This window comes from Moschus berezovskii, chromosome 13 (genome assembly GCF_049115385.1).
Source record: "Moschus berezovskii isolate FMDL1 chromosome 13, NW_MosBer_1.0, whole genome shotgun sequence".
In the NCBI taxonomy this organism is placed as follows: domain Eukaryota; kingdom Metazoa; phylum Chordata; class Mammalia; order Artiodactyla; family Moschidae; genus Moschus; species Moschus berezovskii.
Genome location: NC_142472.1, coordinates 78,111,010 through 78,183,098, shown reverse-complemented (window position 1 = coordinate 78,183,098; position 72,089 = coordinate 78,111,010). Strand labels below are relative to the sequence as shown.

The window sequence follows — 72,089 nt, the reverse complement described above, 5'->3', positions numbered from 1 at the left end:
TTTATAAATTTTGTTTCCTATCTTGAAATCACAGGATGCAGTTTAATTGCTTGATACTCTTAGTAGAAAGAGTCACATCCTAAGATCTCAGCTAAAAACAGATTCCCGAGCTGTTAACTTATATGACACTTGTATAATATAACATTTCACTGGTAACAGTATTTCAAAGTTATCAGGATTACATTGTGTGTGTACTGTGCTCAGTCATTATTTTACACATTTTTTAATACTCAATATAATATGCTCTACATGTGGGTAAGTCACCCTCTCTCAATAATTTTTAATAGGGTCTCTTTTAGTTTGGTTAAGTATATACTTTGTATTACAGTAACCTCAAGATTTCTTGCAAGCAAACAGGATATACATTTTAAATAAAATTATACTACATTGATCTACTTTGTCTTTATGTATCACATCCACTAGACACATACAAACAAATATTCACACAAACACACATTCATATTCTACTGGTGAAAAGAGATAAGTAAAAAGCTGGGCAGTGAAAACACTCAAACAGAGTAGACAGTGATTAGACAGAAGGCAATTTAAACTAAATGATGAAGAAAGCTTTCAGAGGGAAAGTGTCCTTTTGTTAAAACTGGTATCTTACTACAGGCCACTAAGAAAATATCTGACTGCAAAGCATTTTGGATTAAACAAACAAACAAGTTATAGGTGAAATGTGAATTAAAAATGAGAGTTTAGACAAGAAATTAAATAAATATAAATAATTCAAAATAGGAGTTCTATTCTTTGATACTTAAACCGTTTTACAAGGTACTTGCTTTTCAACAGCTAAAACTATTCTGTGACTCAAAACTAAAAGTCTATGGAAAAGGTAACTTAGGTCCCAGTGCACAGTCTCTGATTTGGGCCTTAAAAGCTTTGATCGCTCCCATCTTCTTGTGCTTATATCAACGGGACTATCACACACCGCTTCTCTACTGCCTCTTCCAAGTTGCAACAAATCTGACGCATCTGTGGAAGCACACACAGCTGAAGAATTTGCCAGCTTCCTACCCTTGCTACTGCTGATGCTGCTAAGTCGCTTCAGTCGTGTCCGACTCTGCGACCCCATAGACGGCAGCCGACCAGGCTCCGCCGTCCCTGGCATTCTCCAGGCAAGAACACAGGAGTGGGTTGCCACTTCCTTCTCCAATGTGTGAAAGTGAAAAGTGAAAGTGAAGTCACTCAGTCGTGTCCGACTAGTAGGGACCCCATGGACTGCAGTCCACAAGGCTCCTCTGTCCATGCGATTTTCTAGGCAGGAGTACTGGAGTGGCTTGCCATTGCCTTCTCCGTTCCTACCCTTCAGTTCAGTTCTGTTCAGTTCAGTCGCTCAGTCGTGTCCGACTCTCCGCGACCCCATGAATCACAGCACAACAGGTCTCCCTGTCCATCACCAACTCCCGGAGTTCACTTAGCCTCATGCAATTGCCATTATAGTGGACAGGCTGCTGAAGTCACATGCATCCATGTCTTGACTAGAAAGGAAACCTACAGACCAAAAGATTTTACAGAATAAGATACAAAATCATAAACAAAATTTTACCAAATATGAAAAAGCAAAATACATCCTAATCAAGTGATAATCATCTAACAAATAGAAGTTTATTTCAACGCTTGAAGATAAATAGACATAATTCACTATTGGAAGTAGGGGGATCAAGTGGAGATGATTTTACAGAGTAAGATACAAAATCCTTAACAGAATATTACCAAATATACAAAAGTAAAATATACCCTGATCAATTGAGAGTCATCTAACAAGTAAAAGTTCAATACTTGAAGATAAATAGACAAAATTCACTATTAGAAGCTGGTGGGGGTAGGGGAAAATGATTATTGAAAAGTATCCACTGTGTGCTTCAGAATATATCCTGGTGTTTTGTCTACAATGAAAGGACTCCATCTGAGTAAGACTGTCAGAAATTACACCAAAGTGTCACATTGTAACTAATGACCAGCCAAAAGAACACCATAATTCCCAAGCATATTTTCTTTCATATATTGGAGAACAAATATTTATCTTTTGTTAACAACAACTGAATACCTGTATTAGTTTTGGTTGCTTAATCCGTTTTCTGTGAGTCTGAAGAAATAATTAAACTACTGTTTTCTTCACTTTCACTCAGTGGTCTAATGTTATTGAATGCTACCTTAGCCAACAAATAAATTGAAAAATAAGAAAATTGTCCAATCTTCAGAGCAAAGTAAAATAAAAGAAATGCAAAACTAGGGCTGTACCCAGCAAATCCAAATCTCTATTGAAAGCCCATAATGAAAACCAATTTTAACTGTGAATCCCTTTAAACAGAAGCTACAGTATATATAATTGCACTGTATTAAACCTCCTTTTAAATTTATCTTTTTCTTTAAATACAATGTGTTTTACTGCAAGCTATACAAGTCTAACAATGGGCTCAAAATGAAAGTACTATTTTACAGTGATATGTACCTATAATAATATTCAGTATAAAATGTGTAAGACATTCAAAGGTATAATTTGTTTGGATGATGGTAAGCACTCTTTTATAGCAATAAAATATAGGTCTATAGTGAACAATTCTGGTTATTTGCCTTCTGGATTAACAGATATTTGAAAACATTCCTTACCCTAGTAAGTTTTGCTAACATTGAGAGTGACAAAGCAGGCGGGCTCTTGCTTCAGAATAGAAAGTGTCTTCTGTTCTTATATGAGAATAAATTGTGCAATATATCAAATAGGCACATTATTCAATCCATGAAAGATTTCTAAGTAAATATCACAATGGACTGAATTGTGGAGAGTAAATTATAAAAAAATCAATTTAATTGCAACATCAAAGTGTATATTTCTATTCCCGAACTATTTTGATTCTAAACTAGTAACTCATATATAATCTCATTAAAAGGAGAAAAAATAACTGTCACTGTTTTGTAGCTGTCATTTCCTTAAGGGATTAAATTTAGAGCTAAAAAAAGGTAGCTTGTTAAAATTTCTAATTTAAACATTTGAACAACCATAGAGATGTTAGCTTAACTTTGCTCTTTACCATTTCTATCTGCAATGTTAATCACAATTCTGGGGCCCTTAAGGGTTAAACATGCCAAATTCTCTGTTTGTGAAGTAATTGAAGATGACTGAAGATCTTTTCAGAAAGCACTTACTGATGAATTGAAATTTTCTAAGATTTTTTATCAAACAATATGTATCTCTCCTGAAATGTTTACAGAGGTGCAACAATATAGCCATTTATAATATTTAGATTCTATGATCTAATAGCATAAAAAGCACTGTTTTGATATATTCTTTGAAAACCAAATCAATTGACAGCAAATACAAAATAATATGCTCTCTCTATAAGAATTAAAATAAAAGTAAATCCTCAATTTTAGCTCCTTTGATTTTTTTAGTACCAAAAAGCTTTATATGTTTTCAAAGAAAGGTAAATCATTTAACTGTGGATTTTACCTGTATAGAGATATCCTTCAACATATATTAAAACTAGATATATATTTTTACTGAATCTTATGATTTCATCATAATTTGATAGAATCTTATTACCAACTTATGATAAAAGTCTTGATTCTGATTAAGAGTTCAAAGTCACCATCCACCAACTCTGAAGTCTATTAGAAAAATTGAGGAAGCAGTGGTAGCACTGTAAGTCAGTCAGGGAAATGAGTTAGAGAAAAGTTAGAATAGAAAGAAATGTATATGTAGTATTGTTTCCACCTAGGTCAAAGTTCACTCAACCTTAGACTCTGAAAAACACCAGTATTAGAATGAATTTTGGAAAAACATTTTTATATTGTCAACAAATCTCAGTTTTGCAAATAAAGGAGAAAATAAACTAAAAAATGTATATCTAAATGCCCTGAAGTCTTGCTATAACATGACCTACTGCTGCTGCTGCTGCTGCTAAGTCACTTCAGTTGTGTCCGACTCTGTGTGACCCCATAATGAGATGAATATCTGTCTGAAGTATTTTTATCTCATACTTCCTTCCTCTAAGGAAATTCATCATGGTAAGCAGCAAAAGAATCTAGTTGTAACATTTTTTAACCCAAACCAGGATAATGTGACATTGACCATGTTGTAAACCCTAGTGTCCTTTCTAAAAAACAGAGAACATAAAATCGGGAGACTTTTTTTACTGTATAATCAAAAGAAGTATTCCTAAGATCACAATATAGGATCTATTTGCTTATTTTTGTGTTCCGTATACTGGCCACATCATACATTCTCAGTAGCTACAGTTTGCAGAACATTAAAAATAAATAAAATCTTAATGAAGATCTTTAATGAAGGTATCTTTATTAATAAGGTGAGATAGAAAATGGAGAAAACAAGTCACATTTTAATGTGCTCAATTATGCTCTAATTACCAATGAATAGAATGAGTTCAGTATATAAGGTGGACTGTTATCCTAGCAATATGTAGAGTTAACCAAAATCTTGTCTTCCTGTAAATCTCAACGTCAGATTCTTAATACTTGAGATGTCGGCAGAAATGGAGCACAAGAAAAGAGCAGCAGCAGCATCACATGCATCAGGCTGGTTCTAACACAAGTAAGTAGAGAAATGTACGTAAATACCCATTTATATGGTCAGATAACAGACAGCCAGACAACAGAAAGACAAAGGCACATGTTTAAATTCTTAAACAAATAAAGCAATTTAGTAGGAAAATGACTTTTTCCCATTGTTCTTTTATGTCATCAAAGTCAGATATTGTGAATTCTTTCCTGATGATAATTTCTTAGACTCATCACAACTCTGGCCCAGTAGTGTCCTTCCATCTTCCCCTACATTCCCTTTAGTTGTATAACTAATTTAAGTTCTCCCATGTTAAAAAAAAATGTGTGATTACTTTCAAATTTCTCACACCATGATGGAAGTCATTCGTCTGCACCTGTTCCCCAGACTTTGTATATTTTTTTTATTCTTCTACAGAAATTGAATAAAACATTTTATACTTCATTTATTTGCAAGAGGCTCCATTACAGAAAAATAGTCATATCGTCATCTGTATTCTCATGCTTTCAGTATGAAACGCATGAACTGGTAGATATTTTTCACATATTTCCTACCTGGGATATGACCAGATGGTACTGTGGAGTCTCAGGTTGATCATTATGTGAGAAACCTGGGCTCACAGCCAGTCCAATACACCGTTGACTGAAAGAAAACAATGTAACGCTACACCGTACATAAAAATCACAAATGGCACTTTTGTAATTTAAACAGGCATCTGCTTTTACGTATCATTTTTTTTTTTTGCTATATTTTTTCTGATTTGATCTAGCTAAGAAACTGAACATAATTACAAACATGTATCCTTGAGCCCGGAGAAGGCAATGGCAAGCCACTCCAGTACTCTTGCCTAGAAAATCCCATGGACGGAGGAGCCTGGTAGGCTGTAGTCCGTGGGGTCGCTAAGGGTCGGACACGACTGAGCGACTTCACTTTCACTTTCACACATTGGAGAAGGAAATGGCAACCCACTCCAGTGTTCTTGCCTGGAGAATCCCAGGGACGGGGGAGCCTGGTGGGCTGCCGTCTATGGGGTCACACAGAGTCGGACACGACTGAAGTGACTTAGCAGCAGCAGCATCCTTGAGCCAGACATATCAGCTCACATATTTAGACACATATGACATATTAGTGGATATCTGCTACTCCTGTATATGTGTATTTCTCAAGTGCATATACACAGGTACATACATACCCATCTATATGCCTTAGAATAGTGTTAGCAGTGTTAGTTGGTCAGTCGTGTCTGACTCTTTGCATCCCCACTGACTGTAGCTCGCCAGGCTCCACTGTCCACGGAATTCTCCAGGCAAGTACACTGGAGTGGGTGGCCATTACCTTCTCCATACATTAGAAGACAAAACTTCCAAATGGATCTATGAGTTCTCCCTGTTTGTATGTGTGTGTGTTTCTTAAGTACTTCCTGGATGTTTCCTTAGAGAGAAGTTATTGTATTTACGTAGGAAATCTCCACTTGACAAAGCCATCAACTAGATACAGTGCAAGGGTGACTACTCTGCTTTTTAAATTTTTATTAGAGTATAGTTGATTTACATTATTGTTAGTTTCATGTATATAGTAAAGCAAGTCAGTTATATCAGTTATACATATATATATATATATATATATATATATATATACACACACACCCTTTTTTAAAGATTCTTTTCTCATTTAGGCCATTACAGAGTACTGAGTGGAGTTTCCTCTGCTATATAACAGATTCTTATTACTTATTGATTTTCTATATAGTGTGTGTGTATGTCAATCCCTTTCTCTCCTTGTCTCTTATCCTCTGGTTACCATAAGTTTGTTATCTACATCTGTGACTCTTACCTTGTAAATAATTTCCCTGGAGGTTCAGACAGCAAAGAATCTACTTGCAATGCAGGAGATCTGGGTTCAATCCTGGGGCTGGGAAGATCCCCCGGAGAAGGGAATGGCTACCCACTCCAGTACTTTTGACTGGAGAATTCTATGGAAAGAGAAGCCTGGAGGGCTACAGGCCATGGGGTTGCAAAGAGTCAGAAATGACTGAGTGACTAACACTAACACACATTTATTTATATCCTTGTGGGCTTCCCTGGTAGCTCAGCTGGTGAAGAATCTGCTTGCTATGCAGGAGACCCCAGATCAATTCCTGGGTCAGGAAGATGTCATGGAGAAGGAATAGGCTAACCATTCCAGTAGCTTGGGCTTCCCTGGTAGCTCAGCTGGTAAAGAATCCACCTGCAAAACAGGAGACCTGGGTCTGATCCTAGGTTGAAAAGATCCCCTAGACAAGGGAACAACTATCCACTCCAGTATTCTAGTATTCTGGCATGGGGTAGCAAAGAGTTAGAGAGGACTGAGTGACTTTCACTTTTTTCTAGAGAGAAGATAATTACCCTGCTTTTTGATCCAGACTTTTGTTTCTCTGGGAACAACTTTTATCAGAGACAACTTCTCTTTTGAAGTTTTAAATGAGTGCAAATGTTCTTATTTTAGTAAGCAAAAAGAAAAATTCTTTCCTTCTTTTTCTTCCCTGTTTCTATCTTCCTTCCCTTTTTCTTTTCTTTTTGGTTTGAAAACAACCTCAATGGTATCTCTGATTTTTTCTACATGTATGTATTGTCATCCGTTTTTTAATTGCTAGCCAAATCTCAAGAGATACAGGACTCAGGGATTTTGTTTTATATCTTTCAACTCTTCTATACCTTCATCTTCTAGTCTCTCTTGAATTTTTGACTATCAATAATACGGCTATGAGAACACCATTAGTGTTTCATCTAAGAACTGCTAGGCAGACTTTATAGCTCATGAAAGACATATAACAAGAATGAAAGCATCACAAGAGAACTTTTCTTTTATGTTGACTGGCTCATTGTGCAGCATTCCTTTGCTTTTGAAAATACTAGGTAAACGATTTGGTTAGCCTGATAGAACTTAAATCTTCCAAGTACACATATTTGTAATTACCTTTTAAAACTCATTTTCATAGCAAAACCAAATCAGAAAAAAAATTGTCTTATTGAATCGTTAGAGAGGGCATAAAAATCATTTGCAATAATAAGGACTTAATATTTATGTGATGCTATAAGCACAACTTAACAAATTAAGTAATCTTTAGGCAAGCAGTTGCATTCTAAAGATTTAAAACTTTTAAGAGCTGATTGCAAGAACAAATAAGTTAGGCTTGCTTTTTAAGATCTATGCTGCTACTAGCTTCTGCTCATGTTAAGTTAAATTATTATATGTTCTATATATAAATGTTTATATCACATTATGCTTATTAACTGCTGCTGCTAAGTCACTTCAGTCGTGTCCGACTCTGTGTGACCCCATAGATGGAAGCCCACCAGGCTCCCCTGTCCCTGGGATTCTCCAGGCAAGAACACTGGAGTGGGTTGCCATTTCCTTCTCCAACGTGTGAAAGTGAAAAGTGAAAGTGAAGTCGCTCAGTCGTGTCCGACCCTTAGCGACCCCATGGACTGCAGCCTACCAGGCTCCTCCATCCATGGGATTTTCTAGGCAAGAGTACTCGAGTGGCTTGCCGTTGCCTTCTCCGTGCTTATTAACTATTGTACATTATGTGCACTACATTATATACATGTCTCAACATGTGTCTGTATGGACAGAAATATAAGTATTCTCACTTCTTACTTAGCTCCAAGCTTCTTGTTATGTGATAGAAAATACAGTATTATATATTAAAATACCTTTATATATGCAAATAACTTTTATCTAGGTAAGCTTTTTGAAAGAATCTTTTAAAATACACATTGTCTGAAAGCTTTCATGTTTTATAGTTAAGGCTTGTGCATGCTATGTTGCTTCAGTCATGTCCAATCTTTGCTACCCTACGGACTGTGGCCCACCAGGTTCCTCTGTCCATGGAATTCTCCAGGCAAGCATACTGGAGTAATAGATAAGGTATAAAGCTATGCAATAAACTGATGGTGTTCTTTCAAGAAAATGAAAAATTGAATTACCTTCAAGATATAAAATGGGAATAGTAAGCCCTCAAATACAAACACAAAATGGAAGTACATTCATATTTTTGTTAAGTATCGATTGGTAGCCTTATACCTTGCTACTTGAAAAGCCTGACACACATTTTCTAGAATCGTTTCTGTGAATTATTTTAAAAGCAGAAAAATAGTTTATCTTGGAAACATTACCTTAGTATATGCTGCTATTGCTAAGTCACTTCAGTTGTGTCCGACTCTGTGTGACCCCATAGACGGAAGCCCACCAGGCTCCCCCATCCCTGGGATTCTCCAGGCAAGAACACTGGAGTGGGTTGCCAGTTCCTTCTCCAATGTGTGAAAGTGAAGTCGCTCAGTCGTGTCCAACCCTTAGCGACCCCACGGACTGCAGCCTACCAGGCTCCTCCATCCATGGGATTTTCTAGGCAATAGTACTGGAGTGGCTTGCCATTGCCTTCTCCGACCTTAGTATATACAAACTAATTAATAGGGAATTCAGAAATTGCTTTTGCTTTACCATTTCTATTTAAAAGCAAAACAATTAGAGTCATTCAGTAAATATCCCAAGTAAACAAGTAAGTAGAAAAACCTAACATTGTCATCTTACATAAAATCACTGATATGTTCATTCTTATTTATGGTATTTTCTGCAAAAAAATAAATGTGCTATAAAACACATGGGAGAATAATATGCAAAAAAATTATTTGGAAAGAACACAATGTTAATTTTTAAAATGACAAATTTATTTAATGTTTTCATATAGCTTGGGTAACTAACAAACTAATATAACTAATATCTCAAAATAAAGGACTATGTGGTTAGTGCCATTCTTATTATCAGAGTTTAACAGATGAGCAAACCTTAAATTGAAAGTTCATAAAGCTCTCAGAATCCTTTCAGTCAGTTCAGTTCAGTCACTCAGTCGTGTCCGACCCTTTGCGACCCCATGAATCACAGCACGCCAGGCCTCCCTGTTCATCACCAACTCCCGGAGTTCACTCAGACTCATGTCATTCAAGTCAGTGATACCATCCAGCCATCTCATTCTCTGTCGTCCCCTTCTCCTCCTTCCCCCAATCCCTCCCAGCATTAGAGTGTTTTACAGTGTGTCAACTCATTGCATGAGGTGGCCTTAGCTAGCAAGTAAAATAGCTGTGATGAGAACACTGGCTATTTAGTTTTACGTCATTCCAAATCCAGCATTCCTTTTGTCTTTCCATAATATATTTCACCTGAATTTATAAATAATCTTCTTAAATATTTATTTTGTTTTTAAAATAGCATGGCATATACATTTTATAAGTGAAGGTCTAAACCACTCAAACATTTGCCTATCTCAAAATACCTTTTCAGTGGGGAAGACCCCTGAATATTGCATATGAATATTTAATTTCTGCATGACCAGTTCTCTATATAATGCTATGCTATTTGAATAAAATATCCATGAGAGAAATTATTAGATAAAATTTTTATTAAATACCCTTAAGTGCTTAAAAATTTACCTTTTTATTATTAGCCAACAAATAGATTTGATTGAATATTAATGGTAAAATCATAAGACATTTATTATAATGCCTCTTTATCATGAGGCTGTATACTGTAACAATTCATAATGACACATCTAAACTAATACAAAATACATATCAGAGTTTTATTTGGCTTCCCAAAAGTACAGGTTCTTTTTATAATGACAAACCAAACAGAAGAAGATAAACAATGGCATAGAAACGTCTTACTGTTGATGAAGATGACCAAGAAAAAAATAAAACAAATATCATCATAGCTTTCACAGACGTATGAGCTATTTTACTGTGCATAAAATTAATCTTCAGAGATGGAATTTATGATAGAATTTATTCTCACTTCCAAATATCATTTACTATTCTTTCTATGAAATCTGAAAAAAATATGTCCTGATTCTTCATACTCTACCACGTGTCGAATAGCTAGCTAGTGGGAATCTAATCTGTAGTGTAGGAATCTCAGCTCAGTGCTCTGTGGTTACCTAGAGGGGTGGGATGGAAAGGGAGGTCCAACAGGGAAGGAGCTACATGTGTACGTACAGCTGATTCACCTAACTGGGTAGGAGAAACTAACACAACAATGCAAAGCAGCTGGTCAGAACCCAGTTGAAGAGTCAACAGTGAAAGAATGAGTGTGTCGTCGCAGACTAAGCATAGATAGTAGCGAAAGCATACGGTGCACTTATTCAAAAGGACCACAGGCACTGCCTTGGTGAGCCACTGGCTAAGACGAGCTCCCCATGCAGGCAGTCGGGTTCGATCTCCAGGGAACTTGATTCCGAATGGCACAAATAAGAGTTCTCATGCTGCAATTAAAGATTCTTTCTAAACCACTCAATTGTTTCATTCCCTACATTCCTCAGTTTCCTTATAGTTGAATTTTACCTACCCTTCTCACGAGTGCTTTCTTTCCGTTCACTGCATTTCTTCTAAAACTAATGGTTAAGGTTACTATATAACATTTAAGGTTATATAGTCTAAGGTTGCTTCGACTATATGGCACATCATATAGTTGGGCTTATCTGTGGTTGATATATATATGCTCCTTTCTGTCACATTAACTCTTTCACTAAAGCTCCATTGAGCTGAATTATGTTTCCAGCATAGTTGGTTCTGAGGACACATTTAAAGTTCAAAGTCAGTTTAGTTTTGACTCTTGATACAAAAAAAAAAAAAATTGTAAAAATAAGATTGCCTACATGTTGATAAGTTTCAATATCAAATGAATGTAAAGCAAAGTGACATATTATCTTCTAGAGTTCTTTCAGCGACAGGAGCCATACTTGGAAATTATACATATGATCAAGTAATATATACATATTTTATTCAATGGGTTTGGAATGGAGAAAAGGTGTGAAAGTCCAGAAGAAATATATTAAAGATCAGACCACAGGGAGGAGGAAACAGCAATACAAAGATCATCTGATGAACACGGTTGGGAAAAACTCATCTAGATCCAATTTCTGTGCTTTCACTTTCATTCTTCTTCCAAATGTCATTAAAAGAGCATTGCCACTGTCTTTAGAATCATAGAAACAAGACATTTTTAGATCTTAGAAATATAAAATATCTTCCTGGCAATTAAATTTCCAAGAAGTCTTCAAGGTTGCCATGTTAGTTTTTGACAGAACTTGCTGTATTAGGCCCAGAATACAAGTTCAAGGTCCTTTTCATTATGATACAGAGTCTTTCCATGTAATTCGAGCTTATTTCCACAAATAAAAATATAATTTTGCAATAAATAATTATCTCATTTTCATTCTATCTGTAAGAGGTAGAGTATCTTCTGGAAAAATATTTTAATTTTATATATATTTATTGTGAGATTTATATGCAGAAATATTAAACAGGAACTTAGATAACTTTTTTTTCATAATTGAGATCTGGCCCCAAAGTCCTTAAAATATACATGATACTGGAAGTCAAAGACACTAATAAGGGTGTTTGATGATAGAGTTACCATAAAAAGAGGAACCAGAAGAAAATCCTTATATCCTTTTTCTAATATTATTTTGTGTTTCTTCATGTTAAGACTTAGAAGAATGCTGCATAGAATGTTGAACTAGCTAATGAAATATTAATAATTGCACTCCTTTTAAAAAGGGGGAACCAGAAAATGAAGACAAGTAGGAAGAGATAAGTAGTAAAAGAACACCAGAGGACCTAAGTGCCACCAAGTCCAGGAGAGGAAGGGAATCCAAGGAGTAATCCAGCAAATCAAACTGCAGATGAGGCCAAGCATGGTGAATCTGAATAAATTACAGAGATATAAATTACAGATACAGAGATGTCTATAATAAATTATAGATATAGGGAACTCCAGAATCCCTAATAACATGGGCTTTTAGTAAAATGAAGGGGGTAAAAACAAGATTATAGAAATAAGCTATAAACTTGCTCCAAAGATATTCATAGTCTAACCTGTATAGGGGAAAAGCAAAAAAGAGTGATTTGTTACAAAAGATTGAGACAATGTCACAAAAGGAAAAATAAAAGCACTATAGAAGCTCTGAGGTCACAAGAAGGTTTCTTGGAGAAGGTAACAGTTGAATTGAGTCTTAAGGAAAGGGCGATAAACTACACACAGCGGTTATAAGCGAGCGGTGGAGAAGGCAATGGCAAGCCACTCCAGTACTATTGCCTAGAAAATCCCATGGATGGAGGAGCCTGGTAGGCTGCAGTCCGTGGGGTCGCTAAGGGTCGGACACGACTGAGCGACTTCACTTTCACTTTTCACTTTCACACATTGGAGAAGGAAATGGCAACCCACTCCAGTGTTCTTGCCTGGAGAATCCCAGGGACGGGGGAGCCTGGTGGGCTTCTGTCTATGGGGTCACACAGAGTCGGACACGACTGAAGTGACTTAGCAGCAGCAGCAGCAGGGATGGTTACAGCGCATTTCAGGAAGTGGAGGTGAACACGCAAAAGCAAAGGAAAAAGAGCATAGGTTTAGGGAACTCAGGAGATTCTTTGAGGCTCTAGTTTACATTATCCACTGTTGGGCCAAGAACTACCTGGCTTCTTTTCTTACCATTCACTTTTTCAGTCTAGTCTATTTAACTGAAAATAAAAATGAAATTTCATTCCTAAAGTTTCTAACTAACTTTGACCAGGAGTTAACTCCTTTAAGGGCTCTAAATGAATGTTTCCTTTATATAGAAAGGAAGTAACATTAAGAGAGGATCAGTATCTTTCCAACTTATAAAAATAAATGAAAAGGAAGACATACCCTTTTCATCCTTTTAATACATAGATACATGAAATCATGAAAAAACAATGATCATAATGGTAGAAAAGAAATGTGTCCTGAACTAATGGTTATGCATTCTAGGAATAGTTTCCCTGAGAAATATAGTATTTTTTACTCACCAGTTAGAATTTGTAGCAAATTGTTTTTCCATCCATTTGTGGTAGCTGGAGAGAAAAAGAAAATTTGAGCAATTCAAGGTTATAAAAAAGAAATCTGTTTTAGTAATGGTACCATTATTATGGAATTGTGGGGATACAACAGTGAAATAACCTCGCGCTTATTTTGCGGTGAGATAGAAAATTTATGTAACATCATAAGATGTTAATGGGTGTAGAGAAATGGACGGATACATTTCTAATGGAAAAATAACAGAAATGTAAATGCTACTTGGGAATCTAACCAACAAATATCATTGAAGAAGAATACTTATAAAAATATGTAGCTAGTCAAAAGAAATGTATTATACAGCTAAATCTCTTGGGCATATCTTAAGTTTTCTTCATACATTGAATTTAATACCAGAATTACTTATAATTGAGACTTTACAGATGGTATACTTTATATTAATACAATAAGTATATCTAGCTTTTCTATCATCTGTGCATTGTTTAAGAAAGGTAAATACTTAGCTGCATTTACAAGGAAAAGTTTTATGAGAAATTATAAAAGAAAAACCAAAAATGCATATCTTTTATTATCTAAGCACAGAAATGAGAAATTATGCAACCCATGTCCTAAATCGATCCCAAATTGCTATATTATTTTCCACTACAATCTGACATTTACCAAAAATCCAATATTCTAGGATCAGACATTTATTTTAGAATACCTAATGTATATAGTATTTTACAAAGCAATATCACAAAAGTCAAACTCAATGTTCAAAGAAATTTACATGTGGCCAATGAAACAGAACACTTTTCTCAACACTTTTCTCAAGATTGTCTGTAGGTAATATGCTTGAGTTTCAATTTTGAACAATGAATGAAAGACTTAAAATAGAAATATTTGATGGAGACTAAAATAAAATAAAACAGTACAGTCATATTGCTATAAATACCAAGGACAAAAATTGCACAGGAATGAATAGTGATATTAAATTTAATATTTAGAAAATTGAGAGACTTAGATGATGAGAAGACATGGAAAAATCATGGAAATAAGGTCTCAGGATTTTAATTAAGTATGAATTGCATAATATGAACTTGAAAACACTAAAAATACTATATATGCATTGTATCCTTATGTCAGTGAACGAAATTATGTACTTGAGATTTTTAAGGGATGATAATTATACAATAGTCTGATGCGGTGGTCAGATCTCAAACAGAGTAACAGGTCAACTTCTTGGCAACAACTTTTTAAAATGACTTCAAAAAACATCAAAATGAAATTTAGTAATTGATTTGAACTATTTGTTTTTTTACTGAACTGGATTCATTGACTAGTTTCAAAGCATACACAATAAAACCTTTCTCTTAAAAGAACTGTCACAATATGAGGTGGCAAGTTCACAGGCCAATAACTTTTAAGCATGTGAGAAATGGGATAAATATCATCCAGCAACCCCTTCCTCGGCATATGTAGAAAACAATATTTTTTAAAAATACCTGCACCCCAACATTCATTATAACACTGTTTACAACAGCCAGGACAAGGAGGTAACCCAAATGTCCATCAATAAAGGAATGGATAAAGAGATATATGTATGCATACATACATAAACATATATATGCTGCTGCTGCTAAGTCGCTTCAGTCGTGTCCGACTCTGTGTGACCCCATAGACGGCAGCCCACCAGGCTCTGCTGTCCCTGGGATTCTCCAGGCAAGAACACTGGAGTGGGTTGCCATTTCCTTCTCCAATGCATGAAAGTGAAGTCGCTCAGTCGTGTGTGACTCTTCGCGTCCCAATTGTTTACCTATGCCACCAATTTCCTTTTAGAAATAAAATGCTGACAAAGCTAAGTAGAGCTAATTAATCTACTTCAGACAACATGTAGGATTTGCTCCAATGTTTCTTCAGTTTCTGTTCTACTATGCAGATCTGTTCTGAGCCCTTTCTGTGTGTATGTGTGTAAGTAAGTAAAATAGATGAGGTAGGGTTTTTGTTGTTGCTCTTCCTTATTTTGGGTGTGCTGCATGGCTGGCAGGATCTCAGTTCCCTGACCAGGGACTGAATGAAGCCATGGCAGTGAACACTCTTGAATCCTAACCTCTAGACCACCAGGGAATTACCTGCACTGAGCCCTTTTAAAAATCTGCTACAAGGAAAGTTGCAACCTTTTACAAAATACTGAATTAATACTAAATTGCTTCAGAAAATAAAAAAATATGCACCGAGAAATGCCTGAACAAAAGAACCAGAATATTCTTCTAGAAACAGACCTCCCTGCAACATTACACTTCAGATGCTCTTACCCTCAGGCACAGACTCAGCCCAGCACGAGTGAGAAGCTGGGTAGTCATCCAGAAGGTTCACGCTGATTTGGGTGACAGCTTTGTCTAGCTCACAATCGGAGTCCAAATCAGAGCGAGAGCAAAACAGCTCACCAACACTCATTTGCTGCTGCTGCTGCTGCTAAGTCACTTCAGTCGTGTCCGACTCTGTGTGACCCCATAGACGGCAGTCCACCAGGCCCCCCCGTCCCTGGGATTCTCCAGGCAAGAACACTGGAGTGGGTTGCCATTTCCTTCTCCAAACTCATTTGAGCATGACCTAAATCTTTTCTAAAATATATATAATGGAATATAGCTCAGCCTTAAAAAAAGAATGAAACAATGCCATGTGAGGTGACATGAATGAACCTTGAGACTGTCAGCTAAAGAAAGATAAATATCATATGATGTTACTTCTTGTGGAGTAAGAAAAAAAATGGTACAAATGAATCTATTTACAAACCAGAAATAGACTTACAGATGTAGAAAACAAGCTTTTGCTTACCAAGCGAGAAAAGAAGGGGAAAGGGATAAATTGAGGTATTGGGATTGGCATATACACTCCATTACACTTAAAATAGATTAAAAAGAAAAAAAAGAAGAACCTAATCTAAAGCACAGGGAACTCTACTCAATACTCAGTAATGACCTATATGAGAATAGAATCTAAAAAAGGAGTGGATATATATTTCTGTAGAACTGAGCTCTTTTGCTGTACAACAAAAACTAACACTCTGTAAACCAACTATACTCTGATGAAAAACTAGGCAAAAAAATAAGAGTATATACATCAAAAATGAATGTCGTTGACTTTGGAAAAAAGCATACTACACATAGAGTAAATGAGGATATTATTGAAACTGAACTCTTTCTTGATGTCCTTGAGTGATGCAATGAGGACAAAGTTTGGTTGGTATTACAAAGTCTTCATAAAGGGAATGGGCTCCCACATGGCTCAGCAGCAAAGAATCCACCTGCAAAGAAGGAGACCCAGGTTTGATCTCTGGGTAGGAAAGAGCCCCTGGAGGAGGAAACATCAACTCAATCCAGTATTGTTGCCTGGAAATCCCATGGACAGAAGAACCTGGTAGGCTACAGTTCATGGGGTCACAGAAAAGTCTGACACAATTTAGTGACTAAGTACACACACACACAAAGGGAATGACTCCACAATTCTGGTAGTAGTAAGAGCAGGCAATGCAAACACCTCATATCTACTCAAAGGAAAATTTTTCACTGATAATTGCCTAGATTTTATGAGTACACTGAATTACACTCAGTTCAAAACTTCTTTCCTTCCACCAAAATGAAAATTCATTTATTAAACTAAGTCATCAGAAGTAATTAGAAATGTGGTTCTACAAAATCAAGCATTATCCCCAGCTTATACTGTTTATTCAAAATAGTCTTATTTTCAGTGATTTACAGTCTCATGGAAGCTTGGTATCTTGAGGCACACTATCTAAACGTGAGAATTCTAAAAGTCCTTGATTTTCATACTTGTTATGCTTGTTATTGCTTTCTTAATGTGCAATATCAAACAAATGCATCTTTACATATATACACTTAAATGTATGTCAGTTTTATGTAACTATAGACAAAGCATAAAGTTATTTAAAACAAAAAGTAAACTGAAGCATATAAATTATAAAATAACACTATGAGAAGAATAAAGAGAATTGGCAGAGAAGGAGAGCCAGTGAGGTCCATAACATTGTCTTCTTAGCTGGGCACCCAGTTTAGCTCATCCTCATTCCTGTGCATAGATCCTATTTTAGAATCTTTTCCAATTGAGTAAATTGCTTGCAGTAATCCCTCCTTATCTATCACTGCACTTTTTTAATTTCAGTTACTGAAGGTCAATCATAGTCTGAAAACATTAAACTGAAAATTCCAGAAATATAAAATTCATAAGTTTTAAATTGCAAATCACTCTAAACAGTAGGATGAAATCTTGTGCTGTCTCTGTGCCGCTTAGGACATGAATCAGCACTTTGCCCAGCATATCCACATTGCATACTTTCAGTTCAGTTTAGTCGCTCAGTCGTGTCCGACTCTTTACCAGCCCAGAAGTCACTTAGGAATCATTTTGGTTATCAGATCAACTATCTTGCTATAACAGTGCTTGTGTTCAAGTCACCCTTATTTTACTTGATAATGGCCCCAAAGTGCAGGAGTAATGATGTTGGCAATTTGGATATTCTCTTACAGGGCCTAATCTATGAACTAAACATTATCATAGATATGTATATTCAGTAAAAAATGAGTATATGTATAAGTCAGTGGCTTCCCTGGTATCTCAGCTGGTAAAGAACCAGCCTGCAATGGAGACCCCAGTTCAATTCCTGTGTTGGGAAGATCCCTGGAGAAGGGTTAGGCTACTGACCAATATTCTTGGGCTTCAATGGTGGCTCAGCTGATAAAGAATCTGCCTGCAATGTGGGAGACCTGGGTTCAATCCTTGGGTTGGGAAGATGCCCTGGAGAAGGGAACAGCTACCCACTCCAGTTTTCTGGCCTGGAGATTTCAATGGACTGTATAGTCCTTGAGGTCGCAGAGAGTCGGACACGACTGAGCAACTTTCACCTCACTTCAGGAGTCGGTACTGTAAGTTTCAGGCATGCATTGGGAGTCTTGGACCACATTCCCCATGGATAAAGGGCCACTACTCTATATTTAAGTTACAAAATGCTTAGTCACAACTTGATGCTTTTATTCAAATATTTGGAGATGTTGGTCTTTAAAAAAATATTGACATATTTCATAATTGCACATAGATCAAAAAATAGATTAAACATTACTTATGGATATGTTATGGAGAAGGCAATGGCAAACCACTCCAGTACTCTTGCCTGGAAAATCCCATGGATGGAGAAGCCTGGTGGGCTGCCGTCTGTGGGGTCGCTAAAAGTCGGACACGGCTGAGCGACTTCACTTTCACTTTTCACTTGTACGCATTGGAGAAGGAAATGGCAACCCACTCCAGTGTTCTTGCCTGGAGAACCCCAGGGATAGTGGAACCAGGTGGGCTGCCGTCTATGGGGTCGCACAGAGTCGGACACGACTGAAACAACTTAGCAGCAGCAGCAGGGATATGTTATACATAAGGTAGAATATAATAATACTTGTTATACCAAAGGTTGCTCTTTTTTCTCCCCAGAAACATTGAGTGACTGATCACTGGAAGTACAAATCTACACAGTATGCCTGTGCAGAGTGGCTTATTTCCAAATTCAGTCAAAAGTGAGATAGCTTTTAAGATAGTATCTCATACGGAAAATCTATGATTCCCTAAACAATGAAAGGAATAAATAAAACAATAGACTTATTTTTCTTTACTATTTTTCACTGTTTTTAGAAATATGCTTACAATGCTATCGATTTTTATCATATTTTTCTTTTTAAAATGTGATGAAACTAAGTCAGCCTGACTAGAATTTATTTCAGCTCGGTAAAGTGGATCTAAAACTATGTACAACAGATGAATGAAGAGTTATTAAAATTAATGAAAGCAAAAACTGTAAGGGAATAGTCATATCATTTGAGAAGCTTATTTCTCTCAAGAGTACTGTTGCAACTGTTGGCACCATGGTCATAGAAAGAGCCCCTGACTCTACCCATTAACCAGCTAAGAGACCTTGGCCAAGCTTCATAGTCCCTCTTGGGCTCAATTTTTTCATCTGTGACTAAAAGGATTTAGTCAAGATGATCTCTAAGATGATCCCAATCTCTATGGCTTTATTACTTTAGGTACCACATAGTGCCATATGAAGAGGAGAATATCATTTATTGATTTTGGTACTTTATCTTTAAAAATGAATTACATTAAAAATTTCTCAGGTGGAAATCTTTCGTATTATCAAAATAACTGAAAATACAACCTTTAAAAATAATGTTTTTCAGTTTTGTTTATAGGCTTTCATGGAGAAAAAAAATACATTTCCTATCAAGAGGTTATAAGCAATAGAGACATTTTTATAGAAACTCAGACAAAAAGATATATATTTTTAGATATTTTCCAGCCAATCTCGGGGATAAATGTCTTTATCACCTACAGTTATCTTTGGAATTAAATCTTTTGAGAGATGAATGCTGTAGACTATTTAATGCTTCAGCAGGTTTAGATGCTTATAACTTATAAAAAGTTAAAATGTTTTTCCTTTCATTTCATATTCATTTTAAGTCTTTACTGTTGCTCTTGAAACAGACCCTTTAGAAACCAAAAAACATGTTAACGATTACCTAGCCCAGTTTCTGCATTTTTAAACCAGGACTGCACATTCTTTTCCTCCCTCCCATCAAGAGCTGAAAGCTAGAAGGCTTTCCCTGGAAGCTCTAAGGCACACTATGAGAAGTTCCACTACGTTGCGGGGGTTGCCATGCTAGAGAAACCACCTGGAAAAATTCTAGTTGATGATCCAAGCTGAGGTGAGCCTTCCTGCCATTCCCAATGAAGCATCATGTGACTAGAATTGGTTTTGTACCCTCCAAACCAGCCTATCTGCCAGTTGAATACCCCTGAGTGACTTCCATCAAAGTCATCTGAAAAGAAAAGAATCACCCATTTGAATGTTTCCAATTTATGGTTTCCTAAAATTAGTAAATATACATAATAAAATTATTGTTTTAGGCAATGAAGTTTGGACAGCTTTCTCTCTCTCTCTCTTTGTTTTTAATGCAGCAATAGGCAAACAGATTTTGGTATCTGGAAGTGAGGTACTAACATTACAAAGTCTAAAATGTGTGACTTTGGTTTGGGGGCCAGACAACAGGAAAAAGCCTGAATAGTCTTGAAGTGACTGGCATAGATGACTTAATGAAGACTGGGAGAAATATACTATATTGAGAGCTGGCAGAAAGTATGGTAATACTGCCACTCAAGGTAACCTGAGAAATATAAAATGTACTTAATGAACTTGATAATGTAGCTAAGATGATTTTCTGGGCAAAGTGTTGAAGGTGCCACCTGGTTTCTTCCAGCTGTCTACTAAAACGAGAGTAAAGCAAGATGAACTAAATAAATCAACTGTTAGTATAATATGGAGTGAATGTAAAGGACCTTGGACAACCTTTCCGTGCAGCAAGTTCTCCTGAAAACAAGAGACAGTCTCAGGGTAAAGATCAAATTTGAGGCACTTTGAGGAGAACCCAGTCTCAGTAAATGCAGGCTGTGGTCATAAGGTCCTTTGTTATGACTTAAGTATTTATCTTTGTTAGAAAAAAAGAAGAAGAAATGCCATATAGTTGGCCTCAGACACACAATAGTGCACAAAGAGAAGTTTCACAGGAAAACCAACTGTTTATGAAAGAAATTAATAAACAATCTGGGAAGCATGGCATGCTGCAGCCCATGGGGTCACAAAGAGTCGGACACAACTGAGCGGCTGAACAGCAGTAGTAACAGAAGAGCATTATTTTGGAGTCCAGCTGAAGACTATAGCCCAGGTAACAGCCTGGTAGTTAACTCCAAGAAATTGCTCCATAGAAGCATGGTTTTCAGAACAGTTTTATATCTTGTCAGAATATAGAACATCAAAGAGGTTAGGGATACATTCCTTCAAGATTTCAAAAAAAGAAAAAAAAAAAAAGGACCAGCCCATGCACAGCAAGTTAGTATGAACTTGGTACCTAGGAAGGCAGTCTTATCTTTGAAGGAATGACAGCACTGGCATCCTAGGTAGGGAGGCATTTAATCTTTTTTCTTACGGTCATTTTTTGCTTCTGGTCAATTGTCTCTTTTCTTCAATAATTAAAGTTGATATATAATATATGCTTGATAGGCCACAAGTAGGCTATTCTAGTTAGCATAAAATTTAAGTTAACCCCAGAATAAGCCAGAATGATTTCCCCATATCCAATATGTGAGAATTTCTTTTATTAACAAGTTAGAGAAAATTTATTTATATCTTAAATAGATTTATGGATATCATTTTAAGGATTATATTAGAATAGATTGAGAGGGAGAGAGAGAATTTTAAAAATTAAGAAGACCCAAATTCTATAAGAAGGCAAAAAATTGAAAAAAAAAATGGATTTTAAGAAACCTAGAGATTACAGGAAAAGTTACGGAAGGACAATGAAGTTTTCAGATGGCATGTCTAAAACCAAAAGTCATGTAGAATTATGTTCAGAGATCAAGACTGGGCTTTAATTAGGGAAATAGAGACTTCTACAGATGATATTTAAGAATTACTATAGGACAGTGCTTGCTACATGTTTCTCTTTTTTCCCCTTCGGGAACAGAAATGTTTACTGTTCTTATCTTACGCTTTTCTCACCTTCGGACATTAGGTGGAAGGGGGCAGATAATTTGTCTCTCATCTTCATAAGTCTTTAGATCAAGAGCAACTTTATCCAAGGAATAAAAGCTAAGGAGATCTGTCTGTAGCTAGATTTGATTTCAGTGACAAGACCCAGGACCTTGCACCTGAACTTTATAGAATAATAGGATGAGCTTTTTGATGGTTATTGGATGAAGAAGGAAGATCAGTAATGTTGTGGGCAGGGCAAGGACTTACGTGGTTTCAAACATGAAAGCGTATTATTTGAAACTTCTCTTGATAGTCAGGGTTTGTGGTCCCCCACCTTGAATATGCACTTAGTTGGATCTGCTTCAACCAGCTAAGCAGGAAAGAACTGGAGCTAGATTGTAAAACTTCTTGCAACTTTCACCTTCTTACCTAGAAGAATTTCTCTTGGTACCTGGACCTACCATGTAAGAATTCTAGATTCCTTGAGGTGGTCATACTGAAGAGGCCACCATTAGGTGTTTTGTTAACAGTTCCAGCTGAACTCAGCCTTTCCGATACACCCAGCAAGTCACCATATATATGAGTAAGAGATTTCTGCCTTCCCGTCCAGATAGTTTTAACAATTAAATATGATCAAACGACTTCTACTGGGCCACATAGAAAAGCAGAGTTATCCATCCAAGCTCTACGGGATGTCCTAACCTACAAAATTTATAGAATACAGTAGAATGATTGTAAGGTTTTTACCACTAGCTTTTGTCGTCATTTGTCCAGCAATAGATAACTGGAACACTAACCCTTCCTTTTTCAAGATAGATCTTTAGCAGAAGAATTGTTGGAAGGAGAAATGAAGTAATTTGCACAAGTTCATGCAATTATGAGTGGGAGGACAAGGATGCAAAGCCAAGATCTATGTCTTATTTTTATTTCCACTATACCTCATTGACCTGACAAAGTACATTTTTAATATACAATGCTGTCTTAAAATGTTTAGAAATTAATCAAGTTTATGTTTTTTTTTTTAGATTAATCCTTTGTCAGTTGCTTCATTTGCTATTATTTTCTCCCATTCTGAAGGCTGTCTTTTCACCTTGCTTATAGTTTCCTTTGCTGTGCAGAAGCTTTTAATTTTAATTAGGTACCATTTGTTTAATTTTGCTTTTATTTCCAATATTCTGAGAGGTGGGTCATGGAGGATCCTGCTGTGAGTTATGTCAGAGAATGTTTTGCCTATGTTTTCTTCTAGGAGTTTTATAGTTTCTGGTCTTACATTTAGATCTTTAATCCATTTTCAGTTTATTTTTGTGTATGGTGTTAGGGAGTGTTCTACTTTCATTCTTTTACAAGTGGTTGACCAGTTTTCCCAGCACCACTTGTTAAAGAGATTGTCTTTTCTCCATTGAATATTCTTGCCTCCCTTGTCAAAGATAAGGTGTCCATAGGTGTTTCTTTAGGTAGATATATTCCTAAGTATTTTATTCTTTTCATGGCAATGGTGAATGGAATAGTTTCCTTAATTTCTCTTTCTATTTTCTCATTATTAGTGTATAGGAATGCAAGGGATTTCTGTGTGTTGACTTTATATCCTGCAACTGTAATATATTCATTGATTAGCTCTAGTACTTTCTGGTAGAGTTTTTAGGGTTTTCTGTGTAGAGGATCATGTCATCTGCAAACAGTGAGAGTTTTACTTCTTTTCCTATTTGAATTCCTTTTATGTCTTTTTCTGCTCTGATTGCTGTGGCCAAAACTTCAAAAACTATGTTCAATAGTAGTGGTGAGAGTGGTCACCCTTGTCTTGTTCCTGACTTTAGGGGAAACGCTTTCAATTTTTCACCATTGAGGATAATGTTTGCTGTGGGTTTGTCATATATAGCTTTTATTATGTTGAGGAATATTCCTTCTATTCCTGCCTTCTGGAAGGTTTTGATCATAAATGGATGTTGAATTTTGTCAAAGGCTTTCTCTGCATCTATTGAAATAATCATATGGTTTTTATTTTTCAATTTATTAATATGGTGTATTACATTGATTGATTTGCGGATATTGAAGAATCCTTGCATTCCTGGGATAAAACCCACTTGGTCATGATGTATGATCGTCTTAATGTGTTGTTGGATTCTGATTGCTAGAATTTTGTTAAGGACTTTTGCATCTATGTTCATCAGTGATATTGGCCTGTAGTACTCTTTTATGTGGCATCTTTGTCAGGTTTTGGGATTAGGGTGATGGTGGCCTCATAGAATGAGTTAGGAAGTTTACCTTCCTCTGCAATTTTCTGGAAGAGTTTGAGTAAGATAGGTGTTAGCTCTTCTCTAAAGTTTTGGTAGAATTCAGCTGTGAAGTCATCTGCAACTGGGCTTTTGTTTGATGGAAGATTTCTGATTACAGTTTCAATTTCTGTGCTTGTGATGTGTTTGTTAAGATTTTCTATATCTTCCTGGTTCAGTTTTGGAAAGTTGTACTTTTCTAAGAATTTTTCCATTTCTTCCAAGTTGTCCATTTTATTGGCATATAATTGTTGACAATAGTCTCTTATGATCATTTGTATTTCTGTATTGTCTGTTGTGATCTCTCCCTTTCATTTCTAATTTTATTGATTTGTTTTTTCTCCCTTTGTTTCTTGATGAGTCTGGCTAGTGGTTTGTCAGTTTTATTTACCCTCTCAAAGAACCAACTTTTGACTTTGTTGATTTTTGCTATGGCCTCTTTTGTTTCTTTTGTATTTATTTCTGTCCTAATTTTTTAAATCTCTTTCCTTCTACTAATCCTAGGGTTCTTCATTTCTTCCTTTTCTAGTTGCTTTAGGTGTAGAGTTAGGTTATTTAGTTGGCTTTTTTCTTATTTCTTGAGGTATGCCTGTATTGCTATGAACCTTCCCCTTAGCACTGCTTTTACAGTTGCCCACAGGTTTTGGGTTGTTGTGTTTTCATTTTCATTCATTTCTATGCATGAAATTCATTTATATGCAGCTCAATTCCAGAAAAATAAACGACCCAATCAAAAAATGGGCTAAAGAACTAAACAGACATTTCTCCAAAGAAGACATACAGATGGCTAACAAACACATGAAAAGATGCTCAACATCACTCATAATTAGAGAAATGCAAATTAAAACCACAATGAGCTATCATTTCATGCCAGTCAGAATGGCTGCTATCCAAAAGTCTACAAGCAATAAATGTTGGAGAGGGTGTGGAGAAAAGGGAACCCTCTTACACTGTTGGTGGGAATGCAAACTAGTACAGCCACTATGGAGAACAGTGTGGAGATTCCTTAAAAAACTGGAAATAGAACTGCCATACGACCCAGCAATCGCACTCCTGGGCATACACACCGAGGAAATCAGAATTGAAAGAGACACGTGTACCCCAATGTTCATTGCAGCACTGTTTATAATAGCCAGGACAAGGAAGCAACCTAGATGTCCATCTGCACGAATGGATAAGAAAGCTGTGGTACATTTACACAATGGAGTACTACTCAGCGATTAAAAAGAATACATTTGAATCAGTTCTAATGAGGTGGATGAAACTGGAGTCTATTATACAAAGCGAAGTAAGCCAGAAACAAAAACACCAATACAGTATGTTAACACATATATGGAATATAACAAGAGGATAATGATAACCCTGTATACAAGACAACAGCAGAGACTTGGATGTGTGGAGCAGTCTTTTGGACTCTGTGGGAGAGGGCGAGGGTGGGATAATTTGGGAGAATGGATTGAAGCATGTATATAATCATATCTGAAATGAATCTGACGTGGTTGGGGGATCCCCACCTCAACACTCTGTGGATTTTAGAGGCCGTTCCTTCCGGAAGTGTATAAATTAGCCTGGGATAGAACCTGCACACTGAAATTACTAATTAAGAAATGAGAAACCAGAACTATAAAGGTGGCATAGAAATACAAGAAATTATTCTTAAGTAATTTTAAAAAAAGAAATTAATTAAGTTTATGAAAGTCAAATGTTTATTATTAGTTCTTTTTTCTGTGTTACTTTTCATCTCATTGTTTTCTACTATTTAACTTTTTTTTTCTTTTTTTAGAATTTGATGTTTTAAAGTTCAGCCCACATATGAATAAAAGAAACATAGGTGAATTCTTAGAGGGCTTCAAATTAGAAACTCTTTATTTCTGTGATGAAGATTTATGACCAGATTTATTTCTTTACCCCATTCACTGTCATCCTTTATAACTTTAACTAGAAAAGCTTAATCCAGACCCAGGATCAAGAAAGATTCTCCTCAGGTAGAATTTAAATGCTCCAGTCCAGTAAATCAGCATTTCAGCACTGAGATGATTTCCTGGAAACGTCACTCTTTTCCTTGAGTCACATTCTTCTTCCGAGATTTGGTTTTGAGATGAAGCCGTCTTATAACCTATGGCGAGTAGCTGTATCTCCTTTCTCTGTTTAACCTTGTGCCACGATCCTGGTTTGGATTTCCTGCACATTTCCTCTCTATAACTAGGATTTCAGTCCCATCATGTTCTTGTAGATTCTGTAGTCTAATCTGTCTTGAAAATTTTAGCCCTGAAGCAAGAATTATGCTTTCACTCTTCAATTTCCATAGTGTTTCTATCATTTGGTCTAGAATCTTTGTTTTAGTCCTTATCTGCCTTAACTTCAAGTTACTAACACGGAACTTACACCCTTGCTGGTCTTTCTGGACAGTGTGATGGCCTGCCTGTCTGTCCAGTTGCCTTGATACATTGTTGCCTGTTATCCATTGTCATCTTCAGATGAAATGCTTTGTCTCTTTGCTTAGATTTCCTTCACTTGATTCTCATGCAATTTCCAAGAGCTGATTTTATGTCAGGGTTAGTTTTTAGTCTCCCACTTCTATCCAATCTAAACTCTTTCTACCAGTATAAAGTCCCAGACTAGTTACAGAACAATTGCTACACAAAAGGTAACAGGAAATCATATCACTCTAATAACTAAAACTACAATGTAAACCAGCTGTGTTAATAAAATTTTATTAAATATTTCCCTTTTTTCATAACATTGAAAAAAAAATACTTCTGTTAGCTTTCTTCCTCTTCTTTGACAGAAATAATAACTGAAGACCATAAATTTAGAAACTGAATCTCAGTGTTTTTAATGTGTACATTTTACAAAAGCTCTGACTTTCAGGTCACCTACTGTTTCAGGGAAAGGGATAGTTTTTATACTGGCTTCTCAAAACAGTATTTTCACAGTGGAAAAATATGACACACCTATTTATATATAAAGTCATAACTTTTCTCTCTGATGCACTGAAATAAAGCATAGGACTGTAATGTGTAAGATGGTTATTCCCTAGGGGGAAAAAAGTTTATTATTCTAAACTGAATTCCTGAGCAAACATGACTAAAAAAATAAATATGCATATCAGCTATTGTAATCATTTACAAAATAAGGGGGAAATGTAAAAAAATTTTTAATGTGCTTCATTACAGTGTCTTCCCAAGTGGTGCAGTGTGGTAAAGAATTCACCTGCCAATGCTGGAGACACAAGAGACATGGGTTCAATCCCTGGATCAGGAAGATGTCCTGGAGAAGGAAATGGCAACCCACTCCAGTATTCTTGCCTGGGAAATCCCAGGGACAGAGGAGCCTGGTGGGCTACAGTCCATGGGGTCTCAAAGAATTGACTGAGCTACTGAACACACACACACATTATATTGGCCTGGGTCCAATCAGGGGACAGAGACACACAATAACTTAAGTAGAAGGAGTTTAATATAAAGAATTATTAAGTTATGATAGAATCATAACTATAAAAAGAAAGAGAACTCTAAAGTGTACTCTGAAGGGTTTATCTGCCTTTGCCTAGAGCAAATGTAGCTAAGTAAGGACAAACTTCCCTTCACAGGGTTCCCACCACTCCACCCCTCAGGGCAGGACAGGGTTCAGGCCTAGAGTGAAGTCTGTTGTATTGTCATAGCCAAAGCTCATTTACAGATATGATGCAAGCACGGAAGAAAACCTCCACGCTGGGGCTGCGTGGTCACCAAAAGCTGTGTGTTCTGGGTGCACAGACGGGGCTGGGTGACACTGCATGTTCCCACACACCTGCTCCTTGGCATACAGTGTGGCCGGTGCAAAAAAACCCCAAAAGTATCACTTAAAGCAGCCCCTTTCTGCCTTTCCCCAGCGCCTTCTACTAACACAGCTTAAAATCATGCTTACTGTACAAGAGAAAATAGAGCTTATCACTTAGAGCAGGGGTGCCAAAGCGTGAACGTGCAGTTGTGAGACAGAACATCGATAACCGCCATGCACATCATATGGAGAAGGAAACGTCAACCCTTTCCAGTATTCTTGCCTGGGAGATACTATGGACCGAGGCGCCTGGTGGGCTACAGTCCCACTGTAGAGGGTCTTAAAGAGTCTGAAACAACTGAGCGTGCACACACAACACACACACACACACACATTATACAGGCTAGCTCACCGTGTTGTTACTGTATATTAAAAACAAATTAAATGACTCTTTCCTGTCACATATTTAGCCTGTAAGTGTTATAACCAATATTCAATAAAAAATAAAAATAATTATAAATGCTTCAGCATTTTAACACATTTAGGTGAATACCAGTGATGGTCTAGATCTTTTAGTTTTCCTCCAAATTGAAACTGATAGCCCCTTTGTTCTATATAATTGTATCTGTGCTGTCAGAAAACAGTGTAAATTAAATTCCACAAACTATATGAATTTTATATTTGGCTTTTATTGATATTACATATAAAAATTGACATCTATGTCTTAATTTGTTTCAGTTTCTATTTTAGTCTTCAAATACATGATGGTGGCAACAGTACACAGCAATGAATGCTAAATTGTGATGCATCTTACAGAAAATGCCTGTGCACAGGCTAGTCTCATGAAAAGGCACAAGCTACACTTACGACCTGATGTGATTAGTTACATGAAATACTTCTGTGCTCAGATCAAAACATATTTCACTATTCCAACATTGGCAAGTGAGGATCCCTATGATAGTAGGCATTTTTTGTATTATACAAAAATGAAGACAATTCCAAAGAATTTGACCCCTTATGGGTTATCTAAACTTATTCTGAATGGGAGATTAATACTATTGAAAGAGTGTTTGTCACCATGCTAAATGTGAACCCCTTTGAACTTCTTGTATTAACAACAATGCATTAACTAACTTAATGTAATCTTTGTCTCACCCCAAGTTAAGGAATTATTTACACTGGAGATCATTAACATAATGATATTTTAAAACCAAAATTGTGTTTCTGAATGCCTTAATCTCACAGGAGCAATGGAACTCATTCTAGAATTAGATTTCTGCTTTTCATTCCTTTGTAAGCTAAGTGATTTTGTTCTAGAAATTGTCACATAGTAAGCCTAGTTAATTAAAGGTGTGTGGTCTCGAGTCAAAATTTTGACTTTTAGATTTGTATATGCATGTATTCATCTACAAAGTCTTTAAGCCAATATAATGCTGCAGAAAGAGGGTTTAGCTGTGAGCCAGTCAGTGACTTCTCTGGTGGCTCAGTAAAGAATTCGCCTGCAACGCAGGAGACACGGGTTCATTTTCTGGGTCAGGAAGATCCCCTGGAGAAGGGAATGACTTCCCACTCCAGCATTCTTTCCTGAGAAGCCCCATGGACAGAGGAACCTGGTGGGCTATAGTCCATGGTGACAAGGAGCTGGACATCATTCACAGAGATACAGTTGAAAGAATATTGTTCGCGCTCAAGTCAGTTGTGACTTAACTGGATTTTAACAGGCTAATCTGAAAACTTAATTTTATGTCTTTGAAGCTAATTATTTCTTTCAAATAAGACAAAACAGTAGCATGTATCTACATATATATATGTTTTAAGAAAACTAGAATGTATATATTTTGAAACACAGATGCTCAAGTATTTTAATACATAATTTAATCTCTAATTTGAGGAAAGGCGACCTTAGGCATAACCCTATTAACACATTTTTTTTTTTCTTGAAAGCAAGGAAAACACAATTAGCCAAGTGACATCTGTTGTGATTTTCTTTACTAAGCTAACATAACTGCTTGATTTTTAAGGTACTTTCCAATATTCAGTAAAATAAACTTTGAGGTATATGAAACCACAGTGAGCCTTCTTGTACCCTCTTTAAGGAACAACTTGCTTAGGTGTCAAGATAACTTGACTTTGTTTTTAAGAGGAACAGGAATACCATGGGAAGGTGTTCACAGTTCCTCAGCAAGCATTTTATTATTTAAGTGTCGTCAGGAACCAGTTTGGAATGGACATGTTGTTTTTCGCTTTTGCTTTTTTAAAATAACGGTTATAAAAAGCTCTTTAAACCTCAATTCCTGTACTTTTGCATTTATATTTTTCCCTCAGGAAGCATTTGAATAGTTGTTTCTTGTCATTCCCTGTCTCCCATCTAGATCTGCATCTCTAGGGTATTCTTCCTTCGCATTGTGTTTTACACAGGAACTGACAGCTCCAGCCTTGGTAAAAGGATCCACTGTCTATTTTTCTCTGGTGAGAATAGTGGCCCAATGCTCCCTTGACCTTTTGAATTTTCCCTCTTTGCCTCTGTTGAATCCTGGTTGCAAATGAGCTATCCTTCCCCAATATCATGTAAAAACATGCATGCATAATAACAGAGTAGAATGTCACAAACATGAAAACCAAGCACTGTGTTTTGGGCGTGTGTGTGTGTGTTAGTCGCTCAGCTGCGTCCAAAACTTTGCAACCCTATGGACTGCGGTCTGCCAGGCTCCTTTGTCCATGGGATTTCCCAGGCAAGAATACTGGAGTGGGAAGCTGTACCCTTCTCCTGGGGTTCTCCTCCCGGCCCAACGCCCTGGGGATCGAAGCCAGGTCTCGACCAGGCAGATTCTTTACCAGCTGAACCCCCAGGGAAGCCCCGATTTGGGCCTGTACAACTGTGGAAATCTAACGTCTAGTGTCCTTAGAACAAAACAAAAAGTGTTTTGTGCCTTCCAAGAAAGTTGAAAAGAAAAAAGAAAAATGAATTTATTGAAATATTAGGAATGGTCCTATCAATTTCTCTATGGATACCAGAGAAAGGCTAGTGCACACGTTTACTTACAGGTCAAAATCTATTCATGGAACAGATGTAAGAGCCACACATCAAGGTCATGTGGTTAGGCCTGTCATTTACAGCTTTAGAGTGATTTGTACAATGGCAAAATCAACAGTAGAACTAAAAAAAAAGAAAACTTGTAATATACCACGGATTAATTTTTCCCTTAGAGTGCCATGGCTGCCTCATTTAAGAAAATAGTCACTCTATTTGCCTTTTAGGCTTTCTTTCTTATTCATTTTGTCTTTATATTTACAGCAGCACCCTCAAAGGTTGTTGCAAAATATTAATAAACAAAACTGTCAATTATATAGGGTCAGGAGACCAGAAGTGGGTACACTCAAGTCCTGAAACTACATGCATGCATGCTAAGTCGCTTCAGTGTGTCTGACTCTTTGCAGTCCAATGGACCATAGCCAGTCAGGCTCCTCTGTCCATGGGATTCTCCAGGCAAGAATACTGGAGTGGGTGGTGGTGCCCTCTTCCAGGGGGTCTTCCACCCAGGGATCGAACCCCATCTCTTATGTCTCCTGCATTAGCAGGTGGGCTCTTTACCACTAGCCACCTGGGAAGCAAATACAGCAGAGTCCAAAAGGAAGAAGAAAGAGTCCTCTTATCTCCCAGCAAGGACTGGGCCAGTGAAAAGTCATTGAATGATAGCCTCTCAATTTTGTTTTCCCCTCTGTAAAAGAGTTCTCCTTCCCTTTCTGAGCAGGGGCTTGCACGTGGTTCATCATGGCTGCACTTTGAATTGCAGTTCTCTGCTGATCCTGAATAAATCTATCTCTGCTGGAGAAATATCTCTCTATTTCTTTCAGGTCAACCTAGTTCTTCAGGAAAATTAGTGAGTTTTGAAGGGAATATTGGTATAATTAACCCATGAGTACTATGAGATGCTACAGGAATGATTATAAGGACAAATAAAAATTAAAAATAGGACTAGCCTGATGGTCCAGCGGTTAAGAATCTGCCTGCCAATGCAGGGGATATGGGTTTGTTCCTTGGTCCTGGAAGATCCCACACACCATGGGGCAGCTTCAGCTTGTGCACACTACAGCCAGTGCTCTGCGACAAGACAAGCTATTGCTCCGAGAAGCCCAGGCAACACCATTAGAGAAACCCACACTCAGCTTAGTCAAAAATAAGTAAATCTGTCTACTTAAAATATATATATATATATATATATATATATATATATAAAAGTCTTAATTCTCCTCTGTGAAAATAAGGGAAAAAACTAGTTCTCCCTTCCCCAGTTTTCTTAGAGTATTTACATTGGAAAACTTGTCATTGTAAATATTTCTCATTGGCTTTTTCTCACCTTTTATGATGTAGGAATGGTTTTCTCAAAGACCTAGGAACCATCTCTTTGAAATGTAAACATTAAGAGAGACTCCCTGCCTGCTCAGTCCCTTCAGTTATGTCTGACTTTTCGCAACTCTATGGACTGTAGCTCGACAGGCTCTTCTGTCCATGGGGTTCTCTGGACAAGAATGTTGGAGTGGGTTACGATGTCCTCCTCCAGGAGATCTTCCTGACCCAGGGACCAAAACTGCATCTCCTACTTTTCAGGTGGATTCTTTTACCACTGAGCCACCATGGAAGCCCAAACATTAAGGGAGACTGCATCGCGATTTCCCAGTTTGTGTGAAAAGATAGGAGTTTAACTTCTGTGGGAACCTTGTTCTGAGTTGGAAAACTATCTGCTGTTACGAAGATGTGAGGTTTATTTTTTCTCCAGTAGCTGATTAGATAACACAGATGGCAACCCCAATTACCATATAGAGTTAGGATGTACATGTGTAGCAAATGGTGTCGTCAAGTCCTCTTACTTATGAACTAGTTATTGTTGATCTTGGTGGCTCAGACTGCCTGCAATGTAGAGGACTTGGGTTCAATCCTTGGGTCAGGAAGATTTCCTGGAGGAGAGAATGGACAACCACTCTAGTATTCTTGCCTGGAGAATCCCATGGACAAAGGAGACTAGTGGGCTACAATCCACGGAGTTGCAAAGAGCCAGACACAACTGAGTGACTAAGACTTTCTTTTCTTTTTTTCTATTGTTTATCTTAAAGACATGCATGTAATGAATCGCATCTACCAGCTTTGTAAGGAGTGAGCATTCTTGCCATCTTTGCAGTCTCTTCGAAGATGACCTACGATGCACATCACATTCTGATTTAATGCTGTTAAAAAGAAACAACAACCTCCAAATGGAATCCCCTATGTTAATCCCCACCAAGACTTAATAGCAAACCTGATTGCAGTTTCAGTCTTTCCCACAAGGAGAATTTTAAAACAATCAACTCAGAATTTCCTGATCGAGACTAGTGAGGTAATCTCCTGGCTAAGAGGCTTGCCTTCTCCTAAGGGAAGAGGATCTTGCCTGAAACTATCCATTATTTAAGCTCCCTTGCTTCCCTCTCCTTCTGCCTCTAAAAGTCCCTTGTTTTGTACAGCTCCTTGGGGCTCCTTTCTAGTTGTTAGATAGGATGCATGGTTGAGTGCTCAGTCTCTTTCATGACCAACTCTTCTGTGACCCCCTGGACTGCAGCCCACCAGGCTGGCCTTTCAATGGAATTCTCCAGACAAGAGTACCAGAGTGGATTGCCATTTCCTTCTCCAGGGGATCTTCCCGACCCAGGGACTGAACTTGAGTCTCTTATGGCTCCTGCATTGGCAGGCAGATTCTTTACTCACTGCACCACTAGGGAAGTGGGTTGGATAGGATCCTGCCCCATTTTTAAATTGTTGAATAAAAACAATTAGCTATTTAAATTTATTCAGTTGAATCTTGTTTTTTAGCAATGCTTCTTCAATATAAAAGTGTGGATTTCTGGGTTGGGACATTCTGATTTTAAAAATGGTTCCCCAACAAAATGTAGTTTAAAATAAACATATACCTTTTTAAACGAGTATATGTAGCAATCAACCTAGAAAAATATAACAGACTCTACTTAGGAAAATGTCTCCTGAAATAAGTTTATTCAGTCTTTTCAAGGTCTTGTCTATGGATAATGAAGAACTTGTATAAAAAAGGAAAATAAAATCTCTATCGTCAAGAATCTTGCTGGGACAGATAGAAATCCTATTTATCTTCATTAACATAATTTTCTGAATCTGTCATTACAGTTGAGTCTGTTGTGAATAAAAAATAAATACAGTTAGTAATGATATAAAAGGATTCTAAGAGTATAATTCAATAATACATTTCAAGAGGATCATTCAGTGTTTTCTATTTCGTCTTCCTGATTCATAAAGCTTCTGAGAAATGAGAATTGTATCAATAGGTAGAATCTAACAAAATTATTATAAATTATAATTAATTATTAAAATTAGTCATAGAATGCCATTAGCAAATCAGTATTTTAATCACTATATCATGAAATGACACATACATTTTATTACTAAGTAGAAGTTAGTGATGGGTTTTATCAAAACTGTGGTTTGGTGTTTATCTGAATGTTTTTACTGTTGATATAAACAACAGACATTACTTAATTCAATTAAATAGACACATATGGCATGGCAATTATGAAATACTAAATAGTGATAATCCTTCATTTTAATGCGGCCATCAGAGTGAGGAATGGAAAACGCAAGAGCAGCAAAAGGACTGTGAGTGTCTAACACTGGTGAATTTCTAGTGGGAAGTTTACAGGTTGGACTCATCAGAGGAAAGTTTCTTTTTCTCTCCAAAACCATAGTAAAATTATGGTATATAACCCTCTCATTGATATAAAATAGAGTGGAATACAAATACAGATACAAAGAATACAAATACAATTCTGTTTCTTTTTTTTAAAATTAATTAACTGATTAATTTGGCTGTGCTGAGTCTTAGTTGTGACCAACATGATCCTTGATCTTTGCAGCATGTGAGATCTTTAGTTATGGTGTATGGGATCTAGTTGAGTCCATGACCAGGGATCGACCTCATGTCCCTTGCACTTGGGAGCTTGGAGTCTTAGCCACTGAGACACTAGGGAAGTCCCCTGCTTCTTCTTCTTTTTTTTCTAATCAGGGTATAATTAAGTAACGTATTTCAGGAGAGTCATTTAAAGCTTATCTACTATTCCTGATCTCATAAAAGTTTATGTGAAATGGGAAATATGAGTAGTGTTCTAGTCAAAGTCTTCCACATACACACATTGAGTAATTCCTGAACACTGCCCAAGGCTTGCTGACACTGTGGAGTGTCTTGGACAATCACAGACTAAGAATTGTCGTATTAATACATTCTCTAAAATGAGGGATTTTTTCATTCTATTGTAGATGTAGAAGAGGAAAACTTTTCTTTCCTTCTAAGTTCTTTGGATGATCTGATAATTAACTTGACATAACCAAGGTTAACAGGAGAAAACAAATTTAATTCATACATACATGTGTGAGTGCTCAGTCACTCAGACATGTCCACCTCTTCATGACCTCATGGACTGTAGCACACCAGGCTCCTCTGTCCATGGGATTTCCCTCACAAGAATACTGCAGTGGGTTGCCATTTCCTTCCTGATACTGGGGCTCCCCTGATATCTCAGTTGGTAAAGAATCTGCCTGCAATGCGGGATACCAGGGTTCGATCCCTGGGTTGGGAAGATCCCCTGCAGAAGGTAAAGGCCACCCACTCTAGTATTCTGGCCTGGAGAATTCCAATCTCAAATTTTGGTGCTGGAGAAGACTCTTGAGAGTCCCCTGAACGGTAAAGAGATCAAATCAGTCAATCTTAAGGGAAATCAATCCTGAATACTCATTGGAAGGACCAATGCTGCCGCAGCAGCAACACACACTCCAAGTGCTTCTGTGTCTCTTTCTTGTTCTGGCCTGGAGAATTCCATGGACTGTATAGTCCATGGGGCCTCATAGTCACACATGACTGAATGACTTTCACTTGCCATTTCCTTCTCCAGAGCATCTTCATGAGCCAGGTATCAAATCTGCATCTCCTGCATTGGCAGGCAGGTTTCTTACCACTGAGCCACCTGGTACAGGCACCCCCAAATATGAGCCTTCCTGACAGTCAGGAGGTTGAGATTTATATGAATCCTGAGCTTGGAGAAGGGACTAGAAATCTGGGACTTCAAAGGAGAGAAAGACAAATCACAGAAAGATGGGAAGAGCAAATGTTTGGTGAACAAATGTGTGCCCTGCTATGCAGATAAGTCTGATGTAAACATTTGGTATTAGCTCTCTTCCTGGTACAGTTCAGTTCAGTTCAGTTCAGTCGCTCAGTCGTGTCCAACTCTCCACGACCCCATGAATCACAGCACACCAGGCCTCCCTGTTCATCACCAACTCCCGGAGTTCACCCAAACTCATGTCCAGAGTCGGTGATGCCATCCAGCCATCTCATTCTCTGTCGTCCCCTTCTCCTCCCGCCCCCAACCTTTCCCATCATCAGAGTCTTTTCCAGTGAGTCAACTCGTCGCATGAGGTGTCCAAATTATTGCAGTTTCAGCTTTAGCATCAGTCCTTCCAATGAACACCCAGGATTGATCTCCTTTAGAATGGGCTGATTGGATCTCCTTGCAGTCCAAGGGACTCTCAAGAGTCTTCTCCAGCACCACAGTTCACAAACCCCCATCTAAATTATTTTTGGCAGTTTAAAGAGAACTTAAAAGATAGTCTAGAGTCTGTTTGGCTTTGTTTTCACATGGCAAAATGACACATTCTGGGGCAACCTGCTCTAAACCCCATCATAAAACAGAATGGAACTGACAATGAGGTTTTTAAAAAGAACTGAGAAAACAAAAGAAAACCTGCCTGTTGCTAACAACTAGACATACTCACTTCAAGGCATACTAAAATTTTCTAGAATAAAATGCCATCAATAGCAGACTGCATGGTCTACCTCATGACCTACCCAAGAGGTGAGATCTGGTCAACAGTCCAGGATCTTAGGCTGGACATCTGTTTCCTAACTCTCCTTATTAGATATGAAGCTGCCTCTTCTTCCTCATGCAGAAATGTGACCATCCCTTTTTTTTAAGTAATTGGTCAATTCTAAGCATGCTCTGTGCCTAGCCTTGCTGATAGCTCTTGAGGGCACCAGGTATTTGGGACTTGCATACTTGAATACAGTTGAATATAGCACTAAATACAATTGACCCATGAAACACCAGGGCGTTCCACTTTTCAGCAACTCTAGGGGTGTGTCATTTCCACTTGCATCACATCTTCCTCACTCAGGGAGGATATTCTGAGTACTGGTTTTGTTTCATGGCTCAACTTTTAAACTCAGGTTAGCGGCTGTGAATCACAAAGTGGGATTAGGGGAAGGGAAAGAGCTGTGCCCCAGCTCACTACAGGTTCCCAGATCTGGCTCATATATGGTTAGGGCTATGGGATACTGCATGGAGTTTCAAAGGTTCTGGAGGAGATCAGAAAATACAATCTGCATGACGTATCCTGTGCTTTTCTGTCCCTCGTGGTATATCTCCAGTATTGGTAAGGTATAGAATTGATGCTTTCAAATTGTGGTGTTGGAGAAGACTCTTGAGAGTCCCTTGGACTGCAAGGAGATCAAACTGGTCAATTCTAAAGGAAATCAACACTAAATATTCATTGGAAGGACAAAGGATGAAGCTGAAGCTCTAATACTTTGGCCTCCTGATGTGAAGAGCCAACTCATTGGAAAAGACCTGGATGCTGGGAAAGATTGAAGGCAGGAGGAGAAGGGGACGACAGAGGATGAGTTGGTTGGGTGGCATCACTGACTCAGTGGACATGAGTTTGAGCAAGCCCCAGGAGATGGCGATGGACAGGGAAGCCTGGCGTGCTGCAGTCCATGAGGCCACAAAGATCCAGAAAGGACTGAGCAACAACAGCAACAACAGGAAACTTACCAGAGGGATCAACCTACTTCTCCAGGCTAGTTGGTCTCTGAGGTTCACCGTGAAGAAACGGGAAATACCTCTCAAGTGGCCAGCCAAGGAGTGGGGGCGGGGGTGTGGGGAGCGGTTCTTGGGTATCTCTGTCCCTTCTCTACCTTCCCACTTATTTTCCAATGAAAACCACACTTCACTCTGATAAAAGCTCAGATATTAGATGAGGTCCAATAGAATTAGATTCTGCTCAGCAAATTTTGTATGATTTAGCTTATAATTCTTCATAGAAGTGTTCAGAATAATGCCACAAAGGCTTAACAATTTGGGGGAAAAGAAAAGAAAAGAAATCATGACCTTCAACAAGGAAAAAGTGTAGATGAATGGAGCAAATCTCTTTTCTGGGCCATTGTTGGTTCTATCCTAAGATATCTGAAATCAATCAAGCACATTGGCTACAGCAAAGCAATACCATGTGGGGTTTTTTTTTGAAGATACATATCTGCTCTGTATCAGAGGTTTCTCTACCTTTTATTTTCAAATTTGACCCATTTTCTATGAAATAAACTTGGTGTTGGAGTGCATTTGCCTCCTCCTTACTCTCGGTTACATTACAAACCTACTTCCAGAAAACTATAACAAGTGGTATTATGTCTGAAATGTTTTTGCTGTATCCATGTTTTTTCTTTTTTCCATTGAGGAGTGAAGAATGGGAGTTTAAGTTTTCAACATTCATGTAATATGCTCAAACACTAATCTATATTATTGTTAACCATGCTTGCTTCTTAGGACAAACTTAGGGTGCCTCTATTTTCTAGCTGAAGTTATGCTTTGAATCTTTTAATTATAATGAAAGGAACATTCTGCAATATTAAGAGACATAAATCTGTCAAAAGTGTTGTATTTGCCCTTTTTAAAAATTTCAATAGACAGAATATATGTAAATAAAATCTACACTGTTTTCATCATTCTGTATGACAGAAGGATATTTCACTTGAAGCAGAATCCTGAGCTCCCAGCCTGGCATTGTTCCTTTGTAAACAGGAGCTGGCAATGGAGAAAAGCAACAAAGTATTGGGAGAAACTATTTCAGCTACTGTTCTAGTGAAATGGAGAGGGTGTCTTATCTACTCTTTTGTTTTTGTATCTCAGAGAGAAAGTATGAACTTCACTTAACTCTACCCACAACTTCAACTAATAGATTCAATTGACCACTCTCACGCAAAATTCCTTTTCTTACTAAGAGACATGCTTCCCTAAGTAGATTATAGAGATAAATATTCAAGTAGGACATTTGTATACTTTTCTTTTCAGTGCCTGCATCCTATAAGGTAGGATGTTAATTTAATTGGAACATCGACTACAATTTAGCAGTAATTTCTATTCCCTTGAAAGGGACACATCATTGTATGTTGGGTACTGGAAGGATAAAACCTCAGAAACAACTCTTTGAGGATCAAGCATAATCCCATTTAACAAATTATATTTAGTTTTAGCAATACAGTGTGAAATATGTTATTACCTGTTAATTATTTGATTGTCTTTATTCCAAAGTCAATTTTGAAAATCTCAGGATGTATTAATACTAATAAAGATGAACAAAGAAGGCCAGTAATTACTGTTACTACATCCTGAGATTTTTTTAGATGACCTTGGATTATCATTCAAGACCGAATCCTAAAGCAAGTAGGTCTCTACTCGCAGTTATGCTCATAATCTTAAAGTTCCATGTCACCAGTTTAGCAGATCTTTACTGAGCAACAATTCCTGTACGGTGATACTGCATTACTACTAAGATCCTGTACTATGCACCGAAGGGGTTGTAAAATGACCAAGACACAGCACTGTGGCTGCCTTACTCTGAATCTAAGGAAAACCAAACATGTAAAAATGACTTCAGGGGCTTCCCTGGGGGTCCTGGGGTTAAGAATCTACCTTGCAATGCAGGAAACACTGATTTGATTCCTGGTCCTGAAAGACCCCACAAGCTGCAGAGCAATTAAGCCTGTGTTCCACAGCTGCTAAGGCCAGTGTGCCTAGAGTCCATGCTCTGCAACAAGAGAAGCCACTGCAGTGGGAAACCCGGGCATTGCAACCAGAGAGTAGCACCCACTTGCCACAAACAGAGAAAAGTACAAAGTCCCAGCACAGCCAAAATAATAATCAAAAATACATAAACAAAAATTTTAAAATTACTTTAATAGTACTTATAATCAATAAGGTTATCTGTGTGTGGCTTGGAAGCTGTAAAGATCTATACAAAAGCAACAATTTGTTGTTTTCCTGTTATTATTTAAAGAAGGGAAAACTAACATAGGTAATTGAGAATAACTGATTTTTCTGGTAGAGGATAGTTAGTCAATTAAATTATTTATATATTTGGGATCTTAAATAATGTTAGTTTTTTTTTGTTATCAGTTAATATTTGATGGAAATTATGTTCTAGTTTAAAGGAAAGAATGACCAAGACATAGCAGCAGGGAAGCATAAGGTTTGTTTTGAGACAAACTAAGCCAGTTTAGCTAGAGTTTAGAATTATACAAGAAAACATCTAGAAGCAAAGCATGGATCCTGAAATAAGGGAGTGTTATTAAACACCAAGAGTAGGTGTTTATAAAATCATAAATACTATTGAGAAAAGCAGTAGCACCATCAGAACAATCAATGATGATACTTTGGCTCTACAATAGTGAGGGTGTGCTAAAACTGAAACTGCAATACTCTGGCCACCTCATGCGACGAGTTGACTCACTGGAAAAGACTTTGATGCTAGGAAAGGTTGGGGGCGGGAGGATAAGGGGACGACAGAGAATGAGATGGCTGGATGGCATCACCAACTCTGTGGACATGAGTTTGAGTGAACTCCAGGAGTTGGTGATGAACAGGGAGGCCTGGCATGCTGTGATTCATGGGGTCGCAGAGAGTCGGACACGACTGAGCTACTGAACTGAACTGAACTGAACCAAAGTGGAATGTGAGTGGAGAAATGTCATATGCTGCAATGTGTCTAAAAATCATGGCCATGTAGAACCTCAGAATGTGACCTTATATAAAAGATGTTATTAACTAAAGATTTCAAAATGAAATCTCTCAGACTCAGGATAGGTCCTAAGCGATATGACCAGCAAGTATCTTTGTTAAGAGGAGGAGAAGATACAGAGAGACCCAGAAAAGCAGGTGACATGAAATTGGAGGGAGATTGGGGTACTGTGTCTGCAAGTCAAACAATCTGAAGGGTTGACTGCAACCACCGGCATCTAGGATAGACAGAGAGAGACAAACGGGATGGTCCCCTCCCTCTCCACAGCTTCCAGAAGGTACTAACCCTGGTGCCTCACTGATTTCTAGCTCTGTTCTCCTGAACTAAGAGGGCATGAGCTCTGTTTTAAGCCACCCGAGTTGTGGTCATTTGTCATAACAGCCCTCGAAGACCAATGGTGGTATGGTGTTGGTCTCGCAGTCCTGTCTGACTCTTTGTGACCCCATGGACTGTAGCTCTCCAGGCTCCTCTGTCCATGGGATTCTCCAGGTAAGAATCCTGGAGGGGGTTGTCATGCCCTTCTCCAGGCTATCTTCCAGAGCCAGGGATTGAACCTGGGTCTCCCAAATAGTAGGCAGATTTTTTTGCCATCTGAGTCACCAGGGAATCCCAACAGAAGAAGCAAGAACAGACATCTAGGAGCAGCTTACTGAAAATCTACAGATAGAGAAGGTGGAACTAGAAGGCAGCATGTGGACTGGTTACACAGTTTGCTGTAAAGTTTGTGCACCTAAGACCCTCACTTCCGCAGCCTCCGCCAAGGCCCCTACCAAATTTTATATGAATAAGCTGGAACTTTTTTGTTAAATAAAACCCCTATATCATATGAATTACAAAGCCTTGACAAGCCTGTGTCTATATGATACCACAACTAGCCTATTCAAGTAGGCTGCAGTGTAAGAGAATCCAACATTTCTAGTCCTCTAATCTAAGAGGGTAGTGATATCTTTAATCAGACAGGGTAAATTTAAATTTAGAAAAAGAGCTTTGTGGAAATAAATAAAAAAGATGCTTCCTAATAATCTGTAATGTATTAATCCTTCAGGACCCGGTAGGTGCTGCATTTCTTTGGCAGTCTATATTTGCTGACCTGTGGTTAAAGAGGTTAGAGAAACTAGTATTATGAAACCTGGTAAGTGATGAAACAGGGGTATGCGTGCAGTGCAAATGGAGAGAAGCCGTTTACTGCCATTGTGGATTGGGAGAGTCTTTCTAGCTTCTGCTGTGAATTGGATTTATTTGGTCTTTTTCAGGGAAAAATAAAACTTTGTTGACCTGTGGTTGAGCCCCACGATCCTCAGGGAAGAGACTCCATTGTGTATTCTTCTTTGTATCCGCGATGTGGACTACATTGTACATCAAATAGGAGATGTTCATATTAAAGAATGGAGACTCCGAGTCTTGGATACTGATAGGCATTCAAATGCAGATATAAAGTAAGTGTTAAACATATGGGTCTTGATTTCAGGAAAAATATCAGGGTTGGTAACATGGATTTAAGTAATTAACACAGGTGCAATTTGCAAAAACTGTGGAATTGACCGAGATCCTGGAGGAACATGACAAAGGACAAGACCTGAGGACGGACTTTGATACATACAAGCACCACATTGGTTGCTGTGATGAGTGTAGAGAGGCATTTCTGACACACTCACTGTAGAGCCAAAGAGATACTTTAAATAAATATGTTCAATAAATTGGTGAAATTGAACTTTATTGTAACTCTGACTTTCTCTGGCTTTTTCTTGTTTGGCCCATCACTTACGGGAAATGTCAAGTGATTCTGAAGACCACCTGGAGTTGCTTTAACTTCAATCCCCTGAGAAGCCTCAAAAGGTCAAGTATCATCTCCTACTGCTTCTCAGATGCCTTTACATCACACTGAGTTCCTAGTTAATCTTCCCTATTCCTGTAAAATTCACCTGTGCCAATGCTCTAGGTAGAAATGACACATATTCTTTTAATTTTGGTAACCGAGCTTTTTCTCATACACTCAAGGGGATAATCCCACACTTTAAAAATAGGTTTAAAAATATTGAAAGCTATAAAGATTAGAATATCTCTTTCAAAATTCCCCACATTGAGTGGTAATAATTTACATGGTCTTAAAAATATATATGAATTTAGATTTCAAATATAAAGTAAGAAATCATTTTAAGTGAATTTAGAAATACAGGTAAAACATAACATTATAGTATATAAAATACATGTACACTTACAAATGTATATATACAGAAATCTAAACACACACATACACATAAACACCATCTGTGTTTATTACAGATAACAGTTCAATAAGAGTAATAAAAGCTTCCCTTGTAGATCAGTCAGTAAAGAATCTGTCTGCAATGCAGGAGACCCAGGTTTGATTCCTGGGTTAGGAAGATCCCCTGGAGAAAGAAATGGCAACCTACTCCAGTATTCTTGCCTGGAGAATCCCATGGACAGAGGAGCCTGGTGGGCTACAGTCCACGGGGTGTCAAGAGTAGGACACGACTTAGAGACTAAACCAACAACCACCACCACCACTGATAATGGTTGGTTCAACAACAGTAATAAAAGCTTTTACTGAGCTCTTACTGTATGCTAAGGATGAACTAAGTCACTCTAAATATCATTATCTTTATCCTACCAACAACTCTGTGAGGTAGATAATAGTTTTACATTTTTCAATTGTTACTTTGTACAGTCAACACAATAAAATCTTAAAGGAGTCTCAAAACAAACCAAAAATTTACTGTTCAATTTAATTTAATAAATGGTTTATTGTGAAGAAAGCTGATCGCCGAAGAATCGATGCTTTTGAACTGTGGTGTTGGAGAAGACTCTTGAGAGTCCCTTATACTGCAAGGAGATCCAACCAGTCCATTCTAAAGGAGATCAATCCTGGATGTTCATTGGAGGGACTGATGCTAAAGCTGAAACTCCAATACTTTGGCCACCTCATGCGACGAGTTGACTCACTGGAAAAGACTCTGATGCTGGGAAAGGTTGGGGGCGGGAGGAGAAGGGGACGACGGAGAATGAGATGGCTGGATGGCATCACCGACTCTGTGGACATGAGTTTGAGTGTACTCCGGGAGTTGGTGATGGACAGGGAGGCCTGGCGTGCTGTGATTCATGGGGTCGCGGAGAGTCGGACACGACTGAGCAACTGAACTGAACTGAACTGATCTTCCACTCAGTGTTCCATATGCTTAGATAAAATGTCTTACTTCTGCATAAGAATGATATTATTAATGCACTTGTGGACATCAAAAGAGCTATTTGTCCCCAGGGAAAATACCAGTCTCCATGCTGGAAGACAGAAACTAAACTGTTCAAAGTCTCTCCGAAGGAAGATTTTCAGCTTCTTAAAAACAGAACACAAAAATTGATAGCCAGTTACCTTTGGAACATGGTTATTTTTTCATTTTTCCTTCTTCTTCTCCTTTTCCATCTTCTAGTTTCCATGTAGACATTGACTCTATGCTTACTATTTCAAATAATCCTGGTTCAGATCAAAATGGGATCAAGAAAGGAGCAGACATGTATAAATTTCATCCTTGCTATTCCCCAAGACATGTTCCTAACTCTTTAATTTTAGGGGCCTGGCTGCTAATCAGTTTGGGGGAAAAAAGAAAGGTGAGAGTGGGGTGTGAGGCACCAAGACCTGGAGAGCTGGCGGCTGCCTCCATGTCCCATGTCTCTGTGATGCTGGGCTTTGAAGCGGCCCAGTGCTGCCTGGCGGGGGCCACATCAGCTGTGATGGCTGCCGCAGTGAGGAAGGAGGAGGCTGCAGTCCTAGTCTTGAGAGTCACATGTGTATTTCCAGGATCTTCACCCTGGGGACCTGATGGGGAACCTGGAAGCAAAATCCACAGAACACAGAACCCATCACCTCTCCTCCCAGGCTGCATCCTCAAGTTTCTCAATCTCTCTGGCCTATACACAGCCTCCAGCATGAGCTTCTGGCTGCAGAAACTTCTGCTCCTGGAAATTGAAAAGGGTATTTTAGCTCTGCTAGGTCAATAAGGAGAAATGTCAAAGTGTCATATTTCTGTTGGGTATATTTTTATGTTTGTGTCCTGCACAGTTTTGCTTTTTGCTTATTTTATCTTCAGTGAAGTGACTCAGTTGTTTAAGAATGTATCCATCAAGGGATCTGGGCCTGTGGATCATCCAGCCTCCCCGCTCTATCTTATCCCTGTTTCACATTAAGTCAGGTATTAGAATCATAGTTCAATGCAAACAAAATTGCCATGTAATAGTTAATCATATTAAAGATCCAGAGGAAGGAAATGTGAAATTCCCTTCTGGATTAGATATTATTTTTAATGATAGGCATCAGGAATTATGATACTTAGGCTATCAGAAAAATGCCTTTCTATTTGTATTAGTCACTACTTAGGCTACCATCAAGATTTGTCCGACAGAGGAGTGTAGCGTGTAAAGAAAAGTCGTAACTCTCAGACTTGGGTTGTCTAGTCAAAGCGACACTGAGCCGCCAGCGTCGCTCTTTGTTTCTGTGATGAAGCTCTGTTGGCCCTGTTCAAGACGAGGAACAGAGTCGCAGCACACCAGCACATCGTCTGCGTGACATCATCTTTGTGGATAATGAGAGTGGCTTCGGTGATTTGAAAGGAGAGCTGGATGAGTATGTCCAATAACGCCTCTCTGGAAACATTAAAGTAAAAAGAAATGTAACTAAACTGTTATGGGTTGGTTGGCGAAAGAATGATTAGAGCAGTCCGTGGCCCAGGAGTTCTGGTGTTCCTGGACAGCCATTGGGGGTGAATGCAATATGGCTTCAGCCCTTGCTGGTGATCATCCAGGGGGATCAGCTGCCCCACAAGTGATCTTATCAGTGTGGACACACTTACCTAGAGTTCACTGTCCTCTACAGGACAGGAAGGATTCAGCTAGCAGATGCACTTCAAATGGGATCCTATTCCTCTTTCTGAGCTAGGAAGGCCAGAGGACTCACAAAATCACCTACACCAATAAAGTCACTTAGAATGGCTGGAGGGTTGTTTGCCTTGAACAGATACTATTCCACTGACTTGGACAGGGTGACAGTAGCATGGATGCTGGGGGAGGAGAATATTTGGATATATAATTTAGGATCTGAGTGTGTGGAGGTAAGTTCTTCATCATCCTTTGCTCTAGAGTAGGAGATGTTTTTTGAAAAAGGTGATCATATGTATTTCCTAAAGGCTAGGACTTTAGGACACATAACTCTCATGTTGGTGATTCCTTGATTAAATAAATACAAGGAATATTATTTTTCCTCCAGACCTGATCTCAGGACCAACAACTAGGGAAGTAATGAGTGTGTAGAACAGAGGAAATGGAGAAGGCAATGGCATCCCACTCCAGTACTCTTGCCTGGAAAAATCCCATGGACGGAGGAGCCTGGTAGGCTGCAGTCCATGAGGTTGCGAAGAGTGGGACATGACTGTGCGACTTCACTTTGACTTTTCACTTTCATGCATTGGAGAAGGAAATGGCAACCCACTCCAGTGTTCTTGCCTGGAGAATCCCAGGGACGGTGGAGCCTGGTGGGCTGCTGTCTATGGGGTCGCACAGAGTCGGACACGACTGAAGTGACCTAGCAGCAGCAGCAGCAGCAGAACTGAGAAAAAAACCTGAGTTGTAAATTAATTAAATGACACCTGGATAATATATACCTATAAATGCAGATATCAACACAAGGGCAATTTGAACGTGGACACAATCAGTTGAGAAATCGGTGTGAGAAGAACCGGTTAAGAAACTGTTGCTTAGCACAGGGTATTGCTGGTGAATTTGAGATTCTTGCTTCATTGGAAAGAAATGGGAAACAAAACAATAGGTAAGAAGTGGATTTATTGACAGAGAAACTCACTTCACAGACAGAATGTATACCATCTCATAAGGTGAGAACTTTGAAAGATGGTGTGGTTAAGTTTTAGGGGCTGGGTAATATCAGAGGCTAATTAATGGAAAAATTCCAATTATTTTGGGAGAAAGGGTGGGTATTTCCAGGAATATGACCTCCAGTCACTTTTTGGCCTTTTATGGTTAGACTTAGAACTGTCATGGCACTGGTGGGTATATCATTTAGCATGTTAATGTATGACAATGAGCAGATACTGAGGTTCAGGGTCTACTGGAAGCTGAATACTCCACCATTTGGACCTAGATGGTTCTAACCAAATCTTTGTCATGCCTTATGGCCATGTCATTCTTTTAAAGATTGTGCCCTCCTGTTTCAAGAGGAAAACCAAAGGATATCAGAAGAGACCTGAGGAGGCTATGATCTAAAGCAAGATTTGATTACTTCACAATATGTGCTGGAATTTGTAGTTTGGAAAGTAGGATATGAGTGCAACTGCCTTATAAGCAAATAAACATTTACGGCTTCATAATCATAAGTGATCTACTTATTGTGCAAGAAAGTTTGCCATATATTAGGAATTCAAAGATGAACAAGACTAAGCTGTTTCCCTAGAGAACATATAGTATACCAAGGGAGATAAAAAGATGATCATGCTGCTAATCAATTCATTCAATAGAAGACAAAGTGAAGAGGGAGAGGAATTAAAGGTGACTCCCAAGAGATGGGAGTGAATGTTGATTTCACCAAAAGTAGTAAGATTACGTAGACGAGCACAGCTGGCAAGGAAGGCAATAAATTAGAAAAGTGAAAGACAAAGTACAAATTTTGTGGAGCATTTAAAACATTTTTTTGTGAATAAATGAATATATTGCTATCTAGAGTAGTAATGGCTCAGATGGTAAAAAATCTGCCTGCAATGAAGGACATTTGGTTTCAATCCCTAGATGGGGAAGATCCACTGGAGAAGAAAAATGGCAAACCACACCAGTATTCTTGCCTGGAGAATTCCATAAACAGAGGAGTCTGGTGGGCTACAGTCCATGGGGGTCACAAAGAGTCAGACCCAACTAAGTGACTCACACTTAGAGGAGTATTACATCAATAGGGTTACACCTACAGACAATATCAGAACTGAAGATAAAGACTTCTCTGTCATCCTAATATGGTAGGAAGACTTTATACCACAAGATCAAATGAAATAAGAATGCACACTTTTTATAAATTTGCAGTGTAATGAGAAATTGATTTAGAAAGTGTTATGTGTGGCTGAGATTAAGTCACTTCATTTTGGTTCCCAATTTGCAGTAAAATTAAAAAATAAAATTAAGAACTTTTTCCAGTGCTAGCATGTATTTTGAATGAGTTCCATTTCTTTTTTTTTTTTTCTTTTCCACTTCTGTCTCCACCAAACTTTGAGAATATTCTTTTAACAAACAAGAGATAAAGCAAGGTTAACATAACTAGGATTGTTTTCTAATGTCAATTTGTCATGAATTGCTCACTGATGGTTCATGCTACACTGGAAAAGGTAGTCATTAAACAATTTTAAAACTGCTCCTATTCTAAGCTGGAAAAACCATCTTATTCCCATTTCTGCTACAACTGTGTGGCATTTGTTCTCTTAGAAATCCAAAGGACAGATCCGTGGAAGCCCTGTTGATCATGGTGTTGGAATCTTCTATACCTTCTCTTGTCAAGGTTGTCAAGTTTTTCTCTATAAAAACAATGGTCAGTTTCTACCATGTGGAACAGCATTAAGTGATGATAATAGAATAGTTAGCCTTACACAGAGTGCATGCTAAATTGCTTCAGTCATGTCTGATTCTTTGTGACCCTATGAACTGTAGTCCGCCAGGCTCCTCTGTCCATGGGATTCTCCAGGCAAAAATACTGAGTGAGTTGCCATCCCCTTCTCCAGGGAATCTTCCCAACCCAAGGATCAAACCTCCATCTCTTATGTCTCCTGTACTAGCTGGCAGCTTTTTTACTGCTAGTGTCACCTGGGAAACTCCCACACACAGAGTAGGTGATAGTATTTATTTTTAATTCAAATTACTTGTTTATTCCAAAAGTTAAGATTTATTTTAGCAGTGTTCAGTATATGGTTCTGTGTTAAAGAATGCGAAAGAACCTCTGAATGTTGATCACATAACTTTGGATTTGAACAACAAATACGCTAAGAATGAATAAGAACTTTCAGTTCAGTTCAGTTGCTCAGTCGTGTCTGACTCTCCGCGACCCCATGAATCACAGCACGCCAGGCCTCCCTGTCCATCACCAACTCCCGGAGTTCACTCAAATTCATGTCCACAGAGTCGGTGATGCCATCCAGCCATCTCATTCTCTGTCGTCCCCTTCTCCTCCCGCCCCCAACCTTTCCTAGCATCAGAGTCTTTTCCAGTGAGTCAACTCATCGCATGAGGTGGCCGAAGTATTGGAGTTTTAGCTTTAGCATCAGTCCTTCCAATGAACACCCAGGATCGATCTCCCTTAGAATGGACTGGTTGGATCTCCTTGCGGTACAAGGGACTCTCAAGAAGCATAAATCAGAAATACAGCAGGTTCTTAACATCATTGATCATATTTTTAAAATGCAATAGCATGGGTCACTGACTATAAGTGTGATTTAAATTAACATGACAGTCATTCTCTAATTACATAACACTATAATATTATGTTTCCTCATTGCCAATTCAGAAAAATGCGTTGTAGAGTATGGCAGTATATTATGCCAAAAAAATATGGACTAAATCAGACTTGAAAACAAGGAAAGTAAAGCTGAATACAGGTGAGTGTTTTGAATGTGATGGATGAACACCTCTGAATGTTAAATATTAAGAACTGTGCATCAAACTGCTTCCCAAGGGAAACAAAAAATTCAATTTCATTGGCAAATTAAAATTAGAATCAAAAGTCTCTAAAAGATACACACACTTACCTTTGTGTTTAGTGAAGGCAAGTAGACTACTAGTTAACTTAGCAGATCTTTTACATCTGTACATGTCTTGCTTCCTTTGCTTCCGTAAATACTTATAATCATTATTTCTGGACCAAGACTGATATTTTGCATTTAAATTCAGATACTCTATTACCTTATCTCCTCTAAACCTAAAGTAAGTACAGACATTGTGTATTTCTGAATAATTTATCACATTGAGAAGCTGCACAAGTATAAATAACAGATTTAAAACCACAATTGACAGAGAGGGCATTCTGCAATGACAGGATTCAGAGTCCAGAATTTTAAAGAGTTTTATTCAATTCTAAAAAGCTTGTTCTTCTTCTTTTTATCCAAGTTAAGTAAAATTATTTAATCAAACCTCTTTATGTTTGTTCTGAATATTGCCAACATTAATTAAGCTCTTATGTGGTGAGACACTAGCCCACTAAATCTTTATATATTTTATACTGTCCTCAGCATTCTTATAAGATAGATATACGATCTCAATATTAAATATTAAGGAACTGAGGAATAGATGATATGTAAGTAATATGTCCAAGTTTATATAGCTAGCAAATAATAGAATAACTTAACAAATAATAGAATCAAGATGGGAAATTTTGACTCCAAAGCCACTTTGGAGTCACTTTGACTCCACTCATGCGCTTCTCCAAAAATTTGTAATCAGTTCTTAACTGCTTCAAATATTAAGTGTTTACTTTAGGTAAAATATAGTTTTCTCCAAAATGATACTAGACCTTCATAAAAAGATAATCATAGGTATCATAACGCTCTGATGAGTATAAATTAATTTCAGAATAATACTTTATAACACGAAAAATAGCAAAGAAAAAGGTTGTGATTGATGTGCACCGTGAACTTAGTGCGAGAGTGGAAACATCTTTTCCCACTGATGAAGACTATCCCTGACCAAATGTCAGGCTACTTTGTGCCCTCTTCTGGACTAGACCTTGACTATGTCCCCATGTCTCTGGGCCTGCATAGCGCAGTGTTAGCAAGAATGGTGATGGTTTAGTCACTAAGGCGTGTCCTATTCTTGCAACCCCGTGGACTGTAGCCTGCCAGGCTCTTTTGTCCACGGGATTCTCTAGGCAAGAATACTGAAATGGGTTGCCATTTCCTTCTCCAGGGGATCTTCCTAACCCAGGAATCAAACCTTGGTCTCCTGCATTGCAGGAAGGTCCTTTACTGACTGAGCTACATTGTTAGTCTAGAGAGAATCCCTTACTTTCGACATCTGCTGAAATTCCTCATCTTCCACCATCCCCCAGGTAACATTTGAATACCTTGACCTGCCCTTAATGCCTCTTTAAAAATCCTCCACGCATAAAGCAACCATTTCCACTCCCAGACTATAAATCCCCACTTGTTATTGTATTGAATTTGATACTGAGGTCTCTATTCCCCTGTCACATAGTTCCTGAATAAAATCAGTTTTTACCACTTTAACTACTGTTGGGCTCTGATTTTTAATTTATTGATAATATTTCACATGTAGGACAGAGAAACATGAGGAAAGGGATAAGTTTTGAAGAAAATGACATTTTATGCCCCATAGTTTTTTCTTCCTACCTTTAAAGGACTCTTTGCATGAAAGATTGTGTTTATTTGCTTTGCAATATTCCTAAACTCGTGGGCTGAAGGTGATTGTTTTCTTAACTTCTTCAAAATACCAACTTTTCCAGGTAGTGCATCTTTTAATCTACAAGTAGGCACTCTCCTTTCGAAAAAATTACAAAATCAACCTGCCGCATGCTTTGGGGCTACTCCTTTCCACCAGCACTCTGCTATTTTGATTAGGATTTAGGGTGGCTAAAATAATACCCTTATCTTTCTGTTTACTAGTTTTTCTGAGTAGCAAATATCTCTGAAGAAGAAAAAAAACAGTTTGATCCACAATCCTTTCTCCACAGGGTAAACCACTGTTAGCATCGATAGTCTTCTTAGGAGTAAGATTGTCTTGTTCGAAACTACATTTCATGAGTCAGTCATAAAAGATTTTCAAATATTATCGAGTGAGCCCTTTGAATACTGGAATAACAAAAGCAGAACTTATCTCTCTGTTGATAACAAGTCTTTTGTGATTTCTCTTGTGTACCAAAAAAATCATTTACATCAACTGAAGTAAAACAACAAAATGTCACTTAGCAATAGGTATTGGATGCACAAATTTCTACCACCAAAATTAGCCCTTAGCAAAATGTATAACGTGTGCCTTTATGTCTTTTGACTATTTACAATGTATGATTAAATTATACATTTTGCAGTCCAAGGAAGACCCCTTCATTCTAACTAAAATGCTCTTAGAATAACTCTCTCTGTTGTTTCAGTGGCATCATAATGAAATGTATTCCATTGCCCAGGGTCCTATGATAGAAGAGTTTTCCCATTATTTCTACAAGATCCAGTAGAGCATTCTTGATTTCGATCAGGTCAGACACCCTGTCAGAGTCCAATCTTGACAAATCAATGACAAGGCATATCAGAGCCGTCAAAAGTTCACAGCATGTAATAAAAACTGAACTAAAGTCAAGCATGCTATTCTCCGATAGGCCCAGGGAGACTCTAGGCAACCAGTGATTTGTGGCTCCATTACATCCCGAATGTTCGATGTATCTAGCCCTTGGCAGGGTGTCAAGGACAAGAAATAATCAGTCTTTAGAGATCACTTTTGAAATGCTATGCCCTCTGCTCCCTTCAGGTGAATCATTCTTCCACATTGTCAGGATCCACTGATGAAAGCTGATGATTTTCAATAGCCTGTGACAAGCGAGGTGTTCCCCTCCCCAGCCGTGGAGAGAATGATGTCACGCAGTCAGCTATCACCAGGCGGGCAGTGCGTGATGAGTGATCTCCTCAACTCTTCTGCCAGAGTCAAGAGTAAAGCCCAGAATGCTGCATGTGATTTTGTACACAAGAGCAGAATGATCACCAGAGGAGTAGACAGGAAGGAATTTTAATATTTGCTTCCTGATAGTTCATGTCTAGAAACAGCATTTGTCTTCATGTTAAATTTCTACATTGAAAACAGTGGACTCAAAAGAGGTATCTAAAAGTGATGTGAGCATAAATGAATCAAATTGGTGGCACTGCTCAAATTGCAATAACTGTTAAATCAGACTTCTTGTCTTATCAGATTTTTATTGAAGTATAGTTGATTTTCAGTGTTGTATTAATTTTTGCTGTACAACAAAGTGATTCAGTTATACATATATAAACATTATTTTTAAAAATGTTTTTCTGTTATGATTTATCACAGAATATTGAATATAGTTCTCTTGTCTTAATATGACTTTCAGTCTAGCTAATAATATGCTAACTGATCTGTAGAGAGTCATTATTGATTTTCAAGTAGTAACATTTTTACTCATGATGGGATTGCATTTTTTTTTTCACTCACTACAATTACACCTATTTCAACCATGACAACCACAATTTGTTTCTCCTACCAATACAGTATAGCTATTATTTTTATTTTTAAAAATCTTAATTTATAAAAACTGATGATCTTTTCTCTATCCTTTCACAAGTAGCCTAGGTTTGGTTCAGTTCAGTTCAGTCTCTCAGTCATGTCTGACTCTTTGTGACCCCATGAATCACAGCATGCCAGGCCTGCCTGTCCATCACCAACTCCTGGGGTTCACTCAAACTCATGTCCATCGAGTCAGTGATGCCATCCAGCCATCTCATCCTCTGTCGTCCCCGTCTCCTCCCGCCCCCAATCACTTCCAGCATCAGAGTCTTTCCCAGTGAGTCAACTCGTCGCATGAGGTAGCCAAAGTATTGGAATTTCAGCTTTAGCATCAGTCCTTCCAGTGAATACTCAGGATTGATCTCCTTTAGAATGGACTGGTTGGATCTCCTTGCAGTCCAAGGGACTCTAAAGAGTCTTCTCCAACACCACAGTTCAAAAGCATAAATTCTTCAGCGATCAGCTTTCTTCACAGTCCAACTCTCACATCCATACATGACCACGGGAAAAACCATAGCCGTGACTTGATGGACCTTTGTTGGCAAAGTAATGTCTCTGCTTTTTAATATGCTATCTAGGTTGGTCATAACTTTCCTTCCAAGGAGCAAGCGTCTTTTAATTTCATGGCTGCAATCAGCATCTGCAGTGATTTTGGAGCCCAAAAAAATAAAATCTGACACTGTTTCCACTGTTTCCTCATTTATTTCCCATGAAGTGATGGGATCAGATGCCATGATCTTCGTTTTCTGAATGTTGAGCTTCAAGCCAACCTTTTCACTCTCCTCTTTCACTTTCATCAAGAGGCTTTTGAGTTCCTCTTCACTTTCTGCCATAAGAGTGGTGTCATCTGCATATCTGAGGTGATTGATATTTCTCCCGGCAATCTTGATTCCAGCTTGTGCTTCTTCCAGCCCAGCATTCCTCATGATGCATAGAAGTTAAATAAGCAGGGTGACAATATACAACCTTGACGTAATTCACTATAATTTTCAATTAGAGATAATGTGATGCCATTAAGGGTAATAATAACTGAGACACCATTCAAAAATGTATTTTAATAGAATTTCAGAATTATAGGAGGAAAAAAAAACTATGATCTTATATAGAGAAAAAAGTGTGACTATATTAAGAATCCAAAATAAGAATAGCATCCAATTTTTTAGTTCCTGCATTGCAGCTTGAAGGTACTGGAACAATGCCTTTTAAAATATGAGGAAAGATGACTGTCAATCTAAAATTCTTTATCAAAATGAACAGCTACTCAAGTGTAAGAAACATAATATTTCAAAAAAGTTCTGAAAATATTTCAAAAGACCAGCCAAGTACCTTCCTAAGGCAGCTGACCTAGAAGACCTTAACATTCCCCTTGGCAGCACTAAAACTTAGACAAGCTTCTTCCTAACTCCAAGTCCCTGGCTTCCTTTTCTTCAAGCATTTACTTTAGAAGGCTTAGAATTATAAATTATTTCTCTGCTCCTTTGGGAAGTAAATCTTTCTAAAAGACCTGGGCAGAGTCACAAATCAGACACATCTTTCTCTGAGACTTGGGAGCCATCCCTCTGTAATGCCATCACCAAGGAAGATCATGGTCTTATCTCCCATTTCCCTGGCAGAGTTAGAGCCTAACTTTGGCAGGCACCATCCTCCAAGTTGTAAAACTACTTCCTGTATTAAGAGTATGAGAAATTACTTTATTTTGGAAAAGCCAAGAGCAAACACAGATGGTCTGTTTCCTGTATCCCATCTCTTAAAAACTTGCCATCCTTTGGTTTCAGCAGAATTGAACTCAGAGTTCTGGTCTCACTCCCTTGTTATAATAGCCATGAATTAAGTCTTTCTTGCCTGCTTAAATTTGTCCAGTGCAATTTTTGCCTCATTACAAGGATAGTTTATATTCCCAAAGAAGGTGTAAGTTATAGCATCCAAAATAGAATAGCCAGGGACTTCCCTGGTAGTCCAGCAGTTAACTCTTCACCTTCGATTGAAGGGAGTGGGAGTTCAATCTCTGAACAGGGAGCCAAGATCACATATGACTCACAGCAAAAAAAAAAAACAAAAAAACATGAAACAGAAGGAATATTGTAACAAACTCAATAAGGTTTTTTAAAATGATATACATTAAAACAAACAAAAAAAAAGCTCATTAAAAAATAATAAAATAGCTAACAGGAAAGAGACAGAATCCCTGAGCTGAATATAAAAGAAATCCCAAATGAAAGCTGTCCAAGATAGAAAGCATAAAATATATCATGAGAGAAAGATGGAAAATATGAGGAGAATGAAATTATGTAGATAAAACTAGCAAATTCCTAGATGGGCCTTCCCTGGTGGCTCAAATGGTAGAGTCTGCCTGCAATGCGGGGAGACCCAGGTTTGATCCCTGGGTTGGGAAGATCCCCCAGAGAAGGAAATGGCAACCCACTCCAGTGTTCTTGCCTGGAAAATCCCATGGACAGAGGAGCCTGGTGGGCAACAGTCCATGGGGGTTACAAAGAGTCGGACACAACTGAATGACTTTCACACACACACACACAAATTCCTAGATGACTTACCATATTGAGAGGAAATGTATGCTTCTACTAGAAAATTGGTGCTGAGTTAGTGCAAAGTTAGGTAGAAAACTCAGCCACGGAAGTAGGTAGGCAATTATTAATTCATTGATGATTAAAAAAAAAGTTGGACAAGGAAAAAAAGGCTTTTTCTGATCTGAAAAATAGTTACCTAGCCAACATATTATAAATTCTAAATAAAACAGGGGCTCTGTATTAACCTAGAGGGGTGGGATGGGGCCGGAAATGGGAGAGAAGTTCAAAAGGGAGGGGATATATGTATACTTAAGGCTGATTCATGTTGAGCTTTGACAAAAAACAACAAAATTCTGTAAAGCAATTATCCTTCAATTAAAAAATAATTAACTTTAAAAAGTTAATGCAACCAATAATGCCATCGAATTATGTCAGGGGGATGGGGGGGTGGAGATGAACTTGTGAGTGCTAGGCTCAAGAGAGTTAATTCCTGACCTGCAACATTACAAGTACAAAGTTAATGTCTTAGCTTTAAATAGGTTAATACCAGAAGCAATGGTTTAAACAGGTGAAGTATTTGATCGTCAAGGGACAAAGGGTAGGGATGGTAAGGCTAGAAGAGAACTGGTTTCCCATACAGGACTGGAAGTGTTATTTGATCTTTTAAATGGCAAATATGTAAATTTTAAATATAATAAAAGTAGAATCTATAAGGGATAAAAAAAAAGCATCTGCTTTCTGAAAATTAAAATTGGGGAAAACAGGGGAAAAAAGTGAACATTTAGTGAAAAAAGAAAGAAAACACTTATAAAGGAGAGATACAAAGAAAAAGAGCCAAAAACAACCAAAAAAGAGAAACTGCATTTTACTTTTTAATGATTTCTTTATTGTTGGTTGTTCCGGGTCTCCATTGCTCTGCACAGGCCTTCTCTAGTTGCCACGAGTAGGGCACCTCTCCTTTGAGGTCAGTGGGCTTCTTACTGCAGTGGCGGCTCTTGCTGTGGAGCACACGCTCTAGGTGTGTGAGCTTCAGGAGTTGCAGCCTGTGGGCTCTAGGGCATGGCCTCAGTAGTTGTGCATGGATTCAGCTGCTCAGGAGTGTGAGGAAACTTCCCGGATCAGGGATTGAACCCATGTCCCCTGCATTGGCAGGTGGATTCTTATCCACTGTATCACCAGGGAAGTCCTGCATTTTTCTTAATCATTTTCTGAGCTGCTATCTCTGAACGATTATGTAAATGACCAAAAGCCTTAATCAATACTGTATTAGCAAACAACAACTACATTTCTTCTAAGAATTTATTACATTTTTCACTTTTTTTTAAATTGAAGTATCAGTTCAGTTCAGTTCAGTTCAGTCGCTCAGTCGTGTCCGACTCTCCGCGACCCCATGAATCACAGCACGCCAGGCCTCCCTGTCCATCACCAACTCCCGGAGTACACTCAAACTCATGTCCACAGAGTCAGTGATGCCATCCAGCCATCTCATTCTCCATCGTCCCCTTCTCCTCCCGCCCCCAACCTTTCCCAGCATCAGAGTCTTTTCCAGTGAGTCAACTCGTCGCATGAGGTGGCCAAAGTATTGCAGTTTCAGCTTTAGCATCAGTCCCTCCAATGAACATCCAGGATTGATCTCCTTTAGAATGGACTGGTTGGATCTCCTTGCAGTATAAGGGACTCTCAAGAGTCTTCTCCAACACCACAGTTCAAAAGCATCGATTCTTCGGCGATCAGCCTTCTTCACAGTCCAACTCTCACAACCATACATGACCACGGGAAAAACCATTGCCTTGACTAGACGGAGTTGATTTAAATGTGCAGTTTCAGGTGTACAGCAGAGTGATTCAATTACAAATACACATTCCTATATTTTTTCAATTTGTCCCTTATAGATTGTTACAAAATATTGAGTAAAGTTTCCTGTGCTACTACAGTTCTGATAAAATACAGTAAGGAATTATTACAGGGTCTTCAAAAATTGCTCTGCAATGTTCACTATGTCAACTTTTTTTGACCCCCATGAGCTACTTTAATAATTCTTATTCACTCCCTGTCTCCCTTATTCTCAGCAATTAACCTTAGCTCTTGCCTTGCAGAGAAATTAGACACTATCAGATCCCATCCCTCTTTCTCATTCTGAAATCCCACACCTTCAAACGTATCCTAATTTTCACCTAAATATTTTCCTTCTCTTTCTTCACAGGAGATGTTTGAAACTAGCACGCGTGCCCCAGTTCCATGCCCCTGGTGATCTCTGCAAATTTCCTAAATAAAGTTTTGAGTACCAAGGGCAATTCAGCTCTACTGCTGGTGTGAAACCCTCTGGTTGCCCAGGAATATGTGATCAAACACATCCAGTCTAGCTTTGAGAAAGCTATTAGGAAGATTTATACAGGTATTTATACTATTTAAGCATTTTTCCCTTTTGCAACTTTTTTTCCAGCCCTCACAATATCACCCTTCATCTCACTATTAAATGATGCTGCTAAAGGTTCCAACTAAATACAGCTAAAGAGAAAAATGGGATGGTTTTTGATTTTGCAAAAAAAGATACAGTCTTCTTGAGGTTGCCTGCCATCTTCCATCTATATACTGTCAGTTAGCAAATCCATGTTACGTCTTAGTTTAAGAAATCATTTTGGTATCAAGGATGCCTCATTGGTTCATAATTATTCTCTACAAGAAACCTATTTTCTGGATCTGAGTCCCTTAATTCTCATGGATTGCACTCAACTTTGTTTTTAATTTGTCCCTCTTTATTTGCTCTTTTCTCCAAGTGTACCTATGTGCTCATATTTCTTCAAAGATAAAAGGGAGTATTTCCCCTCCTCCCTCTACAGATGTTTCTCTCTACAATAACGTCCTGCATATTTCACATCATTAATAGCTCTTAAATGCCTCCTCTCCTCTGAATCCTCATCACTACTATCCTTTCCCTCCATTATTTTTGTTGTTGTTTAGTTGCTAAGTTGTGTCCAACTCTTTTGTGACCCCATAGTCTGTAGCCTGGTAGGCTCCTCTGTCCATGGGATTTCCCAAGCAAGAATACTGGAGTGGGTTGCCATTTCCTTCTCCGGGGGATCTTTCTGACCCTTCAGATATTTGTGAACTGTATTGACAGGCGTATTGTGTCTTTTTTTTTTTTTTTTTTACTACTGAACCACCAGGGAAGCCCCACTTATTATTTTAGTTGCAACAAATCTTTGAATTGTTTTTCTGATCAATTTCCCCCTCCAGCTCTATTTCACCAGTGCCGCCCTTTGAACCTCAGACCCACATATTCAGCTGTTCACAGAACATGTCCATTGGTATTTCCCACGGACACCTCAACTCAGTGTGTCAAACCTAAGATCAGCGTTTCCGCACATGCCTGCTCACTCTCCCCACGTCACTGCATCTAGTTGCTCAAGTAGGTATGTGACCATTCTCAATCTCTTTCTGTCCGTTACCCTCAATATCCTAATACTTATCAAATAGTCAGCATTCTATTTCATAATTGACTCTCAAATCTGCTCTCAGCTCTCTGTTCCCAAGTGCATGTTTAGATAATGATTGTTCTCCATTTGGATTTTCAAAACAACATGGCTGATATTTCTGCCATCCAATTTGTCCTTCATCTGCTTATTTTCCGAGGAAAACACAATGCACTTGCAGTAATTTTCATAAGCTGCAAGAATAATTTTATGTTTCTCAAATTAAGACTGCTAGATATCTCCTTCTAGCCCTGAAGATAAAGGTCTAACATCCTTTTTACAACTTCAGTTCACTTCAGTTCAGTCGCTCAGTCATGTCCGACTCTTTGCGACCCCATGTATCACAGCACGCCAGGCCTCCCTGTCCATCACCAACTCCCGGAGTTCACTCAAACTCATGCCCATCGAGTCGGTGATGCCATCCAGCCATCTCATTCTCTGTCGTCCCCTTCTCCTCCCTCCTTCAATCTTTCCCAGCATCAGGGTCTTTTCCAGTGAGTCAGTTCTTCACATCAGGTGGCCAAAGTATTTGAGTTTCAGCTTCAGTATCAGTCCTTCCAATGAATATTCAGGACTAATTTCTTTTAGAATGGACTGGCTGGATCTCCTTGCAGTCCAAGGGACTCTCATGAGTTCTCCAACACCACAGTTAAAAACATCAATTCTTTGGTGCTCAGCTTTCTTTAGAGTCCAGTTCTCACATCCATACGTAAAAAAACCACATCCATATAGGAAAAACCAGAGCTTTGACTAGATGTACCTTTGTTGGCAAAGTAACATTTCTGCTTCTTAATATGCTCTCTAGGTTGGTCATAACTTTTCTTCCAAGGAGCAAGTGTCTTTTAATTTCATGGCTGCAGTCACAATCTGCAGTGATTTTTGGAGCCCCCCAAAAAATATCTGTCACTGTTTCCATTGTTTCCCCATCTATTTGCCCTGAAGTGATGGGACCAGATATCATGATCTTAGTTTTCTGAATGTTGAGTTTTAAGCCAATTTTTTCACTTTCCTCTTTCACTTTCTTCAAGAGGCTCTTTAGTTCTTCACTTTCTGCCATAAAGGTGGTATCATCTGCGTATCTGAGGTTATTGATATTTCTTCTGGCAATTTTGATTCCAACTTGTGCTTCCTCCAGCCCAGCATTTCGCATGATATACTCTGCATATAAGTTAAATAAGAAGGGTGACAATATACAGCCTTGACGTACTCCTTTTCCTATTTGGGACCAGTCTGTTGTTCCATGTCTAGTTCTAACTGTTGTTTCTTGACTTGCATACAGATTTCTCAGGAGGCAGGTAAGGTGGTCTGGTATTCCCATCTCTTGAAGAATTTTCCACAGTTCTTGTGATCTACACAGTCAAAGTCTTGGCATAGTCAATAAAGCAGAAGCAGATGTTTTTCTGGAACTCTCTTGCTTTTTCGATGATCCAGTGGATGTTGGCAATTTGATATCTGGTCCCTCTGCCTTTTCTAAATCCAGCTTGAACATCTGGAAGTTCATGGTTCACCTCCCGTTGAAGCCTGGCTTGGAGGATTTTGAGCATTAGTTTCCTATTTTTGTTATTTGAGTGCAAAGTTTTCTCCCTCTCCTCTAAATATATATACATCTTGCTTTATTCTACTTAAATATTTTCTCCCTTTAACACCCATGCTCTTCAACTTTTCTGAGGTTTGAATTAAATGCTTTATTAGATTCCTTGGGCTGTCCTAACAAGTGAAAAGGTGAAAGTGAATGTGCTAGTTGCTCAGTCATGCCCAGCTCTTTGCGATCTGTGGACTGTAGATCAAGGGCCATCTGCCCATGGAATTATCTAGGCAATAATAATGGAGTGGGTTGCCCTTCCCTTCTCCATGGGATCTTTCAGACCCAGGGATCAAACCTGGGTCTCCTGCATTGCAGGTGGATTCTTTACCATCTGAGCTACCAGGGAAGCCCTGTCCTAAAAAATGAGTGGTTTAAAAAGAGCAGAAATATATTCTTTCACATTTCTAGAAGTGAGAGTTCAAAATTTAGGTGCTGGCTGGACCATGGTTCCTCTGCTGGCTCTAGGGAGGAAACATCCCATGCCTCTCTCCTAACTTCTGCTGGCTGCCTGCAATTTTAGACATTCCTAGACTAGCAGAAGCACCAATCCAATCTTTGTCCCCATCCTCACATGGTCTTCCCTTCCACATGGCTGTGCCTTTGCATGGCCATTGTACAAGGACACCAATCATTGAACTTTGCACCCACCACCCAGTATGACCTCATCGTAACTAATTACACCTATAAAGAGTATATTTGCAAATAAAGTCATATTCTGAGGTTCCAGTGGTCATGGATTTTAGGGAACCCTACTAAGCCCAGTATGGATGCCCCTTTTACATTTTTCTATTGCAACTTGAACAGCCCCTAGCATACCAAATATAATATTACACTGAAAAATCTAACTGATTTTTTCCCCAAATTGCACAAGGACCAGAAGAATGCTAATGCTGTTTACTAATTTATCTTTAGTGCCTAGTACAATGTCTGACACAGAGAAAAGTTTCAATACATATTTTCAAAAAGAGTGAATAGACGATGCAAATAGAGCTTTTTTTTAAATTGCCACAGCCTTCTCATAGTTTTCAGGAAAGCTGGCTAAACTAAAACAAAATCTGAAAGAAAGGACTAACTTAAAGTTTAAAACAATCATTCCCTTTTCTCTCTTCCTCATTCATGGCAAACACAAAAGCAGAAAGACACAAACTCTTAAACTAAGATCTGAAGGTGGCATGTTGCACGTTATTTACATATTTTTGTTGCTGTCCTACTTTATGCTTCGTCTTCTTAACTCTTAATTACCTATCCTTCAAAACTTAGATCATTTAATTTTCATGTTGCCAGAGGCATAAAATTCTCCTCTGGCCTCATTCCCCTTTCAGGGTAGGTGGATTTTGGCCCATTCTTACAACAGACAACAGTGTCTGTTGTATATGCAGAATGCATCCTGCCCGTAAGCATTCTTGCTATGTCTTATCAAAAGAACTTACAAGTGCTGGCCTGGATGAGATGTCACAGAGCTATGGACTTTGAAAAACCCTAACCAAGGACAAATGCTGGGTCCAAATCCCTGAAATGAGCAAACCTAGGCATGTCATGCAACTTTATCATCCCAGCGGATCGAATTGGTGGTCTGCTCACTAGCACACATTGTGTGCACTTCCTTCCTTTCTGCCTCCCTTTTCCCTGACCTCTTCGTGTTTGTTAGAGTCATTGAGCAAACAGACTACTAGCTGTCCAGCCTTCTCTCAAGATCCACTTGGTTAGACCCAATCTGAGTCATTTCTTAATGCTCTTCTAATCCAAGTTATCATACTCTTTAGGTTACACACCCGTCTTTTGCTGCTATTACTGTGTAAACTCCCCAGTGGAATAAATAATTTTTATTGCCCACTGCCCAGCATAGAGTTTATAGTATGGTAGGAATCGACAAACTTGTCTGGTTCATGGGACTCTAAACTGGCACAGCCAACATGGAGAATGGTAGGTAGATTCTCTGAAGTACTAAAAATAATTACCTTATGATCCAAAGATCCCACTCCTGGGCATGTGTCTGGAGAAAACTATAATTTGAAAAGATGCTTGTACTCTAGTGTTCATAGCTGCATTATTTACAATAGCCAAGACATGTGGGAAGCAACCTAAATGTCCATGAACAAATGAATGGATAATAATGATGGGCTATATATACATAATGGAATATTATCCAGACATAAAAAGGAATAAAATAACGCCATTTGCAGCAACATGAATGGTCTTAGAGATTATTATACTAAATAGAGTAAGCCAGAGAAAGACAAATATATGCTATTACTTATTCAAGGAATCTGAAAAATAAAAGATACAATGGAATTTATTTACAAAAGAGAAATAGACTGACAGACATAGAAAACAAATTTAAGTCTACCAAAGGAGGAAGGAGGAGGGAAGTGATAAATTAAGAGTTTGGGATTAAAATGTACACTCGCATATATAAATAGATACCAATCATGTGACCTACTGTATAGCACAGGCAACTACACTCAGTATTTCACAATAACCTACAATGGTAAAGGATCTAAATTATATACATATATATATGTATAGCATATATACATTCATATATATAATATATATATAATCTCTGGTTCTATTTTGTAATGTATGAGTAATTTCATAATTTTATTATTATGTGACAAAAACTGAATAGAAACACAGACATTAACATAAGGCATATGATATTAATAATATATAATGTGTAACTTTATATTGAGATATGTTTACTTTCATAGGCAAACACATTAGGAATATCTTTAAAATGTAAGGAATTTTAAACATATTCTGCTTTTCAGCTCTGCAGACACTCAAAACTTGTTCTGAATTTTTTCTGGATCCATTTTAAGCATATTTTAAATTCTTGAACATGCTTTTCAAATGTGTTTCCAAGCCTATGGCTAAGTAATTTGTTGCTTTATAAGCTACTCATAATTGACATAACAATCTCATCACGCATTCTAGCTTAAAATAATGTCAAAAGGCACTCTTCACAGTTATTAGTCTTACAGAAGTGCAGTCTCAGGCCCAAGGTGCCCATTTAACAGTGATGGATTTCATACCGCAGTTTTGACAAGAAAACATATAACTTGTGTTTAGTTCACTTGTTTTCTGAACATCCAAAAATGCATTCTGAAAGATTTTTTTATTTAAACAATAAACCATATTTTTTTTTTTAATTTCTTTGAGGTTTGTTTCTTTCCTGGCTTTCTGTTTTATTACAAATTGCTTTCTCTTACTTGAGTAGCTAGCACTGCATCTTTGGTATGCATTGTTCTAAGATCAGATTTACCTGATTTTATTTACAACATGATATAAAGCTTTGTGTTTTGTACACCCCCACACACAAAGTCTTCTGTCTACTGCTGTGAGGAAGAGTGAATCACAGCTGATTCAGGCAGACTTAGCAACATGAAAAGACATATTCATGTTTACGTAAATGCCCTACCTGAAATAATGTACCTACTGCTAAAATAAGAGCATGCTTTGAAGAGAAGCAATGTGTTATAGTAGAAAACATTAACTAGAAAATGGAAAACACTGCTTTAATCTTCAGTTAATAAAACTTTGGAAGAAAAATTCCTTTCATAAATTTCTCCTAAATTTGCATCTTGAAAGACATTTGAAACTTCTCCCATACTCTATCTTGTAGCTAGTGATCCAAAAACACAAAATATTTAAATTTCAGCAGAGGTTTGATTCTATGCCCATTATTTTCTTAGTTGCTTTTCCAGTTACAAGGAAGCATAGGTAGAAAAATATATATAAATTGGAGATTATCAGTAACTATCAGAAAATGCTATGCATTTTCTTATTGGAAAAGACAGTGATACATTTTTATTTATAGCTAAAATTGATTGATAATTTCTTAGGGTAATTTAATTTTCACCTTACCTCTGATGTTTAGGTATTTTATTGGTATTATATGAACTTTGTTTTAGCTGATCATCTCTGCCTGTTTCCTGTCCATAGAATTTGGTGGTCAAACTTTTAAGTCTAAACAAAACAGTTATCTTAGGTCCATGGTTTGTTGATTCATAGAGTTTTCTCAAAAAGTTAATCAATTTATTTACTTGATTCTTCTGAGTCTCATGTGTCAACAGACACACCAATCTTCTGGAACCATGCCTCTTGCCCTAGATTTAATATGGGTAACTTGAAGCCTATCAAGCTTCCATAAGAGAGAGATGATTTTTTTTCCCCTTTGTCCCAAACCATATTTTTCTAACTGAAAGATTTTTCTGGGAAAATGATACCCATTAAGAGTTTTTAAAATTGGTGTATAACTATACTCTGAATCTGGTCTTTAAGCCTGAATTTTAATTGGCCATTTTTATTCAGCTGTTTTGTCAGTTCTGTGCATTAAGTGGAGATGAGTACAAATTAAACTTCCAAGCCAGACAGACATTCCACTCTGTATTCTATTTTCCTTAAGTTCTGCTTGCAAAACAGTTCTTTTTTGAGCTCATCTTTGTTGCTTATCCTGGCAAGTACAACCAACAGAAACAAATTCAGGCTACTAGCGTTTCACCTTTTCATTGCATCACCATCCTTATAGGTTCTGATTTAAAGAAAACAAAACAAAACCTTGATACAAAAATATCTGGCCTCAAAGCCCATGCTGCATATTTTTAGTTACCTGTTAAGGGACCTCCATTGACCCAGTACTAAATTTTTGAACCATAATCATGATGGTTGAGTGGGAAAGAAGCATTCCAACCTCAGTGTCTAAAAGGAATAATGCCATTGTCTCATTCATGAGATGTGTCACATCACATGTCTTTTCCCCAGGCTGATGGAGATTCCATTTTAATATACAAAGTCCATTTGAATATGCATTTTAATTAGCTGCATCAGGGGAAATGTAAGAGAGGATGGCAAACAAAATGTTAGCTCTTTTAAAAAATTAATTTTTAAAATTTTTGGTTGTTTGTTGTTGCGTGGGCTTCCTCTAGTTGCCAAGAGTGGGGCTTCTCTCTAGCTGCAGTGTGCAGGCTTTTCTTTCTGGTGGCTCCTCTGTGGAGCGTGGGCTCTACAATGTGACCTCAATCATTGCGGCACTCAGGCTTAGTTTCCCCCCGGGCATGTGGGATCCTCCTGGATCAAAGATCAAACCCATGTCCCCTGCTTTGGCAGGTGGATTCTTTAGCACTGTGCCACCTGGGAAGCCCTAGGCAGTCCAGTATTGGATTAGAGCAGGCCCTAAATCCAGTGCCTGAAGTCCTAATTTAAAGGTCACATGAAGACATACAGGGAAGGAAGCCATATGAGAATGGGAGGCAGAGATCAGAGGGATGTATCTACAAACCAAAGCACACTAAGGACTTCTGGAAATCACCCGAAGCTAGGATAGAAGCAAGGAGCAGTTTCTTCCTTAGAGTTTGGGTTTCTGGCCCCAGGACTGTGAAAGAGAACATTTCTGTTGTTTTAAGCCACCTAGTTCGTGGTAACTTGCTGTGACACCTGGAGGAAACTATAACATACGGAACACTTAAATTCAAAAAATGTTGAGATGTATCGGCCCCTCATAGATGGGACACTGAATATAACACAATTTCAAAGCGTAGGTTATTTCCATATAGATATGAATATGATGACAGGATTTTTTTAAACAACTTCTCTTATTTTAGCCATACATTGTGAAGTGATGGACATAATAGTTTTTGGTTCCTTATTTCTTAGATAAGAGAATTAAAGTAATCCAAAGTGATGGTCAACCAGACATAAATAAATCAAGTTCATGAAAGCAGGAAAATATTTAAGAAAAGACATGATACATCCATTTTGAGAGGTCTTTTGTTTGTTTCTACAGAACTAAAGCAAGCATTCTGAAAGTAAGTAAACTCAGTGAGTAAGTTCACTTCTGCCCATGTTATTCCATGTTACTGTTTTAATTGTGTCATTAGGAAGTAAGGTATGCCACTCTGAATTATCTGTGGTACAGAAAACTCAGTTCATTTAAGAATTTTAGCAGAATATAAATAACAATGACAACAACAAAACCCAATCAAACTTGAATCTTGCCTGTTAGTAGGTCAAAACTAGCATTTTAGGGGAAAAAATTATAAACATTGTTGCTCCAAAAAGGCAGACACAATATCATAATATGTCCAAATTTAAGTTGAGAAAATAGCTTTTTGGGAAATCACTATATTTATTCAATCATTTCCTTTTAGTTAAGGTTGATGCTACTTACCACAGTAGAGGTAGCACTTGGAAAATGCAATTGTAGAACAGAATATTTACCATTAATGGCAGTACCCAATATACCCACTAATAAATCAGCCACCATTATTCTAAATGGCCCTTTCCATCAAACAGACATTATTAACAAGAAATAAGCAGAAAAAAGGATAGTGAAGAAAACTCCTTTTATAACTTGATTATGGATAGGACAGTTATGACCAACCTAGATAGCATATTAAAAAGCAGAGACATTACTATGCCAACAAAGGTCCATCTAGTCAAGGCTATGGTTTTTCCAGTGGTCATGTATGGATGTGAGAGTTGGACTGTGAAGAAAGCTGATTGCCGAAGAATTGATGTTTTTGAACTCTGGTGCTGGAGAAGATGCTTGAGAGTCCCTTGGACTGCAAGGAGATTGAACCAGTCCATTCTAAGGGAGATCAGTCCTGGGTGTTCATTGGAAGGACTGATGCTAAAGCTGAAACTCCAATACTTTGGCCACCTCATGAGAAGAGTTAACTCACTGGAAAAGGCTCATGCTGGGAGGGATTGGGGGCGGGAGGAGACGGGGACGACAGAGAATGAGATGGCTGGATGGCATCACCGACTCGATGGACATGAATTTGAGTGAACTCCAGGAGTTGGTGATGAACAGGTGGCCTGGCGTGCTGTGATTCATGGGGTCACAAAGAGTCTGACATGACTGAGCGACTGAACTGAATTGAACTGAACTGAACTGATAGGATAGAATAAAAGAATGGAGCACTGAGGCATAGCCTAGATGAAGAGACTGCTTAAGGAGGATAGATGGGTATCACATATGTGTAAACAGGACTGTGTTGGGGGGACAATTACTTGCACGAAAAGGTTTGACTCTTGGATATTGGAAAATATTTTTTAAGATTTTAAAATAATTATCAACATGGGGGAAGGCAAGTACATTGTGAGTAAATAAAGGTTCTTCATAGTCCAAGCTGTGGACGCATCAAATGTTATATTGGTGAAAAGAGGATATCAGTTAGAGAATTTTAGGACATGACAAAGAAGATTCATAAAGTCAAAGATGTGAACCACGTGTAAATGAAACTGAGAATTGAGAAGGGCTGAAGGATAAAGGAGAGAAATTCCCTACTGATGGGAAGGAGTACCCTAATGCTCTCCACACCAGTGTCCACTCTGTAGATGCTGGCATTCCCATTTCAGGATGAGCTGTTGGCTTTGGTTCTCATCAGCTTCACTTACCATGACTCTTTCTTCAACTTCTGTTCCAATGGAAGGTGCTCAGCTGTTTGGGCTTGATTAGGCTACATTTCAGTTAACAGGACAAGATTTAGGGAAAATTTGTATGAGAAATTTGGGGAATTTTAAAAAGTCACTTTATATTCAAACCATTTCTGGAAGTATCGATCCCCATAATTCGCATTATTAAACAAAAAATATTGATAATGACTCTTTTATACCTAAAATTATTTTTTCTTTGGTCTACACTTCTTAATTTTAGTGTGACTCATGTATGTTGATCAGAGTTTTTTTATTTACATAAAATATAAATGTTCTTAAATGCGTTTAAGATGCATGTATTCTGATGAATATGTACGTATTTATGACATTTGTACATATATAGATAAGTGTATTAATACTTAAGCTATCTGAATATTCATGTGGCAACCTTTTCAAGAGTCAAACGACCTTGAATCAGGATGTAATTAAATAAGGAATTCTGAAAGATTAAAAAGTTGCTTCAAAGTTGATACACTTAAACTTATACATAAACTTTTTCAAAATAATTATGGAAGAGTGCTGCCAAATGGCTATTTTGTCAGATTAATAAGAATGCAAGCTGTAAGCATCAAATACATGGCCCAATATTTACAGGGCCGAAATGGCTCAATTACATTTTTGTTCTATTAGTGGTTAAGAAGAGCAGATGCTTTGAGGTCTGAAAAACCTAAATTCAAATTTCCAGCTGCATAATCCTGGGGAATGTACCTATCCTCATCTGAATATTTCCTTCCCAGTTTGAAACTGTGGATGTTATTTACCCATTTTGAGTATTAAAAGAGGTACTGATCACAGATGTTAGCTTGCAATAGGCACCCAGTAATATTGGTAATTATCAATTTCTTACAAAAATGAACTCACAATTAGGAAGGGTAAAATGAATGCTGAGAAGAAGAAATTGGAGCCTAATGTAAGTAAAAAGATTAAAAAAGAAATATAGTTGCTCTACGTTCAAGTGTGTGGCTTGTATACTTTTCAAGACACTTTGAGTTTCAGCAACGTAAGTTAATAAGCTCTGCTAGAAACCACAGAGGAGTCAACATGAGGCTACACCCAACTCTACCCTCATTGTTCAACAGGGGGCAAGCTTACTAAAAAAAAAAAATCAGAAGTTCATTTTTAGGATAGGCTATTAAAAGCACAGAATGCAATAATTAAGGAAGAAATAGTGGTCATCAGAAACCAACACTGAAACCATTGAATCCACAATGGGAGGGAGGGACTTCTATGCAAGTGTGTGAAGGACAGTTGTGAATATAGCAGTATGCCCTCTGTGAGGTTAACCTTGAGTCTTCCCTGCACTGGCCATTAAGATACCAGATGGCTGGCCTCTAATCTAAGCTAATTTTGAGTTCCTACAGATCATTGAAATGAGGATGTGAGTGAATTCAGGAAACTAGATGGGGTGGTTGGAGAAGGAAATGGCAACCCACTCCAGTGTTCTTGCCTGGAGAATCCCAGGGACAGCGGAGCCTGGTCGGCTGCCGTCCATGGGGTCGCACAGAGTCGGACACGACTGAAGCGACGCAGCAGCAGCAGCAGCAGCAGCAGCAGCAGCAGCAGATGGGGTGGTAGGTAAAGTGTAGGTTCACTAACCATCCCAGTCTCCCTGAGACTGAAGAGATGCTCTGGATACCCAAACTTCTGATGGCCAAACGAGGAAGATACCAAGAAAAATAACGGCTCAGTCACCCAATAAATGTAAGGCAAGACCAAGATGCCCAGAATGGACTCAGGTGTCCATCTGAAGATGCAGGTCTCACACCCTTGCTGTGTGGGTAGCATCAAAGTTACTTTTGTGATCAGGATGAACATGGGGAAGTTTATGGACTGTTGGAGGTATGCTGAAGACATCAGGATCAAGGCACATATTTTGTGTCATGTAATATTTTAAATATTTTACAACTATGCCTTTTAATCTTATAGCAACTATGAAAATAAGCTATTATTCTTTTTTTATTGATAATAAAGCTGAAGTAGAAGAGAAATTAAGTAACTTTCCTAAATTTGCATATGGTGAATGTTTCCCCTTGACAGTAAGTATACAGCTTGAGTTTACTGGATGTCTCACACACTCATATATGAGTTTCTAAAAAGAGAAAAGGCTAAAACTCAGAAGGAGATAGGGAAAAGGGCATGTGCGTGTGTGAGATTTTTGGTCTGTCAGTTAATGGAGGCCTCAGTAGCCCCATCCCTTATATTTTGAGAATAGCTGAAGACTTGGGAGTTGGCACAGGAGAAAGATGGCTGTATACAGGCACCAGGAAGTGGTGGGTTTGATGTCAGAGTAGAATTCCTAATCCATTAGAATGTTCTTGAATTCAGGTCACTCAGGTTACATCTGCAGTCAGAGTCACAGCCTTAAGTGCAAAATATGAAATACCACTTTCTGATCTCACCAGAAACTAAGTTGATCCCTGCAGACATGAAGAGGTTGGAAGGCGATGGCTTTGCAATACACCTCTCCAGCTATGCACCTGAAGACCCATGACTTGCTATGGTTCCTATTGTGTTCACAGCAATTGACTCCACTTTCTCATGAGCTGTCTGACTCAGTGAAAGTCTGGAAGATACTCTAGTGAGACGGATTTCAAATCAACATTCTCTCTCTTGGAACAGAGTGGCAGAGGAGAGATAGTACCCTCTTATTCCCCTAAATGGCAACTCAACTTAAACCCTACACTTAGGAAACAGAAAGATTTGTGATACGAATGCATGGTTGGAAGGGGAGGAGGACAGAAGAGTAAAAGAAACTTCTTATAGAAGACTAGGGTTTAACCCTTGTTATGCATTCAAAGGATTGTCATTAATAGATCCACATTTAAGAGAGTCAAATATCACTTCATTATAAGTAAAAAAGTATATTAAAAAAAACCTTTTATTTTCTGAGCATGAGAGAGGAAATCTTCTTTCTTTAGTGGTTTTCAAGTTTAAATCCTATTTCTTTGATAGAGAAAAGTTTCAAGTATTAGATGAAGATTAAATGGTCTTTTAGTTCCTCAAATGCCCAAGTCACATTACTATGATTAGAAGCCAGGTTTTAGCCACCATTTTCAGTATTCCTTCTGTATTATTTTCTGTACTTCTCTGTGAACTTGAAATGTATCATGAAGAGTCTCTTTTATATCTCATTGGCCAGATAGGTTGAAACTTGACCCTTAAATACCAAGACAATTTGATATTTATATTATCTTGATTTAATAATTTTGATAACTTCCATTATGTTGGAAAAGATGTTTATTTTTAAGCAACTTGTTTTTCTGAGTTCTAATCTCCTGCTTTTACAATGGAAAAAAAAAACAGCATTTACATCAATTTCATAATCTCATAATAGTTAATAGACCAAGTAAATGAAATACCAAACAAAATTTATCACTTATAATGGGCATAGATTTATACAACTTGTAATTTTATCATCAATCTATACTTTCAGAAAATATTAATGAAAGGGTCATATAGGAATTATTTGATGATATAATAAAGGCACTCTGATGCTAAAGCTGAAACTGCAATACTTTGGCCACCTCATGCGATGGGTTGACTCACTGGAAAAGACTCTGATGCTGGGAAAGGTTGGGGGCTGGAGGAGAAGGGGATGACAGAGAATGAGATGGCTGGATGGCATCACCGACTCTGTGGACATGAGTTTAAGTGAACTCCGGGAGTTGATGATGGACAGGGAGGCCTGACGTGCTGTGAACATTGGGTCGCGGAGAGTCGGACACGACTGAGCGACTGAACTGAACTGAACTGAAAAGGTAATAAGTAGTGTGTGAATTCCCTGAAGCCTTTGGGTTTCACCTGCTCCCCTCTTTGGCCTTAATGATGAGGTTTTATGAATATCAAGTTCCGTTCCGTTCTGTCGCTCAGTGGTGTCCGACTCTTTGCAACC

The 72,089-nt window shown here is 38.1% G+C and overlaps 1 pseudogene; it reads left to right on the top strand.

Annotated features, from left to right (window-relative positions):
* The first annotated feature begins 32,045 nt into the window (after nt 1-32,045).
* Nucleotides 32,046-48,498, top strand: LOC129556193 (polypeptide N-acetylgalactosaminyltransferase 11-like; annotated as a pseudogene).
* Nucleotides 48,499-72,089: the final 23,591 nt, after the last annotated feature.